The sequence below is a fragment of the Macrotis lagotis genome, chromosome 5 (assembly GCF_037893015.1).
Source record: "Macrotis lagotis isolate mMagLag1 chromosome 5, bilby.v1.9.chrom.fasta, whole genome shotgun sequence".
Lineage (NCBI taxonomy): Eukaryota > Metazoa > Chordata > Mammalia > Peramelemorphia > Peramelidae > Macrotis > Macrotis lagotis.
In genome coordinates this window covers 240037694-240105625 of record NC_133662.1, presented here as the reverse complement: position 1 = coordinate 240105625, position 67932 = coordinate 240037694, and the positions used below count along the sequence as shown (strand labels likewise).

At 43.7% G+C, this 67932-nt stretch overlaps 2 protein-coding genes across 9 annotated transcripts in view; one reads left to right on the top strand and one right to left on the bottom strand.

Annotated features, from left to right (window-relative positions):
* Positions 1-3038, top strand: part of MYO18A (myosin XVIIIA) — a 154594-nt gene extending 151556 nt beyond the window's left edge. For 5 of the 8 annotated variants that reach the window (XM_074189103.1, XM_074189099.1, XM_074189100.1 and 2 more), the window contains one exon: positions 1604-3038. In XM_074189103.1, coding sequence (XP_074045204.1) covers positions 1604-1748 — 145 coding nt within the window. In that variant the 3' untranslated portion in view covers positions 1749-3038. The remainder of the gene's footprint in view (positions 1-1603) is intronic. The other 3 variants (XM_074189097.1, XM_074189098.1, XM_074189096.1) reach the window with 1 other exon arrangement.
* A 31767-nt stretch (positions 3039-34805) lies between these two features.
* On the bottom strand, positions 34806-60034 carry PIPOX (pipecolic acid and sarcosine oxidase). The gene is made up of 8 exons (XM_074189094.1): positions 59836-60034; positions 56156-56304; positions 40119-40332; positions 39141-39323; positions 37665-37811; positions 36440-36598; positions 35749-35824; positions 34806-35478 (listed from the first exon to the last, which is right to left on the bottom strand). Exons 1-8 carry the CDS (start codon positions 59950-59952, stop codon positions 35348-35350), a joined length of 1176 nt encoding a protein of 391 aa, XP_074045195.1. The 5' UTR covers positions 59953-60034; the 3' UTR covers positions 34806-35347.
* Positions 60035-67932: the final 7898 nt, after the last annotated feature.

The window sequence follows — 67932 nt, the reverse complement described above, 5'->3', positions numbered from 1 at the left end:
AATGCCAAACTAAGGAATTTGTATTTTATTCCCTAGGCAATAGGGAGCCAGTGAATATTCTCCTTCCCAGGTCAGATCTCTGAGCTATCAGATGTGATGATCAGAGGACTCTTGTTTATCTTTGTGGGAATTACTGCCAAGCTGGTTTGTGGGTTTGAGAATACATAACTGAGGCGGGAGCAGGGTGTCCTGAGAGGCATTTTCCCCAGCACCCTGATAAATCTAGGTTTCCTTCCATCTACACATATCCTGCCTGGTGTCTGCAGCCCCTGCCCCTGGATCCTTAGGGTTATCTGACAGACCCAGGATCATCCAAATTGTCATTCTGTGCTATGAAATCACTGGTATGCTAATGGAAGAGGTGAAATCCAGGTTGCAAAAACCAAACTGGAGTTCAAGGTTACGGAGTCTGGGACAAGTAAGATGGCTTAGCACAGTGACACAAAGTAGGCACTTAATAAATGTATATTGACTGGCTAAGACATAATGACAATGAACCCTGGTTGGAAGTCAAGGAACCTACATTAATCTACCATATCAGACAATTACTAGTTGTATGACCTTGGGCAAGTTATATCAGGGCAGCTAGGTGGTATAAAGGTTAGAGCCCTGATCCTGAAGTCAGGAGGACCTGAATTCAAATCTGACCTTAAATACTAGCTGTGTGACCCTGGGCAAATCACTTAACACTGCCTTAGTTTCTCTAAACCACTCTAGTATCTGTGCCATGAAAAACAGGGTCACAGAGAATGAGATATGACTGAAAATGACTGAGCAGCCACAAAAACAACACTCTGGGCTCAGTTTCCTTATCTGTAAAATAGGGGTTGGATCACATGACCTCCAAGGTTTCTTTCAGCTCTGATTCCATGAGCAGGTCTTTCCAGGAGTTCTAAGATCAATCAATTAACAGTTATAGCCTACTATGTGAAGTGATAGAAATAAAAAGAAAGGTCCTTGCCCTCGAGCAGCTTCCATTTTTTTTTTTTGAGGCAATCAAGGTGAAGTGACTTACCCAGGATTATACAGTTAGTATTTGAGGTCCGATTTGAACTCAGGTTCTTGACTCCAGGCCTGGTGCTCTATCCATCTGCACAACCTAGGAACTTATTTTAGTGTGGGAGCTAACATGTGACTAGATACCTGCAAGCTTGGAAGATGATCTGGGAGGGAAGGGACTAGCAGCTAAGGGAGGACCAGGAAAGGCCTTCTGCAAATCCTGAAGACACAAAGGATCTCAGAAGTGGAAGTGAGTAGGGAGAGCATGCCAGCCATGGGGCAGAACAAGTATAAAAGTCTAGAGTATGGGTTATATCCTGTGTGGGAAACAGCCCATGGGCCCATAAAGCTGGGTCATGGAGTACATGGATAGGAATAAAATGTTAAGAAGATTGGAAGAGCCCTAAATGTCAGCCAATGATGTTTATCACTTTTATTTCACTCCCTGGTTTATCTTCTGGGTGAGGAGCTCCCGGGTTCTCCTGCTGGGGATGGACTTTAGTAGGTAAAAGAAGTGGATGCTATTTGAAGCTGACTTTGGCGATCTTCCCCAGGAGTGCCAAGAAACCATGCCCACTGAACACATCTTTTTTTCTCTTTGCAGTCCTTCCAGCTACCAGAAGTCCCTTGCTCTTGACCGATCAGATGACGAGCATGACCCCCTGGACCACACTACCCGATCCCGATACTCTCACAGCTACCTGAGTGACAGTGACACAGAGGTCAAGCTGGGGGACTCCAATGCGTAGCACACTACATTTGATCCAATGCCCCTCTCCCAGTGTGGCTTGCTACAGTCAGATGCCTCTCTCAAAGGATGGGGCACGCACCTCCCTGTCCCCCCACCCACACCATCGATTTGCATGGGAAAGACTCCATTCCCAGTCCTTTCCAGGGGTGGGGGGGACACTCTGGGACACATGCTCCTTCCCCCTGCCATGGCCAGAGGACAAGAGAGGAAGAATGAAACCGATGGCTCAGACATTCCCTCTGGGCTAAGTGCATCAGGGGAAATACCCTTTCAGCCTCTTATATGGGGAGCCAAGTTGGGACTTCTTCACTGGGACATCTTCAGTTGCTTTGTCCCCCAGAGGGAGCAGCCCTAGATCCTTCCCTCTGGGTGGGGAGGGCTTTCTCTTCTCAGTGCCTGCTGTCTTTTTTTATTTTATAATTTAAATACCAGACCTTTTCCCCTATCAAAGCTGATCCCCTAGGAAGGGGGAAGGAAGAAAGAACCTACAAGGAGAGAGGGGTGAAATAGGTGGGTGGAGAATCAGCCCTCCATCTTTGCTCTTTAATTGAGTCAGAGACAAAAATCCTCCTTTGTCCACCTGGAAAGAAGGGAGGGCTTTGGGAGCCAGTTCTGAGAGAGTGAATAGGGTGGGGCTCAGAGGTTTCCTTGGGCAGATAGACTTGGTTACACACCTATGAAAAACATGAATACACAGGGTGGTAAGTGCAGTGACCTCATCACAGGGAAACTCATTCCCTTGGGGCTTAGTCAAACCAAAGCCTCCTCCCTTGTTCCTCTGTCCCAGGAGATGGCATAAGAATGCAACTTGTGAAAAGGAAAGACCGTAGCTTGGGTGCTTGGGATCAGACACACAAGACTGGGTTTTTCTTAGGTGCTGTGGGATGAGTGGGCACTTTGACCTAGTCTCCTGCACTCCCACATCAAACCTTGATCCTATACTCTGAGCCTGCCCCTCCCCCTCTCTCCCCCAACTCTCTCTCCGCTCCCCCTCTCCCCCTCCTCCCCATCTTCTCTCCCTCCTCCTCCCTTCTTTCTCCCCCCCATCCCCCAAAGAACATCCCTCTTCTTTTGCTGTACTGACCACATACCTTATCAGGGCTGAGCCCCCATCAGTTAGCCTTTCGATAGAAAAATCAGCCACAAGGGCTAAAGAGCAAGGCCTAGTGGCTCAGCCTGGCCCACTTCTGCTGCTTCCCTTCCTCCTCTCTCTCTGTTTGCACTGGGATTGTGCGTCTCTTTGCCCTGATTACTTTCAATATGAAAATAAATCTTCTTTTCCTCCTGACCCTGTCAAATTTCCTGCAATTTCTTTGAGTCAGGAAACTGAATTTCAGGGAGATGGATTCTAAGTTAGACCCTTAATTTAGGCTAATTACTCAGAGGGCATATGAATGACATAAGGAAACAACCTGGTTGGGATGGGAGGGGACAGAAGACACAAGGATCTTTTTCCCCCCTACGGTCATGTAGTTTGATCCTGTAGAAGGTTATCAGACCATTCAAACTGACAGGATGGGTCATCTGGAATCATCTCATCCATCTGCTACCTTCATGCTTTAACCTAGTTCAACCTAACTGAGACTATACGGGTCTGTCAGTCGTAAAAATCTTCAGGGAAAAGATTATAACCATAACTTATTTTCTCTGGAATTACCAAACCCTTCTACATTAGAAAAGTTTTTTTTTCAGTTGAACCTCAGTTCTTCTCACTGTAATTTCTTGGCTGGACTTTGCATGAACAGAAAGGAGAGCCAATCTCTTCCCACCCCTCCCCCCTCAATCTTTTGGGCAATGAGGAAACTGAGAAGGGTTTTATGCTGTCAGCTGCCATCTTTGTGCAGCAATAAGGAGTTGGAGGACCAGGCTTAAATCTTGTCTTTGATGCTTATTCTCTGCGTAACCTTGAGAAAGTTATTTTATCTCCCCGTTCCCTTTTTTGTGTCAGATTCTTCCTCTGTAAAATGAGGGGATTGGTTGAGATGGACTCTAAATTTATGATCTTTTCTAACTTGTCTCTCCTCTCATTAACATTATGTCCCTTCACACACACCCCTGGCTATTTACCATAAATTTTTATCTCTGAACATTTGATCACTGATAGTATTTATGAGTTTTCACTGGCAGCTATATTTAGGATGGGGGAGGGGTCTCAGGGACATGGCTGAAGAAGAGGACTGGGAATTCTAGATACCAGGGATCTAGGAAGGCTTCTTTTGGTGGGATGACAAGCATAGAGGATTAAGGGGGAAATGCTAACTTTTTTCCATCATAGGCAAAGGAGTTCATCCAGCTCCTGCCATTTCCCCTCCACATAGCTCTTTATTGGATGGACCTGGTGGTAGAATGGGAGTATTCAGAGGGATAATGCTAGACACTTTTGGGATGACCATCCCCATCTATTGTTCCCAATTGGGGACATTTCCTGGCTCAGCCCAGAATTGGGCCTACATTCATTGAGCCCAGATTGTCAGATGATTGTCTCCCAGACTAACTGATAATGTCAAGACTGCCCTTCTTTTTCCATTGGCACAAACCAGCACTTCCCAGCACTGAGAAAAAACTCACCTTGCTCCCATCCTGTGACTGAAGGGGCTTTCTTGATACCACCTCATATATTGTCCTTGGTCCTGAGCTTACATGACTAGAGAGTGATGATTTTACCAACTGAAGATTCCAGGTGCCCAGGTATCTGCATGGGCAAATCTTTAAAGGCCCATCTTTAGCTGATGTGTCTTTAGGGTCTTGCTCAAAGTTCTAGTCTTTACTCTGCCACTAACTTGTGTGGCTTTGGACAAGTCACCGTTTTACCTTTCTAGCACTCGATCATTTCATCAAAGGAGATTGTTGGATCCAGATGATCCCTTCTGACTTTTAACATTCTATGATTTTTTTTTCCACCTTTGTCTCCTAGGTTCTCAGTGACATTGGTTCCTAGGATTAAATGATAACCATATGGTAATAATAAAATGGCATCTGGTTGGCTCCCTATGTACAAAGGTCAAAGTTACACTAAAATTAGTTGCACCCAGGAGGGTAAAACATGTCTTTTTCCAATTCCCTTTCCCTAATATAAAATGCCAGAATTAGTCAAATCATTAGGCATAAGCCTTGGGAGTAACAAATAGGCCACAGCTATGTGATTCAATGAGCACTGATTCTTCATTCTCTTCCAAGTCTATATATATATATATATGATCAAGGAAAGGCAGTGTGACATAGTAGGTCTTCTAAATTAGGAAGTCTGAGACATATTAGCTGTGTCTCTGGGCAAGTGTTCTGGACAACATCGTTTTAGAGGTAGGGCAAAGCTGCACTGGCAGAGGCACTTTCCCAGAACTGATTAAATCATGGAACTGGCAAAAAAAAAAAATATCAAGCTGGTCAATGGGAATCCAAAAGCCCTCAAGAAACTTACATTCTACCAGAAAAAGAAATCTGGGGTGAAACATCAACACCAGGTTTATGTAAAGTAATTTGAGGAAGCAGAGATTATGCTAACCAAGAGAAGAAAGGGCCTTGTAGGAAAGGTGGTTAGGGAGTTAGATTTTCCAAGGTGGGGAGAACCTGTGGGAATGGCCAATGGCCTGGTTTGTGATCACTCCCTACGGTGTCTGATTGATTTCCATGATGATCCTTCCAACAGCTCAGGTGCTGGTGAACCCCAGACAGCTACTCTTCCCAACTTCCAATGGGCAGGTTCTTCCATTTGTCCTTTCTTGCTTTCCCCCATCCCCAGCTGCCTGGTGGCATAGACACTTAGCGATTTGCTTCTTAATTGTCCCCCAGCTAGGCTGTGCAGATGCCGCTCTTTAATCTCTCCTGATAAATGAATCGCACCATTCCTTTAATCATATGTTCATATCCAAGCCAATTTGAATCAATTTGGCAGGGAATGCGTCGTAAGAGATGCCGTGAGGACTGTATCTCCCCACTGGTTGCCGGAATTGGAGCTATTGCCCAAAACACTCATCTCTCTCACATGCCCTGGAAATACCTAAGGAGGGGGTGACACCTTGAGAAGTCATTTCATCTATTTCCCTTCCTCTCTTTTCTGGTAAATGGGGAAGATAATTTTTTTTGGGGGGGTTTTTTTTTTTGTAAGGCAATGGGGTTAAGTGACTTGCCCAAGGTCACACAGCTAGGTAATTATAAAGTGTCTGAGGTCAATTTTTGAACTCAGGTCCTCCTGATAGCAGGGTCAGTGCTTCATCTACTGTGCTACCTAGCTACCCCAAGAGGATAATTTTCAAAGATCTCCAAGGAGATTCTCCATCTCCCCCTGTCACTTCTTAGAGAGCCCCAAGGTGAAAGATGCTTTCTCATCTACGTCCCAGTGGATTGCCAGGAAAGATGAACATGTATCACTGTCTTTCAAATCCCTGGAGAGATGAACTGTTTTCCTTCTACCCCATTCTTGTCCAAGACAAGTTATTCCAATTCACAGTCACAAAATGCTAGAACCTTAGAGGCTGCCTTATTTTATAGATAAGGAAAGTCACGTAAGAGAAAAAGAAGGGACCTGGGGAGGGATATTCAGATGCTGCCAAAGTTGTGGAGAAATGGATGAATTCGTTCATTGTTGGTGAATTTGCAAACCTGGAGCTTAGAATTTAGAATGTGAGAAATGAAAGGGGTCCTAGAGAGAATCTAGTCTACCCACACAGAGGTGAAAACAACCTCAGGGTTCAAACACCTTTACAGATGAGGAAATCGAGGCCAAGAGGTTTGGTGGGTTTTTTTTAATGATTTGACCAAGGTTACATAGAGGCATGATTTGAAATTGTGGCTATCAGATTCCCACTCATACTACTGTACCACGCTTGCCAACCACTTTTAGAGAGATTTAAGCAAGGTCACACAGTTACTAAGTGAATCTGACCCTGGTCAAACCCAATGTTTTTCCCATCACAGGTCTTTTAAACCTGAGATTAAAGATTCTTCCCCCCCACCCCTAAATTTAATTTTCTCAAATCAGCCTGCCTCGTGGGCCATTTCAAGGCTGACTTGATGACAAATGGACATAGCCCTGTGCTAGCAATTAGTCTATGATTTGGGAGAAATTTGGTCCAGAGTCAGCACAACACAGTAGAATCAAAAACATAAACAACCAAAAGCACAAGTTTGAGAGTATGGGAGCACATTAGCTCATGACTGGCCTGCCACCTGGGCAATTTAAGCAAATCCCTGTTCCTCTCTGAACTTAAGGCTCTTCTTCTGAAAACAAAAGGGGGACTCCAATATCTCCAAGGCTCTTTCCAGGACTCTCATACCTGGAAACCCTTACCCCCTCACACAATGTCTATGCCACCTATTTCTCTTCCTGGATTTTCAGGTAGCAGTCACCTCTTTTGTTCTTTTTTTATTCTTTTTTTTTTTTTTAAGGATTTTGCAAGGCAAATAGGGTTAAGTGGCTTGCCCAAGGCCACACAGGTCATTATTAAGTGTCTGAGACCTCATTTGAACTCAGGGACTACTGACTCCAGGGCCAGTGCTCTATCTACTGCACCACCTAGCCACCCCCTCCTTTGTTCTTTAAGAGGATCAAAATGACATCCCTGTGTTGGGGTAAGTTAAGGTGTGTTTGACTGTGAGCTCGGGAGGGTCCACCCCAGGTCAGGCACAAAATAGTCCATGTGAACATTTGAAGTGGAGATGTCTCTTTAACAGGTCTAGGGAATCATAGGTGGCCAGAACTGGAAGGGACCTTTGGAAAAAAGGGACCAGTTCAACCCCTTTGGCTTCCAGAGAAGGTAACTGAGGCCTGGGAAGAGGGAGCAACTTGCCCCAAATGGTCTTGGGAGAATGGGAGGCATCTGGAACAGAGAGGAAGAGAAATAGAAATTGAAAGGAAGGGATCCTGGACAACCAAGCACTGATTCTAGAAGCTGCCCACTCTAGCTGGAAAGGCATTCTGTCTTCCTTGCCCTGGGCTGGCTACCTTTCCGGGAAAGTTCATTTCTTGCCTCCGAAGCTTTGCCCGGCCTTGGCTTCGCTCCCAGGTCCCCTGGATGGGTCTCTAAGCCTCCTTTCATTTTATTTAATCGTTTTTTCTCCTGTACTCTGCCTGATCCTGCCCACATTCCTTTCCTGGGCCAGACTCATTAAATGAGCCTAGAGTGGGGGCCCAGAAAATAATGGGGAGAGAGTGGACTTGGGAAAGGAAAGGAAGGGAAGTGATTGACTTCATTTTGGGTCATCTACATGTCAGTGTGACCTTTGAAGACTTTGGCAGCCCTCAATCCTTACCTCTCTCCCTTTGTACTCGGCTCTCGGCTTCTCTAAGCCCATTCCCCAGACCAGACAACTGCACCATAAAAGGCCAATAATGTTTTGTTATTGTGGGCGCTGGGGTTGATTTTATTTTGAAGAGCAATAGCATTGGGCTTTTCTCCTCTGCTGAGCATGGCAGGGCCCCACTTGGGGTAACAGAGTAGAAGCCCAGGGTCCAGCTCCCAGTCAGGCACAGCTTCTTCCTGAGCTTTTCAACAATTTATTCAACAATCAACAATTTGTATATCCTTAGTTTTCTATCTCTTTTCCCAATTCTTTCCTTCTTCTCATCCTTCCTCTTTCTTTTTCTCTATTCTCATCTTTCTCTCCTTTCCCTTCTGCCTTCTCTCCTTTTCTTTCTCCTTTGCTCCTTTCCCTTTCTCTCCCTTCCTCATTCTTATTTTTTTTTTTTTGGTTCTTACAAGGCATTGGGGTTAAACGACTTGCCCAAGGTCATACAGTTAGGTAATTATTAAGTGTCTGAGGCTGGATTTGAACTCAGGTACTCCTAACTCCAAGGCCAGTGCGCTATTCACTATGCCACCTAGCTGTCCCTTATTCTTATTTCTTTCCTCTCCCTTCTTTCCCCTCTATTTTTCTCCTTTTTACTTTCCATTTCCCCTTTTCTCTCCTTTCCTTTCTTCCTCTTTTTGACCCCTCCTTCCTACCTTCTCTCTCTCTCACTCCTCTCTTTCCCTCTCTCTCTCTCCTCTCCTTTTTTCCATTCTTTTTTTCCTCTCCTTCCCTCTTTCCACTTCTCTCTCTCTCCAAGAGCCTGTAGCAACGGACTACAACTAATCACAATTAGCAACACACCCCAAGTGACTAGGGTTGATGATGATTCTAGAAATGGAGGAGCCAAATTAGATGAAGCACAAACCCTCTAAGCAGATCTGGAATTAGTAGTAAGCAACGGAAGCATCTGCCCGGGTTACTCATCACCCCCCTTCTTAGATGGGTACATATATTGAATACTAGAACACATTACTCTCCAAAGCACAGAGATTTGATGATAAGCCAACCCCCCCCTTTTTTTTTACAGTGGAGCCTCAGGTTACTGGCTCACATTGTGGGGATACTTTTCAAACCTTGCTTGGGTGTGTACAAATGCCTCCAAGATTCCTTCCCACATTGGAGAATCTATTATTTCAGTGACCCATCCTTCCACCAGCATTAACCCCACTGCCAGCATGCCCACAGCATCCCTTCCTCTCCATCCTTACAGTCTTTCTTACATCTTCATTCACCCTCCCTTCTTATATCTCTACCAATTCTCTTTCCTTCACAACCTTTCTGTCCCCCAACAAACTCCCTCCTCAAACCAAACCCACTCTGGAAACATCATGGTACAATGAAAAGCTTATACTGACTTTGGAGTCAGAGGACCTGAATTCAGATCCTGCCTCTGACATATCTGTAACCTTGGGCATGTCATTTAACCTCCATGGGACTCAGTTTCCTCATCTACAAAAGAAGAGTTTGAGTTAGATGGTCTCCCCTTTCAGTTTTGATCTGGGATCCTCCTCTTCCTCTCACCTTTCTCTCCCACAATCCTTATCTCCCAACATCTTGTCTTTCCCACTCTTTTTCTTCTCTTCTTAATAGTAGTAGTAGTAGTAGTAGTAGTAGTAGTAGTAGTAGTAGTAGTAGTAGTAGTAGTAGTAGAAATGAGCCAAATGCTTCTCAAATATTTTCTCATTTGATCCTAACAACAATCTCGGGAGGTAGGTACAATTTGTCTGAGGCTGAATTTGATCTCAGGGCTTCCTGACTCCAAGGCAACAAATAGCTGTAGTTACTTTGCTCTATCACATACATACATACATCTAAATTGGAAAGGGGCAGAGAGCTCTCTGTGTGTATCATCTTACCTATGGAACTCCTCACTGTGGAGTCATTAACAATTGTTTAGCCAAAAATGATTGAAACAAATTCTTGCCATGGTCTTGAGTTGAAAGCATATGGTTGTGGGGCAGCTAAGTGGTGCAGTGGATAGAGTACCAACCCTGGAGTCAGGAGTACCTGAGTTCAAATCCAGCCTCAGACACTTTTAATAATTACCTAACTGTGTGACCTTGGGCAAGTCACTTAACTCCACTGCCTTGCCAAAAAAAAAGTATATGGTCACATTTTATGTTTCCATGTGTTTCCATTGCTGAGCAAGGCTCTAACCTTTAAAAAAAAACAACCTTTTCATCTATTTAATTTTTTACAACAGTATAGGTCAGCTTGCACCAAAGCCCTCCTCTGAGGTTTCATTGTGAACTATCTCTAAGTCCTGACTCATCTCCCCTCCACCCCATCCCCATCCCCATCCCCATCCCCATCCCCATCCCCATCCCCATCCCCATCCCCATCCCCATCCCCATCCCCAGCCCCAGCCCCAGCCCCAGCCCCATCCCCATCCCCAGGCAAGGGCTATGTGCTTTTGTTTCTGTTATCCAAGACCTGGCCTCCCTAAGGGCCAAGGGGCTCATCTCCAGGTAGGCCATAGAAGGATGAATTTTTTGGCCACAGGAACTCCTAACTACCATTTATTACATTATGGAAGGTTATACTGTATAACTCGCACTGACGAAATTACAAGATCCTTGAATTATTGAAGTCATAAAGGTCAAATAGCAACTATGAAGATTTATAAGCCCCAGTTGACTTATTTAAACACTGTTAGATGCAACCAAATTCTACTACATCAAAACTGAGAAGTAGGTCATAAGCACATTGATTTAGAACTGGGAAGAGCCTTAAAGTTCATCTAGTCCACTGCTCCCCATTATTTTTGAAGCAGGTACAATGGACCACCAGGAGCTAAAAAACTTGAGTTTGAATCCTGTCTGAGACACTTACAAAAAGCTAGGTGGCCAGACCTAGAATCAGGAGGAGCTGAGGTTAAATCTGGCCTCAGATACTAGCTGTGTGACCCTGCTTAAGTTGCTTCACCCTGTTTGTCTCAGATTCCTCAAAAATGAGCTGGAGGGGCAGCTTGGTGATGCAGTGGCTAGAGCGCCAGCCCTGGAGTCAGGAGGAATTGAGTTCAAATCTGACCTCAGACACTTAATAATGACCTAGCTGTGTGGCCTTGGGCAAGGTGACTTAATCCCATTGCCTTGCAAAACAACAAACAAACAAAAGTTGGAAAAAGCAAAAGCAAACTACTCCAGCATTCTTGCCAAGAAAGCTCCCAATGCAATCACAAAGAGCAGACAGGTCTCAACAATAACAAAATCAAACACTTTCTAGCTGGACAAATCCTTTAACCTCTGTTTGTGCAAGGGGGATCTCCCAGGTTCACCTTTTTTTTTTAGTTTTTTGTTTTTTGGGGTTTTTTTGGCAAGGCAATGGGGTTCAGTGACTTGCCCAAGGCCACACAGCTAGGTCATTATTAAGTGTCTGAGGTCAGATTTGAACTCAGGTGCTCCTGACTCCAGGGCTGGCGCTCTCTATCCACTGTGCCACCTAGCCGCCCCTCTGAGGTTCATTTTGAAGATCAAATGAAATATTTGTAAAGCTCTTAACATGATATGTGGCACAGAGAAGATGCAATATAAATGTTGGCTGTTATTATTTTAAAGATGAGAGGGATAAGTACTTGTCTAAGGTAACACAGATAAGAGGTGGCCAAGTTGGGACTGAACCTAGGGGGCTCTCATTCCAGCTCCATTGTTCTTCTCAATGGTACTGGGCGCTCTCTCTAATTGAAAACATCTTATTATAACATACAAAAAGATTTCCTGAGCCAAATTGTCTTTCAGGTGATACATGAATGGATTTGATTTCTTTAAAAAAATAATTGAAGTTTCCTAAGAAATGATGTATTGGGGCAGCTAGGTGGCACAGTGGATAGAGCACTGGCCTTGTAGTCAGGAGGACCTGAGTTCAAAACTGACCTCAGACACTTAATAATGACCTAGCTGTGTGGCCTTGGGCAAGCCATTTAACCCCATTGCCTTGCAAAAAAAAAAAAACCCTAAAAAAAAAAGAAATGATGTATTAATAGTGTTCCACCAAAGTTGAGGCCCTCTGGGAGAGAGAAATATCAATAAGGGAACCCTCCTCCCCAAAGGCATATGTTTGAGGAGTAAGAAGAAAACCCACCAAAACTACCACTACAATTAAAAATACTCCTAGGAACCACCTCATACGCATACACATCCACCTGGTAAAAAGAATTAAAATGTAGCCCCTCTGAAAAAACCAATGTTAACAGGATTGTAAAGAAACAGGTACACTCATTCATTGCTGATAGAATTGCAAGCTTAGAATGTGGAGAGCCATCTGACAGGATCCAGTAAAGGTTATGCAGTTGATCCCTATATTAAATGGTATATTGGCCTGTTCACAGCAACTCCTAACATCAACCTCCACATTCCCAGCAGCAGCTGCAGGAGAGGCTAACACAGTTTCCAAAGCTTTGATTTTTCAGTCCTTAGAAATGGACCCAATAATTCCATTATTAGGAATATACCTTGACAGAATTATCAAAAGCGATAATAGCAAAAAAAAAAAAATCTGTCTGCTCAAAGATGTTCCGAACAGCATTATACATTATCACAAAAAACAAACAAATAAAGCCAGAGGCAGTCTACATGACTGATAATAAGAGAATGGTTAAATAAGTCGTGGTACATTCATGGAATAGAATATCTCACAGCAATTGAGCTGGAAATAATGAAATAGGGGAAGCTAAGTGGAACAATAGATTAGGGCATGGGCCCTGGAGTCAGGAGGACCTGTGTTCAAATCTAGCCTAGTTGTATGACCATGGGCAAGTCACTTAACCTATTGCCTTGCAAAAAAAAAAAAAGAATGAAATGCAAAAAATAAAATGAATATGGCAGAATCTGAAGAATAGTGGACAAACTAATTATAATCATGTGAGGAGAAATGAAAATGAATAAACAAAAAAAGCTTGATGGGCACTTAAAGGGAGTAATTGGAAAAGAATTACGATGCATCATGCATTGAAATTAATTTATAGTTGTTAGGTAATTGTAGTTGCTCGTCTTGATATTTGTTGTTCAGTCGTTTTTCAGTCTCATCTGACTCTGTGACTCTGGGGGTTTTTTTTGGCAAAGATGCTGAAGTGTTTGCCGTTACCTTCTCAAGCTCATTTGACAGATGAGGGACTGATTTAATGTTTCTAATAAAATATTTAATTCTATTTCTATATTTATTTTGAAACTGAACCTCCCTATCTGGCCCAAGTTGGAAGTATTACATTGCTTCATAGAGACTGGCTCTTTTCTTCCATCCTGGACTGGTTCACACACACCTCAGGCAGCCTAAAGATGCCCAATCCCAGAGAAGCATTCTATTGGTACCCAACTTAGGACACCTGATCTTTTTTTTAATAGAAATTGGAGTTAGATAGACATGAGTTCAAATCCTGACTAAGACACTAACTACTTTAGGACTCAGAGCAAGTCATTTAACCTCTGCCTTGGTTTCCTCATCTCTGAAATGGGGAGAATAGAAGCCCCTCCCTCCCAGGTTGATAAATGAGATAAATTTGCAAAGTGTTTTGCTATATAAATGTTAGCTGTCATTACTTACCCTAGTTGCAACCCAGAAATCCCAAGTTCAAGGGATTCACCATCCTCAGCCTTCCCAGCACCAGGGACTTGCAGACATGGGCCACCACAGCTGGCCAATAGAAATTATTAAAAGGAAGAAACTGGAATCATGATTCTCATCCTGGTGGAATCTAGCTGGGTGGGAGGAATCGATGGTGTGATAGAAGGAGAAACTGAGGTCTTGTGTTCAGATCTTATCTTTTCCCTTTATTCCCTATATCACCTTGTGCAAATTGCTTCTATCCTTCAAGGCTCAGGGTTCTGCTCTATAAGATGGGATCAGACTAAATGATCCAAAAGTCACTTTCCAACATGGGATCTAGAGATCCAAAGTGAAAAATGAAGCTTTAAGGTCCTTAGAGAAGAGCAATGGATCAGGAATCAGAGTGTCCAGGTTCAAATTCCACCTTTACCGCCTATTATCAGTGTCACCTTAGAGAAGTCACTTATCCCTTTGAATTCTAATTTTATCATTTTTAAATGTGATCTTATCTGATCCTCACAACATCCCAGGGAGGAGGGGCTATCATTGTCCTCATTTTACAGATGAAGAAACTGAGGCTAAGAGAGGTAAAGTATCTTGTCCAGGGTCCTAGAGCTAGTTTGTAAGGCAAGATTTGAATTCAGGTCTTCCTAACTGCAGGCCCAGTGCTTTATCCACTGTACTCCCTAGCTGGTCTTATGGGTATATTTGAGAAGGGAGACTTCTGAGTAGGTGGAGAAGGAAGGAAGGAAGGAAGGAAGGAAGGAAGGAAGGAAGGAAGGAAGGAAGGAATGACAGTTATTAAGTACCTACTATGTGGCTCAGATGCTAGGCCTGGAGTCAAGAAAATCTGAATTCAAATTTGACCTCAGATATTTAGTAGCCGTGTAACCCTGGGTAAGTCACCTAACCTTTGTCTTAATCTACTGAAAAAAGGAAATGGCAAAGCCCTCCAATATCTTTGCCAAGAAAACTTCACGGTCAGTGTTGATGTAAGGTCCACAGAGTCACAAACAGATACAACTGAACAACGAATGTGCCAGACACATTGAGGCAGAGAGAAGTTAAATGACTTGCCCAGAATCCCACAGCTAATAAATATCTGAAGCCAGATTTGAACTCAGATTTTCCTGATGCCAAGTCTCCAGAAGGAAGAGGTGGAAGAGAAGAAAAATAGTTGTAGGGCAAATGAATAAAGTAGCTGCCTTGGTGGAGACACAACCCACCAAACAAAAGCCCTTAGAAAACAGGACAGTTTTGTGATTGATAGTCAACAATTTACATACCATTGGGGTTGTATATTGTGAAATTGGTGACTTGGTGGTTTTACTCTCTTACCTGAGGCTTTGGCCTCGTGAAAGTGTGTGGTCCCTATCACTGAGAGGCAACAAAACTCTACCAGTCCCTGTCCCTGTTTCAGGAAGGATGCTGATGCCCTTTCTAGATATAGCAATTCAAAAAATATTTCTTAAGAATCTACTGCCAGGGTAGCTAGGAGTGCAATGGCTAGAGCACTGGCCCTGGGGGCAGGAGACCCTAAATTCAAATCTAGCCTCAGACATTTGATACTTATGAGCTGTGTGACCCTGGGTAATTGCCTTGCCAAAAACACCCCAAAAAACCAAAACAACCAGCAAACCAAAAAACCCATTGCCAACAAGGTGATGAATAAATGTTGGTTGATTGGAACTGAAGGCATCATCTGAGGCTTGGAGTACAAAACATATGCTCCTTGCCTATAAGGAGCTTACAGTTTCCATAAGGGAGAGAGAACGAAGGTACCAAAAACTACAAGACCAACTTGAATTTGGCTTAGATTGTTGGTGTATACTTTAATCCCTGCTACCCAAGGAAGTAGAAGTTAAAGGATAGTTTGGGTTCTAGGGTTCTGATTTGCAGCGGACTAAACCAAGCAGGTGTCCTCATAAAAACAGCAATCCATTTTGTTAAGCCTCTGGGAATAGGACCCTCCAAGGGTCACCAGGTTGCCCAAGTCTGAATTGGACATGGAGCAGATCAAGGCCCCTCCTCAACACCCAGTGATGGGATTCAACCCATGAGCAACTGCAATACTTCTAGCCTGGATAAGCTAGACAGACTTAGTATCATATATTTTTTTAAGTAAGTAAATACAATTTTTAAATTTGAATTTTGTGCATGGTGGAACCATGAGAATCATAAATCTCTCAGTGGGAAAAGACTTTTAGAAGCCATCTAGTTGAAACAGTATTCAAACAGGGATTTTGTCTATAATGCCCCAGAAAGTGAGCATTATTCAAACCCTCCAGAGAATCATAGAGATAGAAAGGACTTTCTGGACCATCCAGTTCAGAGGTCATCCCAATCTGTGGGTTGCAAACTCCTGAGTGTGTCAAAGAGACCCAGGGATCCATAAATCCATAAATAAATACCTCCTCTGTAGACTGAGTAACTGTCTCCTACATATTTTAAAATCGATGCCAACACTGTTGTGATGAATAAAACACGAGTTCATATTTTTAAAAAAAACAGCAGTCTCTACTTATGGGAGAATCGCTCCCTCCCCAAGCAGTCCATTCAACTCTGGGACAGCTTTCAATGATAAGAAAGATTTTCATTTCACCAAGTCTAAATCCACTCCTTGTGCCTACTTTTGCCCACTGGGGCCAAGCAGAATGAAGTTGATCTTTCTTCCACGGTACAATTGGAATTGGACTATCAATTCCCATCTAAATCTTCTCTTCTCCAGGATAAACATCCTCAGATCTTTTAACAGACCTTTCAATTTAATTCAGTGCTGTGCAGAACACTGTGCTAACACTGGGCCCACAAATGAAGCATCTCCTGTCTTCAGAGAGCTTCCATTCCACCGGGAGGAAGAAACATGAGCAGAGACAAACAAACAGGAGGAAGGGAAGGAAGGAAAAAGAGCTTAGTAACTGAATGGCTCCAGGGGAGTGGCATCTTTGTGTGGCATGCTCTCCCTAGTTCTCACCCAAAAACCCTTCCTAAAATGCAAGCATGTCACAAACCAAACTCCCAATGTGGCCCACTGGAGTTCATGCTTCTCAGCTCAATCAATCAATAAACATTGATTAACCCCCAACTATGTGCCAGTCATTGTACTAATCTCTGGGATTACAGAAAGAGGTAAAAGACAGTCCCTGTCCTCAAGGAGCTAACAATCTAATGGAAAAGACAAAAAGGATTTCTCAAGAAAGGAACCAGAGATGTGAATAAAGTAAAAGCGTGGTCCCTGATTTCAATATGCTCATATTCTAATGGGGAATGCACCACACAGATGACTATGTACGAGGGGGGAGGGGACTGGCAAAGTGGAGGGGAGAATGTGTTGACGATTGAGAGAGATCAAAAAAGATAGGATTTGAGCATTTTAAAATAGCATTCTAATTTTTTCCAGTTATATGTAAAGATAGTTTTCAATATTCATTTTATAATGCTTTGAGTTTCAATTTTTTTTCCACTCCTCCCTTTCCTTCCCATGACATCAAGCCATCTGATACAGGTTATCCATGTACAATCACATTAAACATATTGATTTGAATATTCTTGAAAGAAGCCTGGGAAGCTAGAAGGCAGAGACACAGGGAGATCATTCCTGGCATCGAGAAAGAGCCAAGGCAGGGATAGGAGACAAATGTTGTTTGTAGAAAAGCATGGAGGCCAATAGGGCAGGCTCAGGCATCACGTGGAGAAGAGTGAGAGTTTAAAAGACTGGAAATGTAAGAAGGGAACAAGTGGTGAAGAGTTTTAAATGTCAAACTGAGGATCTCATAATTGATCCTGGAGGTGATGGGGAACCATTGGAGTAGGGGAGTGGGATAAGGTCAGATCTGAGCTTTAGGGAGATAAGTCACTTTGTCAGTTGAGTGAAAAGTGGTTTTGAGTGTGGAGAGACTTGAGAGTAGGCACATCCATCAGAAGGCAAGTGAAATAGTCCTTGTGTGAGGTGATGAAAGCCTATACCAGGAAGATGTCTATAAATGGAGAGAAGGGGGCGTTTACAAGAAATTTTGTGAAAGTAAAAATGATATGATTTGACAACAGATTAATATTCGAGATTCGGCTAAGTGAGGAGTCAAAGATGATATGGCGGAGACAAGAAAAAAACAGAGACCTCAACAGTAATAGGAAAAGTAGGAAGACAGAAGGACTTGGTGAGGGGGTGAAGGAGATAATGAGGGCAAATTGAGTTTGAGATGCTTATTGGATATCCCCTGGTGTTGAGAAAGATTGAAGGCATAAGGAAAAGGGGAAGACAGAGGATGAGACGGATGGATGATGCCATGGAAACGATGAATTTGAATAGACTTCAAGAGTCAGGGGAGGATAGAAAGGTTCATGGGGAGGTCACAAAGAGTTGGGCATGGCTGAACATGAACAAAAATGGGCCATCCTAATCAAGATAACCAATAAGTCATTGGTGATGTGGGCCTGGAGCTCAGGACAGAGACTAAGGTTGAACAGATAGCCCCCTGGATATCCCAGTTAGGAATAAAGGAACACAGCCCTGGTTCTATTTTGTTGACTTCTGTAACTGGAGATATGATTAAGAGGGATGGCTGAGGTATGGTGCCACTAGAGGTGAAATTCTTGGGCCAGTGCAAGATGGACCAGAGAGAAAAGCATTTTCCCAAGAATGTTTTCATTATTCAAGAAAGAACATAGGAATTTGAAGACAATCTGATATCATCATAGTTCCAACAACAAATGATGCCAACTAGAAATCTAGTGGTGTTACTCCCATGGTCCGCCAGGCAGCTTCTGGGTAACCAAAGTCTTGGATTCCGGGGGGAGTATGACTGCACTTTACTGCCAATTAGACCATCAAGAGACAGGTTAGCTAAACCATGTTGTTGCCAAAAGTCACCATACTGGTGTTATGCCAGTCATGTGGTGCCTTGCTGACAAGGGAAGCCACATCCCATCAGGTCAAGGGAACCAGACATCCCCAAAAGTTCTGTTTCCTATCAATCAGGCCAAGAGTTGACACAGTTCTGAAAAAAGGCAGTGAGAAGGATGTCTTTGCACAACACTATAATCAACATGCTTATGATGACATGGTCCTCTTCAATACAAAGGACAAAAACTATTAGATTATTAAATAAATCTGGTAATCATTTGCATAGAAATGATAACTGAACTGAATGAAGTTTTTTTATTTTTATTTTTAGGTTTTTGCAAGGCAAATGGGGTTAAGTGGCTTGCCCAAGGCCACACAGCTAGGTAATTATTAAGTGTCTGAGACCGGATTTGAACCCAGGTCCTCCTGACTCCAGGGCCTGTGCTTTATCCACTGTGCCACCTAGCCACCCCCTGAATGAAGGTTTTAAAAGTATTTATTAAGTGTTTACTGTTATGCAAAGCACTTAGGCTACAAATAGAAAAATCAGATTGTTCATTTTCTCAAGAACTCTAATGGAGAAAATCACACATGGAAGATTTCCATTGCCAACCAGATGCAAAGGTCCCATGATTCCAAGCAGCAAAGCAGATGGCCGTGCCTCTTTTTTAATGTAATTTCCAGTAATAAAATCTTATCAGTTTCTTGTGTTGAGCCATTTGATAGCATCGGGTTCTTTGGAGGCAAGAACTTTCTTTGATGGGTTTTCAGTAACTGAGACTTTATCACCTGCAGGAGTGGTTGCCAGGCTGCATCTCTACAGAGGTTGTTTCCAGGATATTTGTTGCCAGGATGATGCCTGTGGGCACTGGGCTGGAAGAATTGCTATTCTCATGGCTTCTGGGTTGAATGTCCTGTTCTGTCTCTATTGGGGTTTGATGGAAAATGGCAGTCAAGGTGGAAGTGGTAGTTTGATTAGTCTGGCACATGCTGCCTCTTGTCTCTCCCTTCGGGTGCCTTGCTGCTTCAATTAGACTGACTTGCCTCCAAGTGAAAACTGAGATCACAAAGTGAGATAGTATAGTCTCCAAAAGGGGGGAGAAGAGAAAAGGACCCAGGACAGAGCCTTGGGGGCAGCCATGTTTACCAGGTATGAATGACGTTCCTGTAAAGGTAATTAAGATAGAGACTTAGGGACAAGTTAGTGGGCATAACCTGTCAGACAAGTAGACTGGAGGAAACCCTAAAGAGGAGAGAGCTTGCAGGTGGAAAGGGTATCAAAGTCTTCACTATCAGACTATGGTCACAAGGGGAGATACAAGAGTGTGAGTAGTGAAGGGGGGCCATCCCCAATCCTTTGCACCCCAACCTGGTAGAGGCATAAGCTACTCACTCTTCCTATGCCTGGGGAAACCCAGAAGAATGGAGGTAGTGATTGATGGTTCCTTCATTATAAAATTTCAACTTGGAAGTAACCTGAGAAGGTGTCTAGTCCATTGTCTTCTTGGTTATAGAGAGACTAAGGAGAACATGGTAGGACGTATTGGATCACAGAAAATTGGGTGCAGAGCCAGGATGAAGTTCCAAGGACATCTAACTCAATTCCCTCACTTTTTTCTCTCTGAGTCTTAGAGAGGTTGGATCACCCAAGAAGTAAGTGAGACAGAGTTCCAACCCAAGACCTCTGGCTCCAGAGCTAACCAGAGTTTTCACTCTCCCTCAGGACTTAGCATTGCAGCTTACTTCTTTAAAAAAATGATTGATGTCTTTTGCTTTTACATCACCTTCATTCCTGAATTTCTTTCCTTCCCCACCCACCAAGCCTAGTAACAAAGAACAACAAAAGAAGAGAAAACGAGAGAAAGAACAGTCTGGCAAAATTCACCTACTCATCAACTGAATGAAAAATCTACAGCTTTCGATATCCATGGGCATGCACCCTCCCATACTCCCCAATTCTGCAAAGAAAGGATCATAAATTTAGAGCTGAAGGGACCTTCAAAGACACTTATTCCAACCTTTTCGTTCTGCACACGAGGAAACTGGGGGCCATAAAGGTGTGGATATTGCTCAAGATTGAACAAATAGGGAGGTCCCACTATCCATAAGGCTGGTGCTGTTTAATATGCCAGGACTGATTGGGTGGGAGCTCGCCTCCAAAGAGCTGCTTGGTAAGCTAAATGATCTAAATTAGGAAATCAGAAGGTCCTACAGCCCAGTTAAAAAATAGTTTGTTCATACAGATGTGTGTGTGTGTGTGTGTGTGTGTGTGTGTGTGTGTGTCACTGGGAAAGGACTCCCATTACCATATTAACTTGAATAGAAGAGTAGCTTTTCTATCAGCATTTCATAAAGAGAAGTAATGGATGGAGGAAGAAGGAAGGAAGGACATACACCATGTGATAGAAGCTTCTCAGAAACAGCTTACAGTCCTGATCTCTGAGTGGGGGGATTGCCCCTAAAGCAGCAGAGTCCTCTTGGCAGCTGCTGAAGGAAGCTAAGAGGGAGCTGGGAGATTAAGCAATGGTGGAGCCTGAGCGAAGTAGGGTATTAGGCTAGGGAGAAGACAGAAGAGCCACATGGATCATGGCATCCCAGATCTAGAGGGCCTTCTCGCCTAACCCCTTCCTTTTACAGATGAGGAAACTGAGATCCAGAGATGCTGTGTCAAGATTGAACAGATAGGGGTGGCTAGGTGGTGCAGTGGATAGAGCACTGGCCCTGGAGTCAGGAAGACCTGAGTTCAAATCCGGTCTCAGACACTTAATAATCACCTAGCTGTGTGGCCTTGGGCAAGCCACTGAACCCTACTGCCTTGCAAAAAAAAAAAAAAAAAAAACCTAAAAATAAAAAAAAAAACAAAACGATTGAACAGATAGTACATGACAGAAGTGATATTCTAGTGTAATTTATAAGATAATGGGGACCTCAGGGGCCAACCCTATCATTTTATAGATGGAGAAACTGAGGCCCAATGAGGTTAAGTGACTCACCCAAAAGATTCCAAAGAGGAGATTTGAACCAAGTCTGCTTTCCCCAAACCACTCTTCTTGCCATTGTGCCACATTAATGGACAGTTCCACCAGGATTGGGGTAACTTTCTGTGATGGGGTCTTTAGAAGTGGGGCCTTGAAAAATAGATTGGGTTCAGTAACTAAGAATTAAAAAATCATTTGGGGGACCGCAAGGTGGTGCAGTGGACAGAGCCCTGACCCTGGAGTCAGAAGAATCTGAGAGCAAATTTGGCCTCAGACATTTAATACTTACTAGCTGTGTGACATTTGGCAAGTCACTTAACTCCACTGCCCCACAAAACAAGACAAAACAAAAGAGAAGTCATTTGAAGAATTTTCACGGCATGAAACCATGGGTGATGAAGATGTCTCCGGGACTGCACAGTTAGAGCCAGACCAATATGGCGCATCTTCTAGTGGTCAGATCATATAGCAGAGAGGTATAAATATGTGGTCCTCACCTCCAAGTAAAAGGATTTAGATCCCTGGGGTAGTGAAATTCAGCCTCACCAGCTAAGGTGGACTGGCACGGGTCTCCCAGAAGGGAAGAGAAGGTTCTAGGGCCAAGAGAGGGACAAGCAAGGGTATCTGAAACCAAAGACTGGGAGAGGGGTGGGCCCTCCCGAGTGTGGATGGGAGGTGTAGCTCCCCTCCCCCATGCCTTGCTCCCCAGTAGAAATCAGCTACAAATCTCAGCTTGTTGGAAACAGATGGCCTTGGCTGACGAATAAGCCACCGCAGGCTGCTCCACCTGTTCTCGGGCTGGAATAATCAGCTCGAGAAACGTCGGTGCCGAAATAACTTACGACAGCCGGCAACGTACAAGCTCGAGTCTTGCAAATCTCTGAAGCAGACCACCCCTCACCAGCTCCCCCCACCCAGCCCTCCATTCCCCAAGCCCCAGAGGCCACTGGAGGAAGCTAATGGAGTCGGGAAGACAGATAGAGCTCAGACATATGATGGAGAAGTTGCCTCTTCCTCCCATCGAATGCAAACTCCTTGAGAGTAGGAACGCCTTCATTTCTGTCCCCCCAGAACACAGCCCTTCATAGGAGCTTAATGACTGATCGGCAGCATCAGAAGAGCTTGGCTGAGGGAGGAAGCAATGGAGGCAGATATTCTGCAGCTTGAGTGGTACCATTCATAATTCTTTCTCTTCTTTCCCCATCTCCTCCGGTCAACCTATCCCTCAGGGTAACATAAAAATAATATCAGGAACAGATATTCAAAACTTGAAGGATCCTAGTTCAACGACCTCATTTTACGAATGAGGAAATTGAGGCCCAAGGAGGTTAAATGGCACATAGGATTATGGGTGGAAGGAATCTTAGAAACCCCTGAGCCCAAGTCTGTCTTTTACAGAGAAGGTAATGGAAATTAAAGTAAAAAGTGACTTGGAAACGTCACACAGACAGGAAACTACAAAGTAGGCGGTGGTGATGGGGGGGGGGGGGATCTAAACTCAGGACCTGGTACTCCAGACTTCTCTGTATCAGGTTGGATCTGGGCAGGGCCATGAGTGAAAGGATGGGGTTAAAATGGCGCTTGTGGCTTGTTTTTGAGGAGCAGAGGGGAGGACAGAGACAGGTCCTTTGGATTTATTTGAATTTTTACATCAAAAGGATAATATACAAATTTCTCTTTCCTACTCTTCCCATGAGTTGGCTAACAGGCTGGTGGCACCACCCTTGCTGGGAACCTGGAAGCTGCTGGGTTGGCTGGGGAGAGCTTTGTCCTCTCACTGATGAAGCTGCCCACAGTCAGCTGGACTAATGCTCCCTGGCAGAGAAGATGAGACCATCACCGGGAATGACAGCCAAGGCAAACAGCAGTGACAGGGGAGAGGGGGGAGCAGGAGTGGGAAATGGAGGCTTCAGAGCCAAGGTGGGGGCCAGTCGAAGGGGGGGGGGGCAAGCGAAGGAGAGGTAGAAGAAGCCCCAGGCTTCACATCGTTGGCTAAAAAGCCAGAGTCTTGCAGTCAGATTTAAAGTTGGAAGGGACCTTAAAGGGAAGTTATCCCAATGCCTTCATTTTACAGATGAGGAAACTGAGGCCCAAGAAGGGAAGTGATTACCCCAGGTCGTATAGGGAGTAAGAGACCAAAGCAGAATTTAAACCAAGGTCACGGGATCATAAATGCAGACCTGGAAGGGACTATAACATCACATAACTAAGCCTCCAATTAATTTTTAATCCTTTCTTCAATAGCTCTTTATTGAATATAATTTTAATTGCATCGGGGTTAGTCAGGGATTTTTAATTTTTTCTGCATTTGCTTATGGAGTGCTGGGAGAGATCTTGGAGACCATTCTGTATAATTTCTTCATCTAACAGATAAGGAAACTGAGGCACAGAGAAGTTCAGGGACTTTACCAAGTACACATGGCTAGAAAGCATCTGAGGTGAGATTTGAAGACTTGTCTCCCTGATTTCTAGTCCATTTTGAGAATCTTCTCTGTAAGGTCCAGTGACTTCCTTAATATAGAATGTCTAATCCAACCCCTTCACTTTACAAGACATGAGATCACAGATTTAAAGCTGAAGGAGACCCCCGAGATCATTGAAATCCAACCCCCTTGGTTTAAGGAAAGTGACCTGCCCAAGATCATACAGCTATTAAATGGTAATGGCAAGATTCAAACTCAGGTCTTTTTTTTCTAAAACTTTTTACTCTCCCCCTTCTCTCCCCATTCAACTCCCTTTAGGTCTGAAACAGTGAAAAATCAGAGGCCAAGACAAGCCAAGCTGGCGTTTGGGGCTTGGCAGGAAATGAGGGGACAGCTTGTTTCTTTTGCCCCAAGAGATAGTATAGTATGATGGGAAGAGTCCTGGCTCTGGGGACAGCGAATCTAGGCTCAAATTCTACTTGGGAAGACCTCAGTTTCCTCATCTGTAAAATGAAGAGACTGGCCTTAGAGGTCCCTTTCAGCCCTAGATCTGAGATCTTAGAAGGTCTCTATCCATTGCTTCATGAGCCCTCCACACATCCAGGATGTTAAGTATTTAGGAAATATCTCCCTTAGAGAATCCAATATTCACCTCCAGGAGTTCAAACTGCTCCCTAGGTCCCCCCATCCCCTTTGCCGAGCCAAGGTCTTTTTTTCTCTCCCCTTAATCCTACACTTCTGAGGGCCCTTCTCCCTGTTGGTTATAAGGGCTCCTTGGTCGCTGTCTTTCTTACTCTCTTGGCTTGTTCCTTCCTTGCCAACTTAGCAAGATTTTTGTGTGTGAGTATGTGAAAACAGGAGAAATTTCTGCCTCAGGCGAAAGTGAAAGTCTCCCCTGGGGGCAAGCTCATTTGGCTGCTCAAGTGGCTCGATGCTGAGCTAGGGACTTGGGGGAAGGGGGGTCTCGGCCCTGGGAGTGCTGGGAAGCAGAGGCCAGAGCGGTGTTGGAAGCCACTCCACTCGGGGGGGGGGGTGATGCCAAGAGTCCCTGGAGAGGCTGGCCTTGGTTGGGGAGAGAGGAGGAGGGGGCTGGAGAGGTGCAGCCCCGGGGCCCCCCTGAGTGTGGGGGCTCCCTCCTTGGGCTCTTCCTTCCCCGTTCTGATACACATGCACACTCACATTCACACACACACACACACACACACACACACACACACACACACACACACTCACACAACTACAGCCCTCTCCTACAAATCGGATTTTCTAGTACCCCCCTCCTGGCCCCTGCTCTATGCCTCAGTAGCTGTTGGTGAGACAAATCCAGACTCAACTACGGAGCCCTGAGCTCTCCGGGTCGGTTCTGGCAGCCTGGGCAGTGCCAGAGCGGGGGAGGGGCAGGGAGGAGGAAGGGCCAGGGAGCTGAATCATTTATAAAGCTTAATAAAGATGCAGATGAGCAGTTCAGTCTAAGAACTCAGAGCAGCCTGTGATATTCATTATTCAAAGTTATGCAAATACCACTGGACTGGTATTCCTAGCATGCTCCTGGGAGTCTCCTTCTACTCACACCCAAGGCCTGGCAGGCCTGCCTAAGGGCTGCCACCCTAGGGGTGATTCCCTGAGTGGGCACTGCCCTTCACTCTTTCCTTGCCTCCTCTTTCACAGTCTAACCTCATCTAAAGCCTCTGGCCCTAGAAAGTCCTTCACTGAAATGGCCCTGAGCTATGCCAGTGGAGTGGACCCTCTATCATACTGGCAGGTCCTCATGTGCCCCATGATGAGCCTACAGAGAGGCTGAGTGCTAGAGTTAGGAAGACCTGAATTCCAATCCTACCTCCTATGCTGACTAGCCGTGAGACCCTGAACAAGTCACTGTAACCTCACTGAGCCTCAGTTTCCTCATCTATAAAAATGACATGGAACTTAATGACCTCTAAGCTCCTTTCATCTCTTTGATGATGATCCTACCCATCTACCCTCTGTGGACCAACCTGGCTAAATCTAAGGAGGAAAGCCATGTCTTAGAATGGCATTCGAATGCCTGCCCCATGTGACCTTGGGTAAGTCACTTCATCGGTCTAAACCCTAGGTTTCACATCTGTAACAGGAAAAGGTTGAACTAGATCGCCTCAGAGCCCTTCTAGCTTTGTCTCTCTAATCCTGTGAGCCTTCTGAGGCCCAGACTGGCTGAGGGGGGATGAATTTTTTCATTCACAGCATTTCTTTAAAAGCATCTGTTAATATGCAAGAAGGTTTTGGTCTGTGTTGGTGAAGGGAACACTCACCCCATGAAGCTGGGGGCCTAAAAGCATCAAGGGGAGATTCTCACCAGGCAGGGAAGACTTTCTGACTTTCTGGGAGCATCTTCCATTGACTTCGTTTGCTAATCCCTGGCTACAAAGCAATCTCACATCTAACCCAGCCTATAAAACAGGTAGAGTTCTATTCTCTTGATCTCAACCGATCAATTTATTAAGCACCAACTGTATACTGGAGAGTATATTGAGATATAAAGACCAAAAAATGAAAGATTTCTTTCTTTTCAGTGAGGCAATAGGGCTAAGTGACTTACCCAAGATCACATAGCTAGTGTCAACTCAGGTCTTCCTGATTCCAGGACCAGTGCTCTGTCCACTGGACCACCATAGCTGCACCCCCCCCAAGACTTCTTTTTTTTTTTTAGGGGTTTTATTTTGCAAGGCAGTGGGGTTAAATGGCTTGCCCAAGGCCACACAGCTAGCTCATTATTAAGTGTCTAGGGGCAGCTAGGTGGTGCAGTGAATAGAGCACCGGCCCTGGAGTCAGGAGTGCCTGAATTCAAATCCGACCTCAGACACTTCATAATTACCTAGCTGTGTGGCCTTGGGCAAGCCACTTAACCCCACTGCCTTGCAAAAACCTAAAAAAGAAAATTATTAAGTGTCTGAGGTCAGATTTGAACTCAGATACTCCTGGGCCAGTGCTCTATCCACTGCACCACCTAGCCACCCCGAAAGAGACTTCTAAGAAAAGATATTCAATCACAGTTTTAATATAACACATATCTTCATTTCCTACCAAGCTACACTCCTCTAGACTTCATCATCTACTTGTACAATCACTTCAACCTTGGTATCCACAAATTAACGCCCCAGAAAGTACCCTCTCCCCCCGGACCCCCTCCCTCAGAACTCTTCATAGAATCTCCATGGGGGGGGGGGGTGGCACCCAGCTAACCATCTGAAATTTCCCATCAGGTTGCATCCCTCAAGACTTCTCCATCAACCCTCCTAGGAGTACCCTTGTCCCCTCCCCACTTTCAGCTTCTTCTGTTGTTTTCTCCATTAGAATATAAGCTTTTGGAGGCATTTCCACTTCTATTTATATGATTAGTGCTTGCCACTTACTGGAACATAGTATGCATTTAATAAAAACCTGTTGACTGACTGACTAATAAATGGAAAGGTCTTCCTAGTGTCTAACCAAAATGCTTCTTGCTGCAATGAATAACCCTCCTCCTTTTTTAAAAAAAAATTAAGGTTAACTTTATTAATTATTAATTTTAAAATGAAGTTAAAATGAATGTTTCAGGGGTAGCTAGGTGGCACAATGGATACAGCACTGGCCCTGGAGTCAGGAGGACCTGAGTTCAAATCGACCTCAGACACTTTAAATAATTACCTAGCTGTGTGATCTTGGATAAGTCACTTAACCCCACTGCCTTGCAAAAATAAAAAAAAAGGGATGTCTCACAGTCTTATCTAGATACGACTAGGTTCCAATTTGTACAAATGATCACACATTTATGGAAATGATTGCATTATTTAAATGTACACTGCATATTTCCATTGGTCTGGAAGCAATTTCCATATTTTATACACAATTTTAACTTCAAATAGTTTGAATTTTAATAGTTCCAATTTAAATGCTACCATACTGATTGGGGAGTTGAGGACATAGAAGCTGAGAAAGGTGAAGCTTGGATTTAGGATTTGAATTCAAATCTTCTGGTTCCATTTCATGCAATATTTCCATCGTTCTCTGAATTTCTTGTATTCATCTTTTTTTTTTAGGTTTTTGCAAGGCAAACAGGGTTAAGTGGCTTGCCCAAGGCCACACAGCTAGGTGTCTGAGACCAGATTTGAACCCAGGTACTCCTGACTCCAGGGCCGGTGCTTTATCCACTACGTCACCTAGCCGCCCCTGTATTCATCATTTCTTATGGAGCAATAATAGTCTATGGTATTGCTAAGTCACAATTTGTTTAGCCCAGGGCTTCTTTTGTATCACAGAGTCCTTTGAAAATCTGGTGATATGAACCCCTTTGCAGAATCATGCTTTTAAATGTATAAAATAAAATGCATAGTATTATAAAAAGAACCAGTTATACTGCAATACAGTGATCAAAATTTTTTAAAAAATGAAACAACTTGACATACTCAAAATAAGAAAGAACTGGTTTACAGCCCTGTAAACAGAATGTTTACAACATTTCCAGGTTATAGGCGGCCTATTTTGTTACCGGCTTTTTGCTGCCACAAACAGTACAGCTGTGAATATTTATTTTTATGTAACCTTTCTTTCTTCCTTTGACCTCCCTGGGGTCAATGTCCAGTGATTGGTCCTTCGAGTTAAGGGAAAACCTATTTATTCTTGATTAAAACATTCCATGAGACCAAATGGTGCCCGTGCTTTCTTTAATCACCCCTTCAGAGAATTAAAGGACTCTTATTAAGTCGTTTCTTAGCTTTTTTTTCCCCCAAATTAATCCCAGCCCTCTCTCTCTGAACCTGACTTAATCTTTGGCCCTTTTTCCAAGTCCTCCTTAGTTTTCTTAAACTGTTCTCTGTTCAAATAGGAACCCCAAGCTCTGGTATTGAGTCCATTCAGGCCAATATTTTCTCTTCCACATAATGACCAGGGGCTTATATAATAATAAATATCCTTGGGCTTGTTCCTTTGCCCCCAGCTTCCCCCTTTCCCACACTTACCTCCCCAGCTAACTCTCCCCAATCCCACTTTTTCAGTTCCTGGGAGAAACATGAAGAATCAGGTCAGAGTTGAGATTCCATTGATTCTCTGCTTTTCCTTTCTATTTTTGCCTGGCTCTCCATTCTCCATTCCCCAAATCTATTTTTAGCAGCTCTTGGCTCTCTCTTAATCTGGCTGGCAACTCCATTCGCCTCTCTTTCCTCCCCACTGTTATCTCTCCCCTGCAGCCCATGAGGACCCCAGCTGCCCTTGCCTATGTTTCCCTAGGCTGACCTGCTGATTTTTATTCTGTGGCCTTAAAGAGGTATAGGGTTTGGTGAATAGAAAGTTGACTGGGGCTGCTCAGAAACTGGTTGAAATAGGGAGACCTTCTCATCCTAATTCCATTTTTTTAAACATATCCTAAACATCAATCCTTTTGGACTTCAGCCTCTCCCACTTTCCAGTTCAGTTCCCCTGGGAGCTCTCCTCTAGTCCTTTCTCCCCACAGCATGGGGAAAAACAAAGCTGAACTGGAGGTAGAAAGACCAGGGTTTGAATCCTCAGAAAGGTATTAGTTGTGTGACCCTGGACAACTCCACTGCCCCTGTCTGGGGCACAAGGTGTGGAGTCAGGAAGAGGTGTACGGTTTCCACCTTTGAACATTTTACAGACTGTGTGAACCCTGGAAAATGACCTAACTTTTCTGATCCTGTTTGCTCACCTAAAAATGATGAGGTTGACCTCACCCCCTAAGGTCCCTTCCTGTTTTAAATTTGTGATCTTGAAATTCTCATGTATTCCTGATTTTCCATCTCTCTTTCCTCATCATTGATTCTTTTTTTCTCCTCTAGAAATGAGTTCCAGGAAAATATAAACTTCCTGAGAGCAGGGACCACTTGGTTTTTGTCTTCTTATCCCCTGGCTCCAACATAATGTCTAATACATAATTGAGGCTTTTAAAACGCTGATTGAGTTGAATTGATTCGAAGATTTCAGATATCCTACCTGGGGGAAACTGGTTCAGGCTATATTGACTTTGGTGTTGTCAGCAGTGGGATATTTTGCCTCCCCATCACACTTCCAGCCATCAATCTGCTGCTGCCAGGCAAGTTGGCATGAGCCCAGCCTCATTATCACAGGATCATAAGACTCCAGAGATCTAGAATTAGAAAAGACCCTAGAGACCATCTAGTCTTGCATTTGAGTCCCAAAGAGGTTAAATGATTTGCCTCAAATCACACATCCAGAAAGTGGAAGAGACAGGATTCTCATTCAGGTCTTCTGGGACTTGGAATCAAGATGACCTGAGTTTGAATCTTGACTATTTGTTACTCAATAGCTATGTGATCCTGAGCAGATTTTTAAATCTCTCAGAGTACTCATCTGTAAAATGGGACTAATTATAGAATTTACCTTTCAGAGTTGTGAGGATTAAAAGAGGTAACATTATGCAAAATGCTTTGAAAATCTTTAAATTGCTATGTAAATGTTCACAATTATTATTATGCTGAATCTCACTTTCTATTATACTGAACTACCTCATTCTTAAAGGGCATCAGCATTCCCAGACATTTTGTAGGAAATTCCTTTACCCCCCCCCATCCATCAAGAGAAAATCTCTGGTATTATATTTCCACCTCTTGTCCTCCCCCTGGGTTCTTCTAGTCACTGATCCCCTCCCAGAACTGACACCCAGGAGTTGAGTAATGCAATGAGTAAGGAACTGCAGCTGGCTGGGGGAGGAAGATGGCACCCAGCTAAGCTGATGGAGAGGGAAGAGAGACATCGGCTTCCTATGTAGTCAGACCTTCTCTTGCACACCATGATGTTCTTTCCTCTTCCCCATATAGCCTGGTGGGTGTAGAGAGAGCTGGCTGGAGATTCCTAGAATAATGGGAGTGAACCAGAGAGGTTGCCCACTTGGGAAAGGCATCAGACCTCAATCAGACCAACATTTGGGTGAGAATAGACCCTTGAGGGGCAACTAGGTAGCATAGTGGACAGAGCACCAGCCCTGGAGTTAGGAGGAGCTGAGTTCAAGTCTGCCCTGAGACACTTAATAATTGCCTAGCTGTGGGACCTTGGGCAAGTCACTTAACCCATTACTGAAAAGGGAAGGGAAGGGAAGGGAAGGGAAGGGAAGGGAAGGGAAGGGAAGGGAAGGGAAGGGAAGGAAAATTGGGGGAAAAGAATGTTGAATTTGGAGTCAGGGAATCAATGTTTAAATCCCAAATCCCAGTCTGTGGCAATGTTTTTTTTTTTCTTTTCTCATTTTGAATCTGTGTAAAAAAAATTTTAAAATATAATTTAAATAAATAAATAAATCCCACTTCTACCACTTGTGTGACTTTAAGCCAATCACTTAACCTCTCTGGGCCTCAGTTTACCCAACTAGAAAATGAGAGACTAGGACTAAAGTATCACTAAGCAAGTTCTTAATCTCTGAACCTATAAATGGAGGATGAGAAGAAAAGGGCTACACTCGCTCTCTTCAGGTTATTTGAAGGTTATTCATGTGAGAAACAGATCTAAGGGAGAAGTAGAAACAGCGAGCAGAAGTTGCCAGGAGGCAAACTTCATCTTCGCGTCTAGGAAAATTTCCCAACCATCACGGGTGTCCAAAGTTCGACAGGCCGCCTTGGCAGGTAAAGAACTCCCCTTCCTTAGAGGTCTTCAATGACTACTTGAGGGGTTCAGGATTGGGGGGGATTCTCTGTGGCATGAGGTAGATAGGTTACTGAAGTTCATCCCAACTCAATGATTCTGTGAAATTAGCTTGAAGAAGTGACTTCACAGTTGGATGGCATCATGGTATCGGCAGTGACTTAAGAACCATTTATTAAGTGCATACAATGTGCCAAGCTGGGGGGGGATCAGTAATAAACACTTATTAAGCACCTACAGTATGCTAAGCTGTTGGTCAGTAAATAAAACATTTATTAAGCAACTACAGTCTGCTAAGCTGGGGGTCAGTCAATAAACGTTTTTAAGGACGTATTATAATGTACCAAGCTGGAGGTCAGTGAATAAACATTTATTATGCACCTACAGTATGCTAAACTGTCTGTCAGTAATTAAAATTTTTTTTAAGGACCTATTACAATGTACCAAGTTGAGGATCAGTGAATGAATATTTATTAAGGACCTATTAACATGTGCCAAGCTGGAGGGGGGGAATCAGTAATAAACAATAATTAAGCACCCACAGTATGCTAAGCTGTTGGTCAGTCAATAAACTTTTTTTAAGGACCTATTGCAGTGTACCAAGTTGGGGTCAGTGAACGAACATTTATTAAGGACCTATTACCATGTGACAAGCTGGGGGGGGGAATCAGTCAATAAACATTTATTAAGCATCTACAGTGTGCCAAAATGGGAATAGAAAAAGAAGTAAAAGAAAGTTTCTGCTCTCAAGGAGTTCACACTGTAATGGGGAAGGGTGGATACCACTGACTTTATTTAGGTCGTGCTTCAAATTCCACCACTGGCAGGTCAGAGCTTGTGTGACATTGGCCAAACCACTCTGGCCCCCAAGTTTGAGTTCTCCCATCTGTAAAATGGGGGATAAGGATTCCTGTTGTACCTACGTCCCAGGGTTGCCATGAGGTTCAAATGAGATGAAAAGTGCCTTGAAAACCCTTTAAGTATTGTGGAAAGAGAGCTGCAGCTGGTTGGGGGAGGAGGGTTGCAACCAGCTAAGCTGATGAAGGGGAAAGAAACTCATTATTATGGGCAGGACAGGCTGCATTTTGACCCACTGAGAAAATCAGCACCAGCTTACAATCCTTCCTAAGGCTCTGGGAAATTAAGTTGTAGACTCAAGAACAATGAAATAAACTCCCTCTCCTTTGTGTTCCCCATTGGCTCAGTTTCATATACTGGACTCCTCGGCATGGTGTCAATGAAGGGCACTGAATCTGAAGTCACTGAGCCTACATTCATCTGCTGCCTTTGTCATTCACTGCCCATCAGCTCTCTTAAGACTCAGTTTCCTCCACAGTAAAATGAAGGGGTTGAACTAGCTGTCCCCTGAGGTCTGAATCTATTACCTTGTGATCTGATAATAGCTCCCATTTATATTGTCACTTTAAGGTTTGTAATTGGCCTTTATATATTATTTCATTTAATCAGCCATTGTTCTCTGAGCTGCATGTTCTGGTGGAGAGAGCCCTGGACTCAGAGTCAAGACCCAAGTTCAAATCCAGCCTCAGACATATATTAGTGGTGTGATCCCTGGGAAAGTCACTTACCTCTCCGGGTCTTGGTTCCTCCACCTGTAAAATGAAGAGGTTGGATGAGATGCCATCCAGGGTCCCTTCCAATTCGATATCTGTGATTCTGATTGTATGATCCTCTTTCCCCAATGATTCCCATGACTCCTGTTCTCTCTTCAGTGTATCCTGACTTCTTTCTAACTTGGACTGGCCCTAACTAGAGAAACTCCTCGCTATTGTTTAGTTTCAGCCATGTTTTGACTCTTTATGGCCTCATTTGGAGTTTTCTTGGCAAAGATGATGATTATGCTTTTTTGTCCCTCATTCTTGAAAAAGACCATGATGTCAGGGAGGTGATGCCATGAGAAGCACATGAGTGATGGAGTATTGTGCAAAGTCACCAGCCTCACTTTTTTCTCCAGAGCCATCTTGGTCCAGTGGCCAGATAGGAATCAGGATGTCTAGAGATGGTCCTAGATGTGAGGCAGTCAGGGTTATATGACTTGCCCAAAGGTCACCCAGTAAGTGTCAAGTGTCTGAGACTGGATTCGAATTCTCATTTTTCTGACTCCAAAACCAGTGCTCTATCCACTGCACCAGAAATAGTTGGCCATTTTCTTCTCCAGTTCATTTTTATAGATGAGGAAATGAAGGCAAAGAGGGTTAAGTGACTTGTTCAGGGTCACAAAGCAAGTAAGTGTTTGAGGCTGGATTTGAACTCAGGTCTTCCAAGCTCAACACACTCTCTATTTTGTCACTGAGCTGCCCCATGCAGAAACTCCTGGGGGCCCCTATCTGACTTTCCCATTTACAACACCCTCCTACCTTTCTACCACTCCAGGTGGGTGGCTAAGACCTTCCTTCCTTCCAAAGCAATTAGCACAAGATGCGTCCAGCTCCAAGCTCACGAGGTTTCACTAAATGGGAACCATCCTAATGATAATAAAATGGCACATTTAACATTCAAACATTGAACAAGGTTTCTAAGTGAGTGCATCTCTCTCCAGTATCACAGCTCCATCTCCATAAGCACCTGACAATACACCTTAACGAGGGAAGAGAGAGCCAGGCCTCTCCAGGAGAGTCGGGGACAGAATGAGGAAGGAATCAAGAATAATGAGAAGGAAAAAAAGTCAGAGGAGGGAACAGAAGGACTGGGGGGAGGGGTCGAGGAATACAGAAGTTGACAACTGAAGCCCAATAGAGATTAGATCACATGAAGAATAAATCTGACAACAGATTTAAAAGTAATTAAACAAGCATCGAGTCTTTGTCTTGATTTTTGGTGTTTCAGAGAATTGCGGTAGAGGATGGGATTCAAAATACAAGAGGATTCTAGGTGGCACAGTGGATAGAGCACCAGCCCTGGAGTCAGGAGGACCTGAGTTCAAATCCGGCCTCAGACACTTAATAATTACCTAGCTGTGTGGCCTTGGGCAAGCCACTTAATCCCCATTGCCTTGCAAAAAACCTAAAAAAAAAAACAGGATGGGAAAATACAAGAGGATTAAGAGGTCATAAATTTTGACCTCATTGTTTTACAAAATAGGAAACTGAGGCCTCGTCCAAGGCTGGATGGCTAATAAGTGGCAAAGCTAAGGCTCAATTCTATGTCTCTTCCAGGTCTTCAGAAAATGAATCCTAAAGCTGTAAGTAACTCCTAGAGATCAATCAATCAGTCAACAGGCACTTATTCAGTTCCTTTGATTTGCCTGGCCCTGGAAACACAAAGGCAAAAAGGAAATCATCCAGACCCTCAAAGACTTTATATTATCTTGATTACCTGATTCTTGTCCTTCCTTATAGATAAGGATCAAAGGAAAGGAAAAACACAATTTGTAGCAATCAATCAATGAGCATTTATTATGCTCCTTTTATTTGAATACCAGGACTACAGAGACAAGAAGAATATAATCCTTATTCAGAAGGAGCCTTGCCTTCACTCCCATCCCCTTTTCTAGGAAATCTGCATCAACGCCAGACCTACTTTTGAAGGATTTTCCCTATTTCTACAGAGCAGCACAGAAGAAAATTCTCTCTCCTCCCATTGGCTTCTGGGCCTCTCTATGGAGAAACTGGACTTTAAGGTCCCTTCCTTCCACCTCCACGTTGTCTGAACTACTTTAGGGACAGGATTAAATAGTCATCCCGAAAGGAGAGTGAACCTGTATCGATCAAGAGGAGTAGCAAATATGGACGATGTCTCAGGATCCTTTAATCTGGGAGGTCTCCTTTTAGTCAATAAGTTTTTAATCCAACAATCTATAAGTATTTATTAAGTGCCTACTGTTTACCAAGCTACAACACAGGTGCTAAGCACTGGAGACCCAGAAAGAGAGATGTTAACCAGGACTTTACAGAGATGTTTTGTGCAGATGCTGGAAGCGTTTAATTTGGAATGGAGTCAGATCATAGGAAAGGGTTGTCTCCATACTTAGTTCATACAGGATCTTCCCCACCACGGGGGACAACTTGAAGCTATGTCCTAGGGAAAAGAAAAAAGAGCTTTCCAGAAACACAGACTCCTTAGGAATATGGTCTTCTGCCACCTATACAAGCAACTAACTACAACCACCAACCCCCACCACCACCAAAAAAGAGTTAGAGATCACCACCCATCAAGGTGATTCCCTGCCTCTTTGACTCTGCAGAGCTCAGATTTAGGTTTTCTCCACTGCTGCATCATCAGAGTCCGGTTTCCCAGCTCATCTCTTGAACCACCCCAATCCTTACCCCCAGTCCCCTCCTTCCTCACCTGAGAATCCAGCCCCAATGATGATGTTGGCATGGTTTGGGTGCCGATCCAAAATGAAATTCTCATCTGGGGTGTTCTGCGGGAATCATATGTAGGGTAAATGCTGTTGAAGTCATTACAAGACGTGGGGTGGTGGAGGGAAATGCAGCACTTGATTTTGCAGGGACTGGGGCTGGGCTAAGTTATTTTCTGGAGCAGAGGATTTCAGGGGACCTCGGGCAGTGCAAGATTTCTTATCCCAGCATCTTCGATGATTTTGCCAATCTTCCCTGGGTGCCCATCTGTCTGTCTTCTAATATAAGACTCTGTACACAGTAGGTGCATGGTAAATGTTCATCAGCTAACTAATCGCGATGCTTCAGGCCTTGGTGACAGCTGTCACCTCTCCATGTCCCTAAGACATGCCCAGCTGGGCAGCTTACCAATCAATCCTGGATAGGAGCTCAGGAGAATGTTGGAAGGGGCCATGAGGGCTGGGCCTGCCTTATTAATGATAAATAGCAATCAGCCCCTGCATGCCTCCTTCCCACTGGGAAAAACGGAGGACCAGAGGGATTAAGTCAGTCAGATGTTGGGGCTAAGCAAAGTCAATGAAGCTCAGTCTGGGGCTCCAGCTCCTACCTCTCACCCTTCCTCTTCAGGAGGGTGCCCTGACTCCAAGGGCCTTTGGGGGCCCCTGCAGACCCCTTACCGTGTACATACAGCATTCCATTATGGCAGGCTGAGGCTGCAGGCCTGGGAGGCAATCTCTCACAAAGCTGCTGAGGATCTGGACATCTGCTAGGTCTGGAGATGCTGAGGGGCAGTCCCGCTCATCTGGGTCGGCTTTGTTACCATGGTGATAACAGACCTGGTACCCAATCAGGACTGGCTTCAGGGAAGAAGGTCTGCCTCCCATGCAGACCCCACCCAACCTGAAGGGGCTGGAGCTGCCACACACACACACACATACACACACACACACCTGAGCAAATTAACTCAGTCTCTCTGATCCTCCATTTCCACCTGAGTAAAATGAGACGCATCAAAGAATATTTAAACTTGGAAGGGACCTTAAAGGTTTAATAATTTAGAACTGGAAGACATCTTCAGATCATCTGGTCTCTCCCCCCTTATTTTGCAGTCAAAGAGATTTGTCTCAGATCACAGAGAGAGTAAGGGGCAAAGTTAGGATTTGCCCTCAGATTCTTTCCACTATACCAAAGAGCTAGATAAGGTCTAAATTCCATGACCCTGGGCTATGTTTAGAGTAGTGGATGGGGCATTGGAAAACCTGAGTTCAAATACTATTTCAGTCATTTACCAACTGGGTGACCTTGGGCAAGTCTACAGTACATTTGACTGTAATGTGCCTTATTTTTCTTCTCTCTTTTTTTTTTAGATTTTTCAAAGCAATGGGTTTAAGTGGCTTGCCCAAGGCCACACAGCTAGGTAATTATTAAGTATCTGAGGCCAGATCTGAACCCAGGTACTCCTGACTCCAAGGCTGGTGCTCTATTCACTGCACCACCTAGTCACCCCTTTTCTTCTCTTTCAGTTGAACATTGGATTTGATGACTTTCAAGATAACTTCCTGCTCTAAATCTTTGATCCTATTTTATATGATTTGCCATAACATTATTCCTCCATAAATATGATACGGTATGAATTCAGGGACTTATGTGTCCTTCTCCTTGTGATATCCAGATGTCCATCTTTATGGCCACCCTGTGTTTGGAGCTAGGCCCAGTTCTTCCAGGCTCTTGGAGAGAACGCCCTAGTTGTAAAGCCCCAGGATAGGCAGGCTTGGCTTCTGTGGGTAATGAAGTGGTCTGCTGCCAGTGCTCATGGGCATGGGGGTGGGGATAGCATAGAAGAGGAAAATATTGAAAGAAGTGGCCTCAGTCCTAACAAAATGGCAGACTCATTCTACTCACCTTCACTAGACCTGGGTACTCTCCAGCAGGTAGCCCATAGATGTGATGGGCACTCCGGTCTGGGAACGACCCCACAAAGCATGGGAAGTTCTCTCCATGGCTCCCAGGAACCTTCTCTCTCCAATAACACACATTAATCCGAAGGGTCTAGAATACAGGTGGGAAAGGGAGAGAAAAGGGGAAAATCTGATGCACTTACCTCCAAAAAAGAGAATGATAATGGAAGGTGTAAGGATAAGGTGGCAAAACCTCTTACAGATGGAGTCTGACTTTTGGACTCTAAATTATTATACTTCTGTTGACATAAATAGTAGTAAATGCTTATGGAGTTGAAATGAATTATATACTTGGGTGCTTTCTTGATCTCACTAGTACAGGTATTCTAATAATACAAATAGCAACCTCCCTTGTCCTGGATAATTCTTGTTTCTCTCTTTTCCCTGAAATCTTCCCCCCCCCCCCAAAAAAAATCAGCTCAACCACAGGTGGCTCCCTCATTTACTATCAAAGCGCACTGACCATCGCCCATGCTTGGAACACTCTACCTCCTCACCTCCTCCTCTTAGAATCCTTGCTTTCCTTCAAAAATCATCTCAAGCCCATCCTAAATCAAGGGTCCTCAACTTTGATTGTGACCTGGACTCTTTGGGCAGACAGCATGGTGAAGCCTATGGATCGCTTCTCATAGTAATGTTTTAAATGAATAAAATAAAATAAATAAGATTACAAAAGAAACCATTTCTATGGAAAGTTATCAGTAAAAAACCCAACAAATTCACAAATCCTAGGTTGACCTCCCTAACTGCTGATGACCTTCCTCCCAGAATTCTTTTGCATACAGAGACAACCCTTCCAAAACACGACTTTCCCTGTGATGGTTTCCATATATCTTAGGTCAGCATAAGAAATTAAATGAGAATTTGGGGGAGCTTTGCAGAAGCCATGTAAAGGCCAGCAGATGACACATAAAAAGTTTAGAATCTCAGAAATGCACAAAATATAGGTATGGTATTGTATAATATCAGCATGTTTTTACCTTTCCTACCACAAACATACAAAATTTCTTTTTAAAATTAAAATAATCCAAATTTTACAATAAGGTACTGTAAACACCCCATAAAAAGAAAAAGAAAAAATTCAAATTTCTCTGATACAAAGAGAGGGCTAAAATTTTTTATGCAGATTTACCAGACTGCAGGGGACACTGAACCCCTAACCCCCTCAATGTGAAAGGGATAACTACAATGTGAATGCTCAAATGTGTGTCTGTTGTGGACTCTATTGAATTGTAAACTCCATGAAGGCAGGAACTGGTTTCTCATTTTCTCTGTAACCCTTCCCCGACTAAGCTAGTACACTGACTGATAGATGCACAGGAATTTTTCATTCCTTGGACCAAGGCCCCTGTCTCTGTTCTCTTGCCTCCTGTCTCCCTCCCCTGCCCAGGCTATGTCATACTGGGCTGTCCCCATTTACCTGCAGAGGCAATTGCATTCCCAGGGGAAGGAGAAGCTGGTTAGTCCAAGGACCTGCAGTAATTACCAGGCTCTTGGCTTGATAGGTCCTGGTGGTGGTTGTCACGGTAACTGGGAACCCAGGTTTTATCTCTGCTACTTTCTCCCCATCATGGATCACACCTCCTAGCTGTCTGATTAAATCCTAATAAGAGGAGAAAAGGGGAAAGGGTGAAGGGGAGAGAAAAAATCATAGATTGAGAGCTTAGAAGGGCCCTTAGAAAGAGCCCCTTTGGGGAGTCTGAGGAAGTCTATGATCCCCTCCTACAAAAATGTGTTAAATTTGTCAAAAAAATATTTAGTATTACAGAAGAAACTAATTCTACTGAAATATCCTCTCTATCTCCATCCCTATGTCTCTACAACTCTGTATCTATCTATCCATATATATATATATATATATATATATATATATATATATATATATATATATTAAAAACCAAGTTCCAGGGCCCCAGGTTAATAACTCTCAATCTGATCTAAGCTCCTCCATTTAATAAATGATTTGCCCAGTCACACTGACTGAAAATGGTGGCTACAGAATGAAAACCTAGGTCTACAAATACAAATACAGAGGTCTTTCCAGGACAAGACGCTAACCAGAGATAAAACAGGGGGTCTTATAAAAGTAAAAGGTAAAAGAAATCTGAAAATTACAAATCTCTCTACCAATTCTTTTGGGCACCATGGATTATGAAAGGTATGTCCCTTGCATCATCCAATCATCTCAGTTCCCATATTCTCAGGGAATGTCCTTGATCCTTCTCCTAGTAGCACTTCCCAGTGGGAGCCAATTGGTACCCAATACCTAATCCATCACCCTCTTCCCTAGAATGCCGGATCTGGGAGAGTGTTTGTTCCCCCCTTAGCACCCCAACCCTCCTCCCACTCCCCCCCTTTTCCTGAATCCATCCACCACCCTGATCTTGTATGATATCACCTGCAAGGCCTTCAGGGCTTTGTCAGCAAACAGGACACCCCCAGATGGCTCCCAGATTCCCACTTGCTCTCTGGGCAACTGAATATTTGGAAAACCTCTCTTCAGCTCTTTGGCCTCAAAGTACTTGTGTTCCACACCCTGCTTAGATACGGTATCCTGAATGGCACGAAAGGTATCTTCTTCCTTCGTTCCCAACATCAGTAATCCTGTCTGTCTATGGGGAGAAAGAGGCTTGGATGAGGGTGGGGTTCCAGGATCCTAAATTGCCCTAGAGGGGGAGGGGAAATCTAGAGGACATTTAGAACAACCCTTTCATTTTCTAGAGGGAGTAACTTCCCCATGGTCACAAAGAACAAAATTTAATCTGAGATGCTCAGAATCCAAATTCAATGCTCTTTCCACTTACTATTCTCAGAAAGGAACCCATTGGCCTCACAGCTAGCAGAAGCCACCACACTACAGGTCATCATGCTCCTTGCCTCTCTCTTTTTTTTTTATTAAAGATATTATTTGAGTTTTACAATTTTGCCTCTCTTTTCTTCACTTTTGTCTTACCTTTCTCTTACTTAACTTACCCTTTTTTCTCCCACTGCCCTCTTTCTGCCTGTTTCTCTGCAGGTTTCTTATCTCTTTTCTCTGTCGATCTTGTTTGTCTGATTCTGTCTCTCTCTCTCTCTGCTTGTCTCTCTGTCACTGTCATTCTGTTTCCTTCTGCCTGCCTCTCTGTCTCTGTCTTTGTCTCTGTCTTTGTCTACCTGTCTCTGTCTCTGTACCTCTCTCTCTGCCTTTATCTCTGTCTTGCCTGGTTCTGTCTCTCTATCTCTATCTTAGTCTGTCTATCTGTCTGTCTCTGTCTATCTATCTATCTATCTATCTATCTTAAAAACCAAGTTCCAGGGCCCAAGTTAAGAACTCTCAATCTGATCTAAGCTCCTCCATTTAATAAATGATTTTCCCAGTCACACTGATTGAAAATGGTGAATACAGAATTAAAACCCAGGTCTACAAATACAAATACAGTGGCCTTTCCAGGGCAAGATGTTGATGTCTCTGTCTCTGTCTCTCCATCTCTTTCCCTCTCTAGGTCTCATTGTGTGTCCTCCTTGTCTACCTGTCTATCTTTTGTTGTTCCTTGGTTTCATCTCTTGTTTCTCTCTGTATGTTGGGGAGGCATCATGATCCATAATAGAAACAAGGGAGGACCTCGGTATCAAGAGACTAGATTCTCTGACAGTTACTTTTTGTTTGATCTTGTTATTTCCTGGGCCTCCTTCTCTGGGCCTCAGTTCCCTAATCTGTAAAATGAGAGGTCCGACCAGATGCTCTTTCAGGTCCCCTCTAGCTCCGACAATCCATAGCTGTGGATTTCTATTAGCATTTCTCCCTGAATCTTTCTATTTGCATGGCTTGCTAGCTCTCCCTTCTCAGTCTGGCAGACTCTCTCTGACAGTTTCCCTTTCTCTCTGGTATCCTCTCTCGCCTCCTTATTTTGTAGGAGTGGCGGGGAGGAAGGAGCTGGCTTGCAGAGGGGCTGGAGGAGCAAGGGGGAACAGCCCTGGGGGGAAGGGGGATCCTCCCCACACCCGCCTCAGTTCCAGCAGCCTTGGTGACCACTGTCAGCTTGGCACATCCATCGGGTAGAGAGCACAAAGCTGGTAATAACCTATAATGGAGTCTCACGGATATTACATGCTTCCAAATCCCACATTATCTGGGCAGGGGGATTAAAGAGAAGATGGGGAAGGGCAGGGGAGGGGGAGGGACACAGCGGGGACCCTGGGGCTGGTGTCGTACACAGAGCTTCGCAGTGTGCCCAATTCATTTGCCATGGCCCCCGCCTCCCTGGCATTCTCCACTGACAGGAGGGAGACAGAAGGCTTTTCTGTGCACCTTCAAAGCTCATTGGAGGGAAGATAATGGAACAGCCGTATCAGAGAAAGAAATGAGCTCTTCCTCTCTGTGATCTCAAGGTGAGATGCTTCCTTCACGTTGGTCCTCACCAGGAAAGCTTACCTGGTCACTCCTGGGATCTTGGGCAAATGACAACTATCTGGGCCTGTTTTCTCATCAATAAAAGGAGGGGTTTGAGTGGATGAACTAGGATCATGGAATCATATGTTTAGAACTGGAAGCAACCTCAGAGGCCTCTCATTTTAGAGAAGGAACTGAGGTCCAGAGAGGTCACAAAGGATTAGAGCTTCCAAGACTAGGAGGGAATTGGATGAAATGACCTGTGAGGTTTCTTCCAATTCTAAATCTATAGTGCTGATCAGCAAAAGCAACTGGGAAGACAATCTTACCCCTCTCTGCCTTCTATCTGACCTTCGTGTGCTTTGGAGATGGCTAGGAGTCCCATTTCTAACTTCAATTCCACAGGATCATATATATGCTATAGGATATACCTGTAAGTGCATATATGGGGATCCTCTATACACACATATATGAATTCTCTGTACACATGTATATATGTATTTTTGCAAGGCTATGGGATCTCTGGTTCCTAGTCCAGATCAAGACAATCAGAGAAGGACATGCCCTGAGCCTCACCTGGGATCTTGCCAGGGTCTGTGATAGTGGTTCTAATTATAGGAGTATAGCTAAGATCACCTATCACACTCCTCACTCACAGCTGAGGAAACTGAGACCTGGGGAGTGACCTGCTTACATCCACATAAGTATTAATTAGTCAAATTGGGCCATGAAACCAGGTTTTAAAAGATCTATATTATATATATATATTATATATATATATATTATATATATATATGGGGGTGGCTAGGTGGCACAGTGGATAGAGTACTGGCCCTGCAGTCAGAGTACCTGAGTTCAAATCTGGCCTCAGACACTTAATAATTACCTAGTTGTGTGGCCTCGGGCAAGTCACTTAACCCCATTTCCTTGCAAATATATATACATATATATGCATTATATATACATATATGTATGTATAGAGAATCCCTGTACATGTGTAAAGAGAATCCACATATATGTGCATACATGTATCTACCCATACCCATACACCTATACACATATATATTCTTTTTTTTTTTTTAGATTTTGTTTTTGCAAGGCAAATGGGGTTAAGTGGCTTGCCCAAGGCCACACAGCTAGGTAATTATTAAGTGTCTGAATCCGGATTTGAACTCAGGTCCTCCTGACTCCAGGGCCGGTGCTCTATCCACTGTTCCACCTAACCACCCTACACATATATATATTCTCACCCAGGTCCTCTGACTTCACAGCTAATGCTCTGTTTTCATTAATAGCCCAAATCTAGGTAGCAGTTTTAAGGTTGGCAAAACACCTTATATACATTATCTCATTAGAGATATATTGTGTTATATTCACAAAATAACACAATTGCCTCACAACACAACAACAGGGCAGGTGCTACTAGCCTCTTCATTTTTGCAGATGAGCCGAGCCCCAAAGGAAATCAAATGACTTGCCTAGAGTCACTCACTTAGAAGGTATTTGAATTGGCACTTGAACTTGGCTCTTTCTGGGTTCTTTATGTTAGAGAGAAACTCTTGAAAGCAGAGAAGGTTTCATTTTTTGTCTTTGTATGACCGCTATCTAGCGCAGTGCTCATCATATGGCAGGTGATTAATAAATCATCATTGATTGATTGATTGATACTTAACCCTGGGTCTAAACCTTGACCCATTCTGCCTTCTCTCTTGAATCAGAAGTAGAAACAAAGCACAAAACAGTGAGAAGGAGTAGAATTATGAAGTGCCTGATATTGTTCTAGCTCCCAAATTAGATGAAAAGGTAGAGGAAATCATATGCCCCCCGCACCATGGCGCAGCCATCTCGATGATTTGTAATCATTCCTCTCCAGCTCTCTGCCCCCGTGGCATTTACTCCTTATCCCAGCTATTGATCTAACAGTGGGAAATTTTCCATCTGAATTGGCGATGCCCGCCGCTCCTCCATTCTAGAGCTGCGTTTGGGAAATTCTCATTTTTCGCAGATCACGGCTGAGCTATTTGGCCTGGGGGAAACGGTGCACGGCTGGAGAAGACAGCTTAGATTGGAGAGAGATTTTTTTTTTGACCATTATGAGCAAATCAGAAATGAATGTAAAACACTGCCTGGAAATGCAAAGACTTGTCATTATAGGAGGTAGGTGAGAGACTCCAGTGGGAAATATCTAAAGAATTGGAAATCAGTCAATCAAGACAGGAATCGGAGAAGGCCCAGTTTCCCCCCACCTCTCCCCACTCCAGGATGAAGATAGATGACTTCCAGAGGCAGATTGAAAATCATTTAAGTGCTTATTTTCTTAATGGCCCTTCCTAGAGCCCAATAAATAGGCTGCCCATTTTGCATTAATTTCTGGTCCCCATGCTTCCTGGGACTCCTTGTCCACTCAGTTCTTGGTTGCTGAATTTTGGATGAGCAGGAGAGGAGGGAATTTTGGCAGCTAGGGTAGGGCCCACTTTGGGTGAGTGGGGACTGACCAGCTAAAGTTATCATGGAGAGAAGGTTCCCAGTAGTGTCCAAGAATTGAGCTTCATTATCTAGCCCAAGTAGCCTGCTTACTGTCACTGATCCATGAAATTTCACATCCTGTTCCATGCCTTTGCCTAGGCTGTCCCCCAAGCTAGGAATGCCCTTCCTCCTTACCTCTGATTCTCAGAATCCCTAGTTTCTTTTAAAACTCAACTCAAAAACGACCTCCTATATTTGACTTATATCGGCATTTCCCCAACTGCTCAGGATTCCCTTGAAATTACCTTGTATTTGCTTTGAATATACTTATGTGCACAGGGTGGCTAGGTGGTACACTGAATAGAGGACCACCAGCCCTGCAGTCAGGAGGGTCTGAGTTCAAATCTAATCTCAGATACTTTGTTTCTGTGTGACCCTGGGCAAGTCATTTAACCTCAGTTTCTTCATCAGTAAAATGAACTGGAGAAGGAAATGACAAACTATTTCAGTATTTTTGCCAATAAAACCCCAAATGGGGTCACAGAAAGTCAGGCATGACTGAACAACCACAAAAATGAGAGGCTGGTTTTGGAGATCTCCAAGCTTTCTTCCAACTCTAAAATCTAAGCCCCTTTATTCATCATGCACAAGCAATAAATGTTGTTGGTTGATTGATAGCAGGAATATGGGAGAGTAGAGAGGGAGAAAGGCTATCCCCGACTGGGGTGCATGGTGAGGGGGAGGCAGAGGAGGTAGAACTGAGTCTCACCCCTGATTGGGAAGGGTTGAGTGGCACCTTATATATCAGGTGAATGCCCTCAATCTTTCACAATCAGAGGTGAGGCACAGGTGAGACATATCTCTACCTCCCCACACCACAGATCCCTGGCCCTTATCACTCCTCATTGGAGCATAAAGCATTCTCTCTCACTCTTCCCAGTTAGCAAGAGAGTGATTGGCAGCACCCCTGTGACCAGATCCTACAAGGTCAGATTGGGCAAGTGACCTTCAAGATTTTTAAACTGCTTTATTTTCCAGAAAATAAGAGATGCCCTCAGAAAGGAAGGGCTTGGCCCAAGGACACATGAGTAATCAGAGCAGGGTCCTCTGACAACGTGTGTATTGCTCTCTCCATCTCCGACCCTGTTTATTTTGTCACTGGATAGGGTCGGGAAGTAGCAGGAGGGAAACTGGGAAAAGCAGGGAAGAGAGAGAAGAGGCTTGATTTCTTCCCAAGACTCCCCGGCTACTATCCTGATCAGTCTTCCTGGGGCTCTTTCGACCCTGAGGTACCCCTCAAACCTGGACCCTGAGTGAGGGCATGGGGGTTGTGGATTGAGAGGACAACATTTTTCATTGGGGGGAAGCATTGAGATCTATCATGCAATTTGTTCCCCAGAATTCCCTTGGTTAGTCACTCGGTGTCCTCACAAACTCCCCTCAAAAGCCTCTCTCAAAGGCCTGCCCTGCCTTTTTGCATCCTAGTCCCCAATTTGATCTGGACATATATGTATATAATTTGTTGAAATGAATAAATGAAAGGTAGAGGACAGAGCCAGCTCTTGGGGTCACCCCTTAGTTCTAGTGCCTTCCCTCTGATAATTATAACCTGTACCCAGGATGCCATATTATCTCCTCCTTGAGACTGGAAGTTCCTTGAGCACAGGGACTGTCTTTTGTCCCTTTTGGTACTACCAAGGCTTGGGCACATTACTAGTAGGGGCTTGATAAATGTATATCGATGGTTGACTATTGAACTCAAGGAGAGAGTGGGAATTCAGCCTCAACTGTCATCAGCTTCCAGAGACACTCCTGCTCCCGCTGTTTCCTCCCGCTCAGTGGGATGCGGTGGCATCAGTTAACAAACCGTGCTCAGGGCTGGGGACTCAGCTGACAAGGCAGACACTCCTATGACAGAGGAAGTCGCAGCTGCTGCCGAGGGGGCTGCCGGCTCTGCCTGCAGCTGTATTGCCTAAGGCTGTGATCTTGTCTGATATCTCAGCCAAGCAGGGCCAGCCTGGGTCAGGAACAGGATGGTGGGCCTCAAAGGGAGAGGCCCACAAGAACTGAGGCCTCAGGGTGAGAGGTGGGGCCTCTTCTCTCTGTCTCTGCTGCCTGGGGACACATCACAGAGCCTGGGTCTGCCTTGATGATGGTTGGGTCCCCACTGGTGGGTACAGGGAGTCTGGGTCATTAAAGGCGGGCAGATCTGGAAATGGAGGTAGTGGAGACAAAGAGAGAGGAGCTGTCCCAGGTGAGGACTCTTAGTAAGCTTTATGATGACAGAACATTCATTCATTCATTCACCCATTCAAAGAGGGGAAGCCAGGCAGAATAGAGAAGAGTCAGGAGCGACTGTCCCCCTCCTCCTCTGTCACCTTGTCCTTCCTTGACTGTGTGACCCAGGAGAATCTCCTTAACCTCTCAATGCTCCAGAATCAGACCTAGTCTAGAAAGTGCTGGCCTGAGTTAATAGAGGGAGTTTCCTCACTGGAGACTTCTCTAGAGAAATTTCCCATCCAGGCTTTACCCTATTCATTCAACAAGCCTTTATATTAAGAGCCTATGTGCTGGCTTTAAAAAGCAAAAACAGCCCTCTCCCAAGGGTCAATCAATAAATAAACATTTATTAAATGTTTTCTATATTCCAGACACTGTGGGAAACCCTTTATGACTATTTGATTATCACAATAACCCTGGGAGGTAAGGGCCTTCATTATCCCCATTTTATGGATGAGGAAACTGAGACAAATAGAGATTAAGTGATGTGACGGGCACTGTTTAGTGCTATGATAATAATAATAATATTAGTCACTGACATTTATATAGCATTTAGAATGAGCCACCAGACATTTGATTCTCATAACAACCCTAGGAAATAGGTGCAATTATTTGTTTTAAAATTGAAGAAACTGAGACAGAGGATAAATGACTTGTCCAGGGTCACACAGCCAGGGGCTGGGTTTGAACCCAGGTCTTCCTGACTCCAAGTCCAACCTTCAATTCACTACACAATTATTTCAATCAAATCTAAATTAAGTTCAAGAAGAGAAATAATAGGATTTATCAGCTCATCAATAATCAAGTGCCTACTTTGTGCTGGGTCAGGCCATGAATATAAAGACAAAGGAAACCCTCAAGCCCCTTGCCTTCTATGAAGAAAGGAGAGCGAGGAGAAAATATGAACATGGGATTATAACTTTAACTCATATCTAGTCTCAGACTCTTATGAGCTGTGTGGCCCTGGGCAAGTCAAGTCCCTTATCCCTGTTTGCCTCAGTTTTCTCATCTGTTAAATGAGCTAGAGAAGGAAAAGGCAAACTACTCCAATATCTCTGCCAAGAAAACCTGAAACGGGATCCCAAAGAGTCAGACACGACTGACACAACTAACAAGAACAACCTAGGTCCTCTTTCCCTGAGCAGGCATCTACAATCCATCCTGGGCTCTCCCACTTCTGAGGACCTGGGGAGGGATGGGAGGGAACCAAAGGAAAGGCACAAAGATTTAGAATGGAAAGTTTTGGAAAACATGATGTATGAGAAGAAAAGTGAAGGAATTTGAAATGACTTTTAGCCTGACAAGAATACTAAAAGTAGGGGTGGCTAGGTGGCGCAGTGGATAAAGCACCAGTCCTGGAGTCAGGAGTACCTGGGTTCGAATCTGGTCTCAGACACTTACTAATTACCTAGCTGTGTGGCCTTGGGCAAGCCACTTAACCCCATTTGCCTTACAAAAAAAAAAAAAAAGAATGCTAAAAATATTCAAGACTATACAATGTACAGAAGAAAGTCATTTGTAGACAGGATAGGAAGTTATAGCATGAAGGATTTAAATTAGATATAAGGTAGGACTTCCTTTTACTAATAATGATTCTAGCCATCTTTATAACTTTGTTTTAGGCCCTAGAGGCAAATAGGTGGTACAATGGATAAGAATAATAGGATAAGACCACCTGTTTCCTCATCTGTGAAATGGGGGCAGTAATAATACTAGTTAATATTTAAATAAAGTTTTAAGGTTTTCAAAACACTATCTCCCACGGTTGTTGTGAGGATAAAATCATCAAAATGAGATGTTTTTTGTAAAATATTTTGTAAACTTTTAAAGCATTTATATAAATGTTAGCTATTTTTTTTTGGCGAGCTATTATTAATGTATTCTATTTTGGAAACACTGGGAACCTTAAGTAGGTCATAATTTAGAGTCTGGATCAGAGGCCATCTGATCCAAAACCCTTCATTTTTACAAATGAGATCCAAATGAGGATTATAATCACATGGCCTGTAAATAGGACCATTTTCTGTTTTGTCATTTTCTTGGTTTCCCAATGGGGAAAAGAAAGAGAAGGATTCGATAGGATTGTGGACCAATCATCCTCAAGCAAGGAGGCTTCCTGGTTGACTGGGGCCATAAAATAGACTTCCCAGTCCAGGTAGGCAAATCTCAAAATCATTTGGGAATTGGGTGGGAGTTACAGGATCCAAAGACATCACTCTTTCCAAGGAGCTCAGGACCAAGAAGGAGCTGATTGCAGAAATTTGAGTCTTTCTGGGCCTGAAAAGGGTAGTAGACCAAGTCATGTCTGGGGAAATTCAGTTAAAGAGCTGGCTACAAAGCTCAGATTTTTTTATGCATATCTCTAATTACCTTACCATGGAATGTTATTTCTTAATTTGTGTATTCGCTTTCCCTTAGTAAATAAACCCTAGAAAACCCACTCTTGAAAAGTGGAGTATGTAGCAGTAGGAATGCTAAGGGGGAGAAAAGAAAATTATTTACTAAAGATAGGTATTGGACATAGAAAACAAGAAGTTAGAGGTTACAGTCCAATGCCATGATTTTACAGATAAGGAAACCATTTGCCCAAGATCACACAGGTTATATAAGACATAACTCAAGTCATAAAATGAGAAGTCTGGATCTGGCACACCAGAATCTACCTTGTCCAGCCTCCCCAAACCTTGTGCCAACGAGGTTGTGATTTACCCAAGGTCATGCTGCTTAGTAAGTATAAGAGATCTGACCCCAGAATCAGGACCTGTTACCCCCATCTTGTAATGTCTCTATCTCTGAGCCTAGGGGTCTGACCAAGCTCCGTGGACTAGACAGGAGGCAAGGTATCCAAAGATGGGGTTCATTAGACAGAATAACAGAACATCTCTGGAGCCAGAAGAAGTCTCCTTGAATGCATTAGAAGGATTTGGTTCTCTGGGAAATGAATTCAGGGAATTCTGTTGCCTATGGCTAGTGTTTTTACATTTTTGTTTAAACCTTTTCACACAAAGCATCCCATTTCTGATGCTGAGCATCGTGAGACATTGGACTGAATTACCCAAGGTGGTTGTGAAATTGCCTGTCTGACTGTCTTTTTTTTAAAAGCATGTTAATGTCTCATTGCTCAAGTTGGTGTAGATGGGACCCTATCCAGACACAATGGAATGGAACAGTTTAGCTATCTGTTTCAGAACGAGATTTGTTCTAATTCCGTGAGCTTCTAGATAAAGACTCGGGTTAATTTGGGTCCTTGGTGAACATCTTCTGACTGATGCAAACACCCAAGAAGAGCCTCATCTCTTTCTCTCCCGTGTCTTTCTTCCTATCTTCCAGACCCCCTTGCCCTGCTTGCCCTCAGCCTCTGGCTCCAGGAGCCTCCCCATTCCCTCCAGCTTCCATTTCCCTGGGTCCAGCACTGTCACCAAAGATGATCCAGAAACTCAGCAGACTCAGCCATGTCTGGACCACACTCAGAAGTCATCTCTGGGATCCCACTGGAAGGATATTCAGACTGAATTACACTCAGGGGCTGGACCATGCTTGGGGGGTGGGGGGAGGAGGGAGGAGAGGCTGACTAGCTGAAAGAGTGAGAGATGCTCAGGCTAGAGATTTGGGGCAGATCAGATAGCAATCTGCCTGGACTTGAAGGACAGGTTTGTAAAAGAAAGATAAAGTTTGTTCTGCTCATCCCCAGAGGGTAGAACAAGGAGGAAGGGGTGGGATGGCCAAGAAGCTAATGTAGGCTTACTTCAAGGAAAAACTAGATGGAGGTATCCAAAAGTGAGAGTGGCTCCCCGCCAAGGGAGGCCTTTGGTCAATGGTTTGGACAATAAGAATCGAAACTGATTTTAATGATGTATTACAGATACAGTATAATACCATGGAAAGAGGACTTTGGTTCAGTCTTTACTCTGCCCCTAACAGTCTGTGGAACCTTAGGCAGGTCTCTGAAACCCTTTGTATCTCCATTGCCCCTCCTATAAACTGAGAAGGTTGACCTATAGATAACGTCTAAGGTCCCTTCCAGCTCTAAATCTGTAAGGCTGTGTGACCCTGGACAAATCACTTCACTTCATTTGCTTTAATTTCCTCATCTGTTAAATGAGCTGGAGAAGGAAATGACCAACCATTTCAGGGGTTTTTTTTTTTGCTTTTCCAAATATTTTAATCAATTCTTTTAATAATAAATTAATAATAAGAGTTCCTATTAATAGCACCACTAAGGATAGCTAACATAGAGTACATACACTGAGCCAGGAACTGTGCTATGCACTTGGAAAAATATTATCTCAATTGATCTCCACAACTATTTTTGCAGATCGGGAAATTGAGGCAAAAAGAACGACTAAAGCACAATAATCAGCATCAGAGACAGGGTTCAATGATTCCAATTCCAGAACTATATCCCCTCCATATCTGACTCTATATACCCTTCATATCTGAGATCCCTCCAGCTTTAGGTCCAGGCTTCTCAGATTCCACAGAATTCTGAGAGTTTCAGATTCTGAGAAACAATATGAAGGACATTCATTCCCCACCTAATTTCTGATTCCCCTCATTTTCCCCTTAGGAAGCAATTTACCCTTTGGGCTCTAGGACAGTTCCATTGACCTCAAGACAGACGGACAAGGAGAGGACAGAAGGAGCTGTCCATTAGTCGGTGCTTCTCCCACTGGCAGGATGGACAGACAAGCCCATTTATTTGATGTTGGACACATTAGCTGCTTCTGGTGGGAATAAATCTGTAATTAGCTGCCCTGGCTGTATTTGCATAATGGCTTTCGCTTTGTTCTTAAGTTAATGGTGTTTTTGCAACAGCGTGGTAACCTCTTGCTTCCCAGCCATTAGAAAAGCCGACACCCTGTAGGGGGGAGCAGCAGCAATTTGTGGGGAGTTCAGAGAGGAGGGGGAAGGGGTGATTACAGTTCAGACTGTAAAATGGGCTCAGTCTCACTCCCAGATTGAGAGCTCAATGGTGGAGTGGGAGAGGAAAAGAAAATAGAGAATCCCATCCCCCCTACCCTGGAGTCTGATAAATAGCTGGAATTTTGGATAGATGGATAAATGGATGGATGGAGGGGGAGAGGGAGGGAGAGAGAGAGAGAGAGAGAGAGAGAGACAGAGACAGAGAGAGAGAGACAGAGAGAGAGAAATGATAGATAGATAGATAATGATGGGTGGATGGATAGAAGATAGCTAGATAGATAGATAGATAGATAGATAGACAGATAGATAATGATGGATGGATGGATGGATGGATAGATAGATAATGGGTGGATGGATGGGTAGATAGATAGATAGATAGATAGATAGATAGATAATGATGGATGGATGGGTGGATGGATGAATGGATAGATGGATGGATGGGTAGATAGATAGATAATAAATAGACAGATAACCATAACCCTATATATGCATGTATTCACATACATGTGCATAAGCACACACATACATACATCTACACATGTATACAGTGATAAGGTATATGTATATGTTTGTGTGTTTGTACTGTGTGTGTGTATGGCAGTTATTTGGCTTAGTGGATAGAGTGTTGAATCTGGAATCCAAAGCCAGTCTCAGACACTAGCTATATGACCTTGGGCAAGTCACTTCACCTCTGTTTGCCTAAATTCACTGGAGAAGGAAATGGCAAACAACTTCAGTATTCTTGCCAAGAAAATTCTATAGTCTATATTGTGAAGGTATGATGTACTAGGTGGCACAGTGGATAGAGTACTGGCCTTAGAGTCAGGAGGATGGGAGTTCAAATCCAGCCTTAGACACTAGCTGTGTGACCTTTGGCAAGTCACTTAACCCTGAATGCCTCTCATTCAGGGTCATCTCCAATCATCCCAATTCCTAGTTGGCCACTGGACCTAGATGGCTCTGGAAGAAAAAGTGAGGCTGGTGACTTAGCACAGCCCCCCTCACTCAAATCCAATTCATCTGTTTGTCATGGCATCACCTCCCTTTTCTTCAAGAATGAAGGAAAAACATGGGACAGCTAGGTGGCACAGTGGATAAAGCACCAGCCTTGGAGTCAGGAGTACCTGGGTTCAAATCTGGTCTCAGACACTTAATAATTACCTAGCTGTGTGACCTTGGGCAAGCCACTTAACCCCATTTGCCTTGCAAAAAACTTTAAAAAAAAGAATGAAGGAAAAACAAACATCACCCATGGGATGACAAAGAGTCAGACATGACTGAACAACAATTACAACAGTGTGTGTGTGTGTGTGTGTGTGTGTGTGTGTGTGTGTGTATGTGCACGCACGTACGCACGTGCAGTTAGTCTAAGTGGCTCCATGTTTAAATCTGACTTCAACTTTTGGTAAATGTACAACCAGCCTGCAGGACATAACAGTCTGGAAAGGCCCTTGCATGTTCATACTTAGACATAGGGGAAAAAGTGAGGTGGAATAAAACCCATTTCTTCGTATCAGTGGTACTAATCAGCATTTCTTTGTCCTTATATAGAAGTCATTCACTCCTATCTATAAAGGCTGGATGGATTTGTAATTAGAATCCTTTGCTTTATTGACCAGAGCAAGACTCAACCAAGATTCCCCATTTACTTTCTCTCTTTCATTAGAATATAAGCACCTATATCCTCAGTAGAATATATAAATTCTTTGGGAGAAGGAAATATTTTTGATTGCACGGCCATTGTTTGGTACATAATCTGTATTTTGTGTTTGTAGATTGATTAGACAAATCCTTTAAAACCACTAGCCCAAGGGGGCGGCTAGGTGGCATAGTGGATAAAGCACCCGCCTTGGAGTCAGGAGTACCTGGGTTCAAATCCGGTCTCAGACATTTAATAATTACCTAGCTGTGTGGCCTTGGGCGAGCCACTTAACCCTACTGCCTTGCAAAATCCTTAAAAAAAACAACCCACTAGTCCACTCATCTCATTTTAGAGATGAGAAAACAGAGGCCCATAGATGGGAAATGACTTGCTCAGAATCATGCAGGTGACAGCCAGAGATTTGGACCCAGTTTTGCAGTGTCCATGTTCCAAATTCTTTCCACTATACAGCACAGTTTTGAGGTAGCTAGCAATTAGGAGAGTCCTCCTTTGCCCTCATTAAGGCTCAGTTCAAAGGACCCCCTCCTTCAAGTCTCTGCCTTTAGGCACCTTTTCCTGATCGCTGAGTCTCTGGCCCAGGTTGGTGTGCCATACTGAGTCTGGACCAAGCTCACCCCTCACCTAGATCCACCGTCTTTTGCTGATCTCCACCGTCTTTCTCTGATCTCCACCATCTTTCTCTAATCTTCACCTCCCCATCAAACTTGTCTCCAAATTCTCCCACCTCCTTTCCATCTTCCTTTGATGTACTGCCTTCCCTCATTAGAATAGAAACCCTTTTAGACCAATGACTTGTTTACTCGAATTTTTGTCCTCAGAAACAGACACAGAGTAAGCACTCCAAAAATACGTTGTTCAGCTACAAGAGACCTTCCCTGAATTCCTTTATTCTTTCTTGCTCCTTCCAAAATTATTTTTTGTAAATGCATACAGGAGTATATAGGTATGTTTGTGCCTTTGCACTTTTAAGATACATACACACATGCACATATACACCCATATATGTGTAATGAAACATGATGGAAGAAACTATGAGTTACTTATATAGAGTTACTACCAGGAACAATTTCTATATCTATCTATGGGGGAAGTCATGTGTATAGATAACATTCTCATAAAGAGGTTTCCCAACTCCCATGTTTTCCCAATTTATATGTATATATTATATAGTTATATATAGTATATTATATTGTATAGTTATATGTCTAAGGAAGAAACAGTTTGGTGGTGCAGTGGATAGGGCCCAGGCCTGGAGTCAAGAGAATCTGAGTTCCAACCAGCCTCAGATGCTTACTTAACTGTGTGACCCTAGGCAAATCAATTAAACCTGTTTACCTCAGTTTTCTCATCTGTAAGATGAGCCGAAGAAGGAAATGGGAAGCTACCGTCAGTGCATTTGCTGAGAAAACCCCAAATGGAGTCAAAAAGAGCCAAACACAACTGAAATGACCAGCAACATATATAGGAAAACAGACGGAAAACGTGTAGTTCATATCTAAATACATGTTTTCCTCTAGTAGAATGTATTGTAAGCTCCCTGAGGGCAAGGACAGCTTTGTTTTTCTCTTTTATCTCCAATCGCCCAACGCAGCATCTGAGGAGAAATTCGTGTTTAATTAATCCTTGTTATATAGGGATGAATTCATCTGTGAATTTCTCCATGAGGTAAGTAAATGGCATTAACTGTGTATGTTGGGAATGCTGTTGAGGGTGAGGAGGGCAGGTGTCTGGAAGCAAAAACTCAAATGAAATCATTTAGCTCATGTCCTGGTTTAAGAAGTGGGTGTCCTATTGAGAAATGTCAGTGATAATAATGGACATTTTTGTCTGCCTATTTGTTCCTGGTCCACAGGAAGCTCCAAAGAGCTCTTTACCTGCTCTGCAATGTAAAGTCTTAGGGAGTTACCTGAGAAGTGATTAGTCCACAAACTCACAGCCAGTACAAGTTGGAGGTATGGCTTGTGTTCAAGGCTTCCTGACTCTGAGATACTCTATTCACTATGCCAACCCTAGCTCTTAACAGACAAATAATGCTTTAAAGTCTGGTGAGAACTTTATAGTTCTCACATTTAAGTCTGCGAAGCCGGTATGAGTTATTGTGCCCATTTTACAGATGAAAAAACAGAAGCTCAGAGACATTACCAAGGTCCCAAAGGACAGGATTCAAACTGAGTTTCAACATGCTATCTACTGACCCATGTCACCTCTCAACAAAGGTGGAACAGGCTTCCCTATTTCCTTAAATTTCTCCTCACAATGATGGTATTGGCAGGTGCCAGGCAATCTTACCCAACTCTAAATAGCCACCAAGAGCATCAGTCAGTCCCTCCCCCAAACCCACTCTGCTGTCCTGGGAGATGAAGTGTAAGCATGATGTGGGGACTGGCAGAGGGCTAGAACCTGGGTTCAGATTCAGACTCTGAAACTGACTACCATATGTACTTAGTCATTTCTTCACTTCAGTTTCCTTATCTGTAAAAGGAGGGGGATGGACTAGATGACCTCTGAGGTCCCTTCCAGCCCTAAATCTCTCATCCTATGTGTGACCTTGAATGAGACCTCCATCTCTCTAGCCTTAGTTTCCTTATCTGTAAAGAGAAAGGAATTGGACAGGATGTCCTTTGGAATCCCTTTCAACTCTTTGTAGTTTCCTAACGCCACCATTGGTTCATATACACTAAAAACCTCCCTTGTGAGCATAAGGGAGACCCTGCCACCCCCAAATCCAGTGAACCTGTATAGCTTCATCCCAGATTCATTCTCCAGCTGGGCCCATATTTGGTAACATTCTTTCATCATCTTGGTGTAGAATTCTTCAGGGTAGGTCTTGCGGATGATCCGGCTCTGCCCATGGGAGCTTCCCCGGGAATGAGGGAGAAAAAACTGGCAATCAGCAGAGAAATAAACAGAAAAAAAAGCAATTGTTACCCATCAGCTACTTCTTTCCCTAGAGAGTACATGTCCCCCTCTCTCTAGGTTTCTAGGAAGGACTATCCTATTCAAATGAGAATCCTTCTCCCATTCTTCAAAATCTTTCCACCCTCTCTCTGGGTAGCCCATTACTTTATTTAATTACATTTACTCTGAGGATGAAAGTTTCTCATTTGTACTATGCTAGGTTCCAACCTGCTGTAGTTTGCCCTTTTTCTTTCTGATAACCCTTTCACTGTATCATCTAACCTTCATTTCCTCCTGCTGCCTTTTTTTCTCCCTCCCCCTCCCCCATCTCTTTATCTCATCCTCTTTGGGTTCAAACATGAGCTTCAGGGGACACATTTTGGAAAAGAATAAGGGAAATTCTTTGGAAATTAGAGGAACATAGAGGCCAGAGAACAGTAGGCTGGGGGTAGGATATCTTCCAACTTCTATTGGTCTTCCTGTCCATAAACTCCATATAATCATCTCCTTGTTGTCCAATTCCAGTGGTAATGTTGAGGGTTCAAGTCTCACTCTCCACAATCCAAAATTCCCTCTTGGAAGAGTAAATCAATAAACACTTATTCATTGCCTACTATGTGCCAGCAATTATATCCCCAGCTAGGGATCTGAAGAAAAAAGCAAAATAATGCCTGCCCCAAAAAGCTTACATTCTTTTTTTTTTCCGCAAGGCAATGGGGTTAAGTAGCTTGCCCAAGGCCTCACAGCTAGGTAATTATTAAGTGTCTGAGGTCAGATCTGAACCCAGGTACTCCTGACTGCAGGGCCAGTGCTCTATACACTGCAACACCTAGCCACCCCAAGAGCTTACATTCTAATAGAAGAGACAATATATGAGACTACATTTGTATAAACATGTATGCACAAATGTATACATATGAAAAATGTATGCACATACACATATAAAACAGATAAAAAAGTAACTTTGGATGGGAAGTTACTAGTGGTTGGAGAGATATGAAAGGATCCTGAAAAATAGTACTTGAATTGAGACTTAAAGTACCTCCAAAAAATCATTGCACATCAAGTCAAAATATCTTGAGTTCAACAGGAAGGGTATGAATATGGATTTAAAGGCAGGAAGATCTGTGTTTAGAATCCCTTTTACCAGCTGTGAAGCTGGCCAGGTCATTTAACCTCTCTGGTTGGAATATCAATAATCTCATAAGATCCCTTTCAGCTCTAAAGCTATGAGCCTGTATCTTTCATAATATATATATATATATATATATATATATATATTTATTTATATATTGTTTTCCTTGATAAAATGTAAACTTCTTGAGGGCAGGGATTTTTTTATCTCTTTGTAATGCTAGCACCTGCTGAATAAATACTTGTGCACCAATTAAATGATACTAAATGCTGTTCACTCATCAGTATTTCTCCATTGGACAGGGCTACATGAGGCACAGGACAGTAAGATGGCTACCTTTTTCCTCTCCTCTTTTCTCAGAAAAACAAAAACCCTTAGACTTTGAGAAGATTGACAATAATGAAAAAAAATTCCAATCACTAAACCTCATTATGAAAATAAGTTACTCCAATGAGCCCTTATCAATAAGGGCAAGAGAATGAGAGAGATAGTGCTAAGAAGCTTTGGAATTAATAGAGGTGGCAGACCCTACAAAGGACAGGTAAGCTACAAATAGAGTTCATGGGCATTGAAGCATGTCTACTGTTTTCACCATACAGTCTCTTTTCTCCTACCCTTTAAGGAGAGAAACCCAGAGAAGGCTTTTCGGGTTTGTTTGTTTGCTTGCTTGGGATTGCCAAGAAGGAGCTTAGGATTTTCCAGTAGTGTACTGAATGTGCTTGAGAATGTCCCTTGTCTCCAGAAAAGGAGCATCCTGAGTCAAAGTTGTCCCAATCAAAAGAAACTAAACTCCCTAGTCAAGGCCAATCCAATCTGACATAAGCATGAATAGGTTGAGAGAAAATAGCCATAGGGGCGGCTAGGTGGTGCAGTGGATAGAGTACTGGCCCTGGAGTCAGGAGGACCTGGGTTCAAATCTGACCTCAGACACTTAATAATTACCTAGCTGTGTGGCCTTGGGCAAGTCACTTAACCATGTTTGCCTTGCAAAAAGAAAAAACGAAAAAAAAAAAGAAAAAAAAGAGAGAGAAAATAGCCAGGTCTGAAGATGGCAAAGGGCAGGGCTCAGGAACAAGAATTAGGGGATAAGACTAGGGACTTTGCATAGGTTCATAGAACTGTAGGGTTTAGATCCAAGGGGGAAGGGATCTCACAGATCATTTTGTCCTATCACTTCCTATCTCCTGCCTATTGTTTCACAAATGAGGTTATAAAGCAGACACATGAGCTTCAGGGCATCATTATTTACTATGATTCAAAGTATCATAGTTCAGGCCCATATTTTCCAGGTGCTATAGGGCTACTTTGCTGATCTTTTACCTGTTATCTATATGGGAGAAAGAACTGTAGAATGGGGGCAGCTAAGTGACACAGTAGATAGTGTTGGCCCTAGAGTCAGGAGAAGCTGAGTTCAAATACAGTCTCATTCTACTCAATACTTACTTTGCTGTGTGACCTTGGGCAAGTCACTTAATCCCACAGCCTTGTAAAATAAAACCAAAAATAAAAAAAAAAGAATTGTAGAGTGGAAAGAATGCTAGATCTGGAGTCAGTTAACTCACCTTGACTCCATTTCCTAATCCTTTCCTTCTCTGGGCTTCAGTTTCTCTATCTATAAAATCCAGGAGGTTCATGAAAGTATAGATTTAGAACCGGAAAGCATTTTCACAGTCAATGAATCCATCTTCTTTGTTTTACATATAAGGAAGCTGAGGCACACACACTTGCCCAAGATCACAGAAATTAAAAAGTAGCAGTCAGAATTTGAATCCAGGTCCTCTTACTCTAAAGTTGGTCACATATTTGTATCCCCACCAAATGGGTCATATGACCTGATCCCCTGCTTTTTGCCCCCAGAGAGAGGAAAAGTGTTTAGGCTTAGGCTTGGAGCTTAGGTAATATTCAGAGTAACTAGATGGTGCCATAGTATATAGAATGCCAGCCCTGGAATCAGGAAGATCTGAGTTCAAATTCTGCCTCAGACACTTACTAGCTGTGTGACCCTGGGAAAGTCACTTAATCCTTATACTGGAGAAGGAAATGGCACATCACTCCAGTATCATTACCAAGAAAACTTTGCCCATGAACAAAGTCCACAGGATCACAAGAATCCGATTGAATAACAAATATTTAATAACCAGTTCTAGGGTAGGGTGGAATGGTCACAGGACATGTTTTTAAATTTAATTTGCAATATGAACATTTTCTTCACCCCTTTCTAAAGTCTGGATCATCAAAAAAACCAATATGGCAATCCCTAATGTCTAGTATTTGCTGATATCTGAGGTCTAAATTCTCCTGCTGAAAATTTAAGAATCAGCTCTCCCGAGGCTGTCTGAACTAGCTCCAGCTCATCCCTGAGCAGAGGGGCAAGACAGTACCTGCTCTAGAAGAAGGACTTTTCTCTTATTTTTGGCAAAGTGGTAGGTGGTGAAGCAACCTTGAATGCCAGCCCCAACCACGATGGCATCATACAGCTCCCGGTGAGTCTCAGCCATTCTGCCCTTCCCGTCAGTTCCCAAGCAAAGGAGAAGAAAGACAGGGAAGCTGGAAAGCAGGGACACGTCCCTCCTCTCAGGGATTTGGAGAGGAGGGAGGGGAGGGGAGGCCAAAGTCCAGCTTGGCCAACAGGCGCCACAGTTGGCATGTGTTTACACATTCCCTAGACCTTGTCCTGCCCTAACCCATTGGCTCCCTCTCACCAGGCGGTGCACTCCATTTCTCCATTGCTCCTCCTTCTCCCCTCTCCTTTTGTGTAGACCTGGTGGTCTACTGAGAAAGAAACCAACTCAGCTGCCAACCTCACCCTTGCCTCCCTCCAGCTTTCTATTCTGGGCTTTGCTCATTGTCATGCAAATGGACTCCTTCCTATGCCACCTTCCTGTCTCATTATGATCTTTGTCTCGGGACTTCGGCCTCTGAATTTCAATGCCTCCCAGATCCAGGCTGGGCACCGGCAAAGCTGCCTCTCTCTTTTGCTCTGCCCCTTTTCAATCGGACTTCTTCAGGAAATTCCACAGGGGTTAGGTAGAGTCTGGCTTTGCCTGCCGACATTACCTCCATCTCCCAGCCTCACCTGGATTCCCTCCTTGTTTCTAGCTCCCCTTCTTAAGTCAAATCAGTAAACAATCCATACTGAGCCCCAGCACCAGGAGCTGTCCAACCAAGTCTGGAATAGCCTGGAGCTAGAGGCAAAACTGGGGCAGGAGGGAGCTCTTCAGTGAGGCACAGATTGTTCTGGAAAACAAGGGAGGGCGCCTCCAGAGGAGGAGAAAGCTCTGTCAAAAGACACATGGAGAGGGAACACCTAGGGCCTCCAAGCTGCTTCTGAACATAGCAGTAGCAGCAAAGACTACCATAATAAGCAGAGGTAAAAGGGGCATTCAAAGCAGGTGGGATGGCTCTGACTTCCATATTTTATTGACTTCCACAAGGATAACTCCAGCTCCTATTCCCACAAGCCTTCCCCCAGATGCCCCTACTATATTCTTCCCATTTTCTTCCTTCCTTCCTTCCTTCCTTCCTTCCTTCCTTCCTTCCTTCCTTCCTTTCTTTCTTGGTTTTTGCAAGGCAATGGGGTTGTGACTGACCCATTAAGTGTCTGAGGTCAAATTTGAACTCAGGACCTCTTGACTCCAGGGCTGGTGCTCTATCTACTGTGCCACCTAGCTATGTCTACTATATTTCTCCCATTTTCAAAGAGCAAAGAAACTAAAGAGAAAAGGCTTAGGACTATATCACCTTCTCAGCCCTGCTTCAGTCCTTCCTTTTGCCTCCTTTGAGACAGATTTACTGCTTGTATAAGATCTGGAGATCCACATTTTAAAGGCAGGAGTCCTGAGTTCAGATCCTTGTTTTTTCATTTACAACATGGGCAAGTCACCTAATCATTCTTGGTTTAAGTTTTCTAACCTGTAAAAATGAATGTTATCTTTACATGCAAATAAGAAAAATAATTTTAAAAGAGAATGTAAAAAAATAAAAATGAAAATAAAAAAGTTGAACTAAATGACCACTAAGAGGTCCTTTAGGATCTGAATCTTGTGGTCCATATGATCCTTCCAAGGAACCTTTCTATTTCTACTCCATCTACTGCAGATAGGACTGCCTCAAGCTAGAAATTTGGGAATCCCTTTGATTTATTATTAAATATTATTTATTGTTAGAAATAATAATTCCATGAGGAAAAGGTGGCACAAATTTTTAAAAGTACAGCCCTAAAGTCAAAGGACTTCAGTTCAAATTCTGCTTTCAACATTCACTTTCTGTCTGACCATGGGCAAGCTATTTAGCCTCTTTCAGTTTCCTCATCTGTAAAATGAGGGGGTAAACTGGATGATCTCTGACATCCCATCCATCTCTAGAATTATGCTCCCATGAAAGGCTGCCACCTCCTTACTCCTCCTTCTTCAGTCCTGAGGAGAGCTTCCTTTGTTTTGATTTCATTCCCATCATAAACAAAAATTTTTCTGTTGTTCATGCTTCCCAAACTTAGAACCATTCTCCAAATACTATCTTCACCTCTGACAAGAGGCAGAGTGTCCCAGCAGATAGAGAGATGGCATCAGAGCTAGAAAGGTCAGAATTCAAAACATCTTTAACACAGACTGTCTCTGTAATCCTAGGCAAATCATGTTTCTCCTCGGTATCCCAGGCATCTCTGAGGCTGTAATTTGCAGAGCTATTCACCTGACTTAATAGGATTTTCCTTATCTGGATAGCTAGGTAGAATGGTAAAGCACTGATCCTGGAGACAGGAGGACCTGAGTTCAAATCCAGACTCAAACCATTTGACACTTACTATGTGACCTTGAGCAAGTCACTTAACCCCATTTCCTCATAAAACAAAACAAAAAAGAAAGAAAGAAAAGGAAAAAAAGAAGGATTCTCATTACCTGAATACACCCTATAACAACAAAATCAAAAATACAGTTTCTATCTCTCCTCTCCCCTACAATTGGAGAATGACCACTAGGGTCCTCTATCCATCCCAGAGCCTTCCTTTCCTAGGACTCAATTTGATTACAGAGTCTAAAATGGCTCCAGAAAAGGTAAGATTGGCAATAAGCCTTGGAATTTTTTAAGAGAGGTTGTTCTTATGGTTCCTAGATCCTCAGAGCCACCCAAACTTGTGGGTGCCCTGTCAGAAGCAGATAGAGGGGAATGACACCTTCAAATCTCCAACAAGGAAAATACTAAAAAGAGAGACAACAACCCTCCACCTTGTTGCAAGGGTGTTGTCAGTATTTGCTTGTGTCCTGGGGCAGAGATGCTGAGGATGTGAAGCTGGGCTGGCTCATCTCTTCATTTGATTGACACATTGCAGACGGGTAAGAGGGAGATGAAACCTTGAAAGCAGCAAGCTGCACAGATCAGAAATAATGAGACGACCTGAACCAGTAGAGATAGTCAAATAAATAAGAGTGGGAGAAGACAGGGAGTCAGCATCTGCTTTTTGCTTTCTTCCTTGATGGCTTTGAATGTGGGGAGGCACCAGTTTGCTAAGAAAATGGTGCCCAGAGGCAGGTGGGCAAGGGTGTGGCCTCTTTGGGCCTTTTCCTGCCAGCTGCTGATGAGAATTTGGGAGAAGATGCCAGTGGTGATGAAACAGATGGTAATAAAAATAAAGCAAAATTCATGTTTTTATTACAGGTTGATTCTTAATCCCTCTAGCTTATTTGACTCAGTGTCTTCATGGGGTCTCTTTGGCCATCCTATGGTGGGTCCTGGTGAACAAGATAGATCCTGGTCCCCGAAATAGAGTTGAAAGTCATTTGGCTAAGCATGAACCAAGTATGTGATAGGCTAATATGGGCTACCGTGGCTAGGGTAATGTTAATAGCCACACCCAGGTATTATTCTGGAGCTGTAACGCCTAGATGTTGTAAGTTCCTAGGCAGATTTGTGTGATGGAGCTATCAAACTGATGTACAAGGGACCTCAGAGGTCATCTGGTCAGTCAATAAACATTTTTTAAGAATCTACTATGTGGAGGGGCGGCTAGGTGGTGAAGTAGATAGAGCACTGACCCTGGAGTTCAAATGCAGCCTCAGACACTTAATAATTACCTAGCTGTGTGGCCTTGGGCAAGCCACTTAACCCCATTTGCCTTGCAAAAACACAAAAAAGAAAAAGAATCTCCTATGTGGGGGCAGCTAGGTAGCTCATTGAATAGATCTCCAGCCCTGGAGTCAGGAGGACCTGAGTTCAAATCCAGCCTCAGTCACTTAATAATTATCTAGCTGTGTGACCTTGGGCAAGTCACTCAACCCCATTGCCTTGCCAAAAAAGAATCTACTATGTGCCAAACTTTGGGAATAAAAAAAAGACAGTTCCTGTCTCCAAGGAGATTACAATCTAATCCAGTTCAACTCCTCATTGTACAAATGGGGAAACTGAGTCTCAGGAAAATGAAATGGTTTATCCAAGATTATACAGATAGTTTCAGAGGCAGGATCTGACTCTACAATGAATACTCTTCCCACTGTACTACACATTGTTGTCATCACTGCTGTTCTATGCTTTAATTTTCCCATCTGTTAAGCTGCATATAATAGGGATGCTTCCTGGTCTTCCAGAGGCAATGCCAAGTCTTGTCAATTTTCTGTTTTCCCAAAAGGGAACATTTCCTGATCCGCCTCCATTCTAGCACCTTCCTTCTTTTGACTATTTCTAATTTATCTAATATTGTATCTTGCTTATACATTATTGTTTGAAGTGTTTCCCCACTGGACTGTGAACCCTTGAAAGCAGAGACTAACTTGACCTTTCATTGTGTCCCCAGACTGTCAATTCTACTTCCACAACTTCTCTCATATCTATTTTCTTCTCTCTACTTCCATGACTGAGGTGGATGGGGTGTCCATGGAGGACTAGCACCTGATGGGAGGGACACCTTTGGTGTTCACCTTCACCAAACTGTCACCTTGCTGCAAGAAGTTGTAACATACTACACCCCTGCAGATGGATTAAACCAGATTGAGAGTAACCAAGTTGGTACAGTAAGATAAGACAACAGGCTGTCAATGAGTAAGGGGATGTCTACCCCAACAGAGAAGAAACCTTTCCCCCAGCAGAATGGGTGGATTAGAACAATTTGTTTCTGATATTGATTCTGTGGAACACTTAGAACTTAGTCAAACATTGGAAATGCCAAGGTCATGCTCTGCATTCCAGTCCATCAACGGTCATCTTGCCTTTTCTCTTGCACTGGACTTCAGTGACTCTAGAAGAGAGAATAAGACTGAAGACTGCAACTCTGCTGCATTTATATCCAATTTACTAAAGCCAAGACATCAGCCATGATGTCATCAGGTCTCTTCAGAAACAGAGAATGGACAATTTCCAGGGCCATCACTAGACCCTCATCTGGGCCTTGCCTAGATTACTGCAATAGCCTCCTAATTGATCTCTGTGTCCCAACCAAGTTTATAGTGAGTGCTTAGTGAGTGAATGAATGACTTTTGATACAAGAATTTACTTTCTAGGGGGCGGCCCTGGAGTCAGGAGTACCTGGGTTCAAATCTGATCTCAGACACTTAATAATGACCTAGCTGTGTGGCCTTGGGCAAGCCACTTAACCCCGTTTGCCTTGCAAAAAAAACCCTAAAAAAAAAAGAATTTACTTTCTAGATAGGGTCCCAAGCTGAGAAATGAAAATGAGCAAAATTATAGGGAATAAGATGAGCCTCTCAAAGGAAAGCAGGAGGGAAGTTGATTCCTCTATGTTGGCAGGAAAAAAATATATGAAGTGATTAAATGGGCAGCAGTGACCAGCTGTTCTCTATTTCCACTGAGGGCAGGCCTATTACAGATGGGTTCAAGTTGAGTCTCTAAGTGACCTAAGGAAGAATGCCCTGACAGCTATCACCCTGACTGGGACTGGAGCATGCATTCACACCTGCATAGCCCTCAAATACACATAGACTCTGGAATTGAAGAAATGCTTCTTCCAAATGGCCACAGATAGCCACAGGAGTGACAGAACAAAGAGCTCTGAAGATTCAGCCCTTTTTTTGTTTGTTTGTTTTTGCACAATTAGGTAATTAAGTGTCTGAAGTTGGATTTGAACTCAGATCCTCCGAACTCCAAGATCAGTGCTTTATCCACTGCACCACCTAGCTGCCCCCGAAAATGCCCCACTGGCTCTTGAATCAGAGGACCTGGGTTCAAATCCTACCTTTGATGCTTATTGATCTTGGCCAATTCATTTAAACTCACCTCACCTGGTTTCTCACCTATAAAATGAGGTAGTTGGACCTATCCTGGTTTCTGAGGTTCGCTCCAGTTTTAAATCTATGAACTTATGATTTGAGAGTAGGAAGGGAGAAAGAGAGAGAGTGGGCATGAATTCTATTTCAGGGTTATTTCATTCCTTAATAATAACTGGCATTTATATGGCACATTAAAGTTTAAAAAGAGCTTAACAGATATTATCTCATTTGATCCCTGTAAAAACCCTGCAAAGGGGGGTGGTGCGAGGTTGTGACTCGTTCAAGGGGACACAGCTAGCATCAGAGAGGCAGGATCTGAAGCTCTGCACTCTGTCCCTTCTGCCATATTTCTTCCCTTAGCCAAAGAGATGGTGTACTTGGAGATATGGAACCTGAGTTCAGATTCTATCTTTGTCACTAGTTATGGTCTCTCTGGACCTCAGTTTCCCTATTGTTCTAGATCCCCATGACCAAGAGTCAGTGAAAGGAGTCCTATTGTCCTCCTCGCCCTTAGCCCTCTGACAGTTGACCAGATTGGCCAGTTGGCCAGAACCATTAGAAAGGTTCTAAAGTACGGAGAAGAGGAGAGAATAGGAAAGGGCAGCCAGGTTGCCTCCAAATAGATTAATTCCCCGGCCCGACATACAACAAATAACCTACAGAATTAGGTAATGTGCTGGAAGATTAACTCTGAGGATTCGCCTCCTTGTTACTGGGTTGTTTTTTTTTTTTAACATTTCTAATGCATAGAGATATCTTAGTCTCATTCTACAATCTTGGAAGCTGAACTGTTGACATTCTAATTTGAGGGTGGCTATTGCTGTGTGAGGGGTACAGGCAAACAGACACACCGGGCTCTGCACTCCTATAAAAGCATCCATTTCTCCAGCAATGGGGATCTTTAGAAAGAGAAGGGGGAGGGGCAGGGAGGAGCATAACGATGGTGTTGATTTTAGGGGACAAAAGCAATCATGGAAGACAATTTCCAGGCATTTTTGAAAGATGTCTTGATCTCCTTTTTCCCAACCCAACATCAGCCCCCCACCATTTGTCTTGAGATGAACCATCCGCCTTCCTCCAAAGGAAGCCTTCAGACTTCACGTTTCTCTTGCCACCCCTTTAATAGAGCAAGACAGTGGACTGACCTGGTTGCTTCACCTGGTTCCACCCCTCTCTCCAGCACCCCTTTCCTATCTGGTTTCAGTTTTAACTTTGCCATTTTCATTCCCACCTTCCCCTCTGTCTCCTATTCCCTTGAATAGGTCAAGAGCAAAAAGGGAAAGTATTGGTGGCAGCCAATCTTGGATGGGAGATGAGACAGCCAAGAGACTGAGCTGGAAGAGATTGGGGAAGGTGGGGGGGCGGGGGTGCTAGGAGCTGCCAGAAGAAAGAGATGGGGGAGGGATTGAGGGGAGAAACAGGAGCAAGTCTAGTCTCTTACACCTTTGCTTCCTTCTTGGGTGTTGTCGAGAGCCGCCTGGCGCTGTCTTTTCTAATTGAGGTTTTCATGTGAAATCTGGAGCCTGCTGGGACTGCTAAGGCATCTCTCTCTCTCTCTCTCTCTCTCTCTCTCTCTCTCTCTCTCTCTCTCTCTCTCTCTCTCTCTCTCTCTCTCTCTCTCTCTCCCCTCCTCATTCACCTCCCTTTCATCAGACTTGTTGTTTAGATAGGGCCTTCCCACCACCACTGTAATCAACACAGCCAATCAATCAATACCCCCAAATGGACCAGCTCACCAGAGTGTCTCCTGCCTACCAACCATCTCTCTCTCTCTCTCTCTCTCTCTCTCTCTCTCTCTCTCTCTCTCTCCATTCTCCTTCTCCCTTTGCTCTGACACCTCCCCATCCTCCCTCTCCCTCTCAGACAATGGGGAGAGGCATTTACCAGACAAGTCGGTAGGGCTGCTTTTTATCCTTGGAGGGTGACAGGGGACATTGGGATAGACCTTCCCCCCCCCCCACTTCAGGTGATCTCCCAAGAACATTGGCAGCTGGGCAGCCAGAAAATACAATGGCTCTGCTCTCTGGGCCAATACTGGTGTGATTCTCAGTGGCATCTTCTGCCAATTGTGGAAAAAGAGGGAGTAAAGAAAGGATTTGAGATATCACCCAGTCTCTCTATAGTTTTCACCTCCTGCCTACTTTCTCAAGTTTTCTCATCAGAGCTTTTTAGGGCTGGAAGGGCCCTGGGAAATCATCCAAAGTCCCTCATTGGACAGAGGGCCCTAGGGAGTGAGGGTGGGGAGCTGAGCTTGTCCAAGGTCAC

Bases quoted from the DNA above. Each gene is read 5' to 3' on its own strand.
- PIPOX (XM_074189094.1), bottom strand. From the start codon at position 59,952: ATGGCTGAGACTCACCGGGAGCTGTATGATGCCATCGTGGTTGGGGCT. The intron at 37,812-39,140 runs GTAAATGGGGAC...CCTGTATTCTAG, and splicing joins GAATGCAATTGCCTCTGCAG to ACCCTTCGGATTAATGTGTG. The intron at 36,599-37,664 runs GTGAGTAGAATG...ATTGGGTACCAG, and splicing joins AGTACCCAGGTCTAGTGAAG to GTCTGTTATCACCATGGTAA.